At 46.4% G+C, this 69,529-nt stretch overlaps 4 protein-coding genes and 1 pseudogene across 9 annotated transcripts; 3 read left to right on the top strand and 2 right to left on the bottom strand.

Moving 5' to 3' along the window:
- Positions 1-1,161: 1,161 nt before the first annotated feature.
- P3H1 (prolyl 3-hydroxylase 1) lies at positions 1,162-20,589 on the bottom strand. Of its 3 annotated transcripts, XM_060140341.1 has the most exons (15): positions 20,072-20,589; positions 14,938-15,090; positions 13,402-13,591; positions 13,057-13,188; positions 12,071-12,210; positions 7,456-7,545; positions 7,098-7,150; positions 6,796-6,917; positions 4,987-5,114; positions 4,725-4,820; positions 4,143-4,293; positions 2,896-3,013; positions 2,439-2,514; positions 2,050-2,190; positions 1,162-1,635 (listed from the first exon to the last, which is right to left on the bottom strand). In XM_060140341.1, exons 1-15 carry the CDS (start codon positions 20,534-20,536, stop codon positions 1,480-1,482), a joined length of 2,211 nt encoding a protein of 736 aa, XP_059996324.1. In that variant the 5' UTR covers positions 20,537-20,589; the 3' UTR covers positions 1,162-1,479. The 3 variants fall into 3 exon arrangements, 2 of the variants coding, with proteins under 2 accessions (XP_059996324.1, XP_059996325.1); XM_060140342.1 differs by lacking the exon at positions 1,162-1,635 and having other exon boundaries at positions 2,439-2,491; XR_009538967.1 differs by lacking the exons at positions 1,162-1,635; positions 2,050-2,190; positions 2,439-2,514 and having other exon boundaries at positions 3,699-4,293.
- On the top strand, positions 15,750-16,436 carry LOC132516468 (mitochondrial intermembrane space import and assembly protein 40-like; annotated as a pseudogene).
- Positions 20,590-20,868: 279 nt separating the features above from the next.
- Positions 20,869-30,687, top strand: C2H1orf50 (chromosome 2 C1orf50 homolog). The gene is made up of 5 exons (XM_060140337.1): positions 20,869-21,005; positions 21,134-21,249; positions 26,158-26,244; positions 26,746-26,877; positions 27,253-30,687. Exons 1-5 carry the CDS (start codon positions 20,900-20,902, stop codon positions 27,451-27,453), a joined length of 642 nt encoding a protein of 213 aa, XP_059996320.1. The 5' UTR covers positions 20,869-20,899; the 3' UTR covers positions 27,454-30,687.
- Positions 30,688-35,053: 4,366 nt separating this feature from the next.
- TMEM269 (transmembrane protein 269) lies at positions 35,054-60,218 on the top strand. 2 transcript variants are annotated; one of them, XM_060140335.1, is made up of 6 exons: positions 35,054-35,273; positions 39,922-40,060; positions 43,734-43,831; positions 44,526-44,669; positions 45,307-45,507; positions 58,756-60,218. In XM_060140335.1, exons 2-6 carry the CDS (start codon positions 39,969-39,971, stop codon positions 58,833-58,835), a joined length of 615 nt encoding a protein of 204 aa, XP_059996318.1. In that variant the 5' UTR covers positions 35,054-35,273; positions 39,922-39,968; the 3' UTR covers positions 58,836-60,218. The 2 variants fall into 2 exon arrangements, with proteins under 2 accessions (XP_059996318.1, XP_059996317.1); XM_060140334.1 differs by lacking the exon at positions 58,756-60,218 and adding an exon at positions 48,034-49,348.
- On the bottom strand, positions 53,466-59,895 carry SVBP (small vasohibin binding protein). 3 transcript variants are annotated; one of them, XM_060140339.1, is made up of 3 exons: positions 59,851-59,895; positions 58,992-59,166; positions 53,466-53,890 (listed from the first exon to the last, which is right to left on the bottom strand). In XM_060140339.1, the coding sequence occupies exons 2-3, from the start codon at positions 59,103-59,105 to the stop codon at positions 53,804-53,806; spliced, it is 201 nt and encodes a 66-aa protein (XP_059996322.1). In that variant the 5' UTR covers positions 59,106-59,166; positions 59,851-59,895; the 3' UTR covers positions 53,466-53,803. The 3 variants fall into 3 exon arrangements, with proteins under 3 accessions (XP_059996322.1, XP_059996321.1, XP_059996323.1); XM_060140338.1 differs by lacking the exon at positions 59,851-59,895 and adding an exon at positions 59,460-59,750; XM_060140340.1 differs by lacking the exon at positions 59,851-59,895 and adding an exon at positions 59,529-59,750.
- Positions 60,219-69,529: the final 9,311 nt, after the last annotated feature.

Genomic DNA, 69,529 nt, shown 5'->3' with positions numbered 1-69,529 from the left:
ACATTCTTCACTGAGGCCTTTCAAATGTAAGTCAGATGCTCTCACCGCCCTGCTCAAAACCCTCCAAGGGCTCCTGTCCCACTGGGTCAAAGCCCAGGGGCTCTCAGTGGCCGACCAGGCCCCAGGGACCCTGACCTCACTGGCTGCTCTGTGTCAGCACGTCGGCCTCCTTGCTGTTGCCTTCTCCTCAGGGCCTGACCTGCCTTCTTTTCTACCTCAAAGGATTACACACACACATTTATGTGTTTGTTACCTGTCTCCCTTACTAAAATAGAAGCTCTATGAGGGCTGGGACTTGTTTGGTTTGACACCATATTCCCAGCACCAGCACTTAGCTGGTGCTCAATAAATAAACACTGGTTGGTTGAATAAATGGGCTCTCAGGGTGCAGGTTCCCAACTCATGACCCCACTGCATCTCAAGCCCAGGAGGGAGATGGGCTTGTGGCCCGAGGAGCTGAATCTCCAGGTCTGCTCTTACTCCGTCTCCTAGAGGTGTGTGTTGTCCTGCACATGGAAGCCCTGAGGTATGAGGACCCTGAGGCCAGACATCAGAGCAGGATGCATGTGGCCAACACGGGGGCAACATGCCAGAGCACTGCTGACCGCTGCTAGCTGCCAGAGAAGGATTAGTAATAATCCCTGCCATCCACCCAGAGTGTTCCAGTTTACAAAATGCTGTCACGTCGGCGTCGCATGTGGGCCCCACGACTGCCCAGAGGTGGGCAGAGCAGCGATTATGGTCCCCGTTATACATATGACAACCCTGAGGTCCCTGAGGTTAAGGGTCTGGCCTGAGACTGCACAGGAAGTGGCCAAGCCGGGTACAGAGCTAGGCCTCTTCACACCATGCCTGCCACTGCATCCTGCCCAGAGCAATTTTTTTTTTTTTTTTTGCGGTCCGCGGGGCCTCTCACTGTTGTGGCCTCTCCCGTTGCGGAGCACAGGCTCCGGACGCGCAGGCTCAGCGGCCATGGCTCATGGGCCCAGCCGCTCCGCGGCGTGTGGGATCTTCCCGGACCGGGGCACGAACCCGCGTCCCCTGCATCGGCAGGCGGACTCTCAACCACTGCGCCACCAGGGAAGCCCCTCCAGAGCAATGTTTATCAAGTGAGACCTCTGGGGCCAACGGGCGTATTTCCACTCTGAACAAACCACCGAGTAAAAAACCACGAATCATTTATTCTTTGGTGGTCTACACAGGCACTTAAATACTGTATTGCTGTCACGTGGCTGCCTGTGCAGGCCCCCGGAGTGGCTCTGGGCCTGCGTCCTGAGCCCTTGGTCAGGCCCAGGGGGAGAGGGCCGTCCTGCTATGTCCACTCCAAAAGCAGTAGCACCATGTGGACGGCTATGAGCAGAGTCCCCTCAGCTGGGGGGCAGACCTAAGTTCCCCACCGCTCCTCACCCGAGGCTGGCCAGTCCAGGGTGCAGGACAGAGTTCCTCACGTGCGTCTGATCACCGTCCACATGTGAGCTGTCAGAGCTCATCCTTGTGCCCTGACTCACTGCTGGAGACAGACCCCTGTACGGGCTTGGGGGGCCCCTCCTGGGCTTCTTGGGGCTGTTCATGGGGGAGGTCCGTCTCTTCTGGGCTAAAGAGCATCTTCACCAGGTCATCCGCCTGCACCCTGTCCTGCAAGGACAAACCCCTGGCTGTTCAGAGAGGCCTCTGGACCAGGCACTCAACATCTCTCAGGTGCTACTTCCTGGAGAACAAGAAGGCTCTTCTCCAGTGGCCTCCGAGCTCATCCTAATCCCAGCAGGTCCTACTCCTTGGGCAGAGGCAGCAGAGGTGGTACCCAGCGAGGGACCAAGAACCAGGATCACTCCCCATATTGTCCCCACTGCCCCCCACCTGGAGCCCCATTCCCAAGGCAGGAAGAAGGGCCGGGGACCATGGTGACACAGTGCCGAAGCGAGGAGTCTCTCTGGACTCCCAAGCCCAGTGCTTCTCTCACGTCTAAGCATCGGCAATGGGACTGGGGAAGGTGGAAGCAGAACAAGGGCCCTGCCAGGAACAGGTCACAGCAGCGCCAACTGCTCTCACCCGCTCGCTGTGTCGAGCGTCCAAAGTGAACCACAGGGCGATGGCACAGCGCTGCCCTCTGGTGACAGCCTTCACTCCATGCGGGTTTTCTGTGCCCGAAGAGAATCCCACGGCCCTTCCGCACTGGGGCTGCACCTCTGCCTAAAGGGGACGAAGAGGGGGGTACACAGGACAGAGACCATAACCTGCCTTCAGAAGGGACATGGGGTCATTCAGGTCCAGGAGGGGATGGCTCCTCTGCCTGGCTTCCCAAAGACCAGGGCTAAAGAGAACAGGCGACTAGGCAGAGGCCTCCTGGTTTGGGGAGGGGAGTGCTGGCCACCAGGAGGGCCCCCTGCACCTTGAGTCTGTGTCTCCCCTCCCAGGGATGCGGGCGAGGGCGCACTCACCGTCACGGTCTTGGCATCTAGTTCAGTGAAAAAAAAGTTTCCTCCGTCGAAGTCTGCGTTCAGGTAAAGAATGGCACTGGGAAAGGCAGAGAGCACCTCGACACCGACTTCCTCTTCCCGCCCCTCAGACACCCACGGCTCCAGTGCCTTTATCTCCAAGTGCTCCCAACCAGCAGCAGGAGGGGGGGCCTTCTCTGAAGCCTCACGGACACGACTCCTGACCTTCCCGCCTCCCTACCCTCGCCCCTGAGAATCCACCGTGCCCTTCTCTGGGGTGCTTCTGTACCAAGTCTACCTTTCCCTGTCCTACTCTCACACTGCTCTGTAATGATTCCCGTGTTATCTGACTCCCAATCCAGAGGATCCTGGACGCTGGGAGGAGCTGGTCCCAAACACGCATGTGCTGGGGGAGGGGGCAGGGCACAGGGCCCTGGGGGCCTCAGAGCAGAGCTGGCACCTGTAGTCCCGGAAGGTGTAGGCGGGGGGCTCCTTGATGCACACGAGGGCCTCCGCGTTCAGGATGCAGTTGTCCACGTGGACGGGGTGGCTACCGTCCTTCCTCTCGGCCTGTGCCTCTGCGGCCACGGAGACACACGTTAGTACTGGGGCACCTCAGGGGACGCTGCAGCTCTCCTGCTGGCATGCGAGGGCAGGGGGGTCACTGCCGACCAGCTTCCCTTCCTCTGCTTGGATCCACGCTCTCCAAGTCTTTAGACACAGAGCAGCAGGCCTAACCTTAAACCCTTAACCTCGGTGAGTAAAAACACGGCCTCACCCAGCCCTTCACCGCCTGCCGACTCTTGCTGGCTTCCTGGCTCCCCGCTGCCCAGGCCCCTGGGCCCCCACCTGGAGGACGGGACACACACAGTTGCGAGTCGGGCACATTCCTTGGGTGTGCCCAGATCTTGATAGAATTCCAAACTTTCTGAGGGAGAGTGAAGCCCTCTAATCTCTGCTGCCCATCAGGGTCATATTGGCACCAGGGGCCGCTGAAGGCTCTGGCATGACAGACCCGGCTGTGGGTCACGTGTGGTTCCTGGACACTGGCCGTGCCTCACCCCTCCTAGGGAATGCAAAAGGGAACGTGACAGAGGGAGAGTGAACGATGAACAACCTCCAGCCTGCCCTAACTTGTAAAATAAGTAGTTCTCTCAGAAATTTGGTATTTAACAATTAGTGACAGAGAACTTGCAACGCAGATCATGATTCACCTAAGGACACCTGTATGCCTAGTACCAGCGTTGAGAACCACTGACTTACAGGATGCAAAATACTGTTGAATGCAGCGCTCCGTAATTTGGCTTCTGAGGACCTCACCAGTCTTACGTGGCTGCCCCCCATCCCCCCTTGACCTTACGCTCCAGAAGTGGCCACTTTCTTAGTCCCCCAGCTGCCGGCTGCTCGATGCCTCCACTCCTCTGCTCGTGCTGCTGCCTCCGGCTCCAACGTCCTCCCGCTGCCCCGTCTACTCCACAACTCCTATTCATCCTGCGCAGCTCTCATCACCTCCTCTGGGAAGCCCTCCCGACTCCCTGGGGAGACTGACTCGAACTTCCTCTGCTGCACTCATCGCAGTGGTTTACGTTGGTTCCCCAGCAGGATGAAAGGGACCATATCCTGCTCTTCTCCGCGTCCTCTGCATCCAGCTGGTGCCGGGGTGGGCAGTGTGTGCTGCACGGGGGCTGCGGGTTGAGGGAGGCCCACCTTCGATCGCGGTGCGGCACACCAGGTGGGAGTAGGAGAAGTAGAGGGGGCTGTCCAGGTGGAAGTAGGATGCCATGACACGCCGCACCTTCTCCGTCACGTTGTAGTACAGGTGAGCGCTCTGCAGAGGAACCTTCCCTTCCTGTCCCAGCTGCCGAGGAGACCAGTAGTCAGCTACGCTGCACGCTCCTCCGCGGGCCAACAGAGACCATGGGGCGCCAGGCCCCGCTCCTCGTGCCCGCCAAGGACCAGTCCCTCTGCTTCCCATACACGACTCTCTGCCACCGCCCCCTCCCCTCGCCTTCACATTTCTCTTTATGAGTAACCTGCTTAGAAGTACAGGGGTTCTTCAGAAAGCGCTCTAAAGCTTGGGTATCAGTCTTGCTTGCCTGCCTCATCATTACACTAATAGCCACGGTTCAGAAGTCAAGCTCACCCAGCATGGTTTATCCTGCCTCCGTGGCAGCTGGAACGCTGACAGGCGGACATTTTACCTTTCCTACCACCATCTCCAACTCCTCCCCAGAGCCTGCGCGTCCCCCTCCCCCTTCTCCACACTCTAGAACAGAGTACTGACCCTACCTTGAGGGCCTTGAAGACAGTGACGCCATAGAACTTTTCACTGGGAGTGTGCGGGGAGGTCTGACCCCGGTAGCCATCTCCTAAAGTTGCTGCTGCCTACGAGGCCCCAAAAACAGGTGGAGTTAGCCAGGCAGCTGAGGGCCCAAGAAGAGGTGGTCGACTGCCCGCAGCAAGGGGCAGGCAATCGTTCAGCACCTAAAAGGCACCTAGCCGGGGGAGGCTGGGCCCTTAGGGAGATGGCATGGTCACCGGGTTCCCTCACATTGGTCAGTCTCTGCAGCTCCCGGCACTCATCCTCAGAGATTACACCATCCATCACCACCCGCTGGGAACCGTTCAAGACTTTGGAGGTCATGGTGAGTCTGATACCGTCATAAAGCAGGGGGCCACCTGCAAAGCAATAACACCGGCTAAATCCAGCAGCAGTTCTGTCCAGACACTCTCCATCAGATATTGCCTTGCTGTAAGGAAGAGAAATTCCAGGTGTTTCCTGTTCACCAGAGAAACCTCCCGTTTGGTCGCTTCCAAAGGTAGGGTGGTCCAGAGGATGGAACTTAGAGCTGAAGGGCAGGAGATCCAAGTCCTGGTCCACAGCTGTTGACTCCTGGGCTTTCACGCATTGTTGAGGAAACATCATAAAGACATTCCTAAAACATGAGTTCAGGACCAGAAAGAACTGGGTTTGACTCCTGGACCCTCCACTTACTAGCTGTGTGACCTTGGCAAGTTACTTAACTTCCCTGAGCCTTATCTCATCTGTAAAACAGCATCTACCTCGTAAGTTCGATGTAAAGAACGGTAAGACAACTTAAAAGTTTAGCACGATACTTGGCACCTAGTAAATGCTTAAAAGTTTAGCTACCATCATATCATCATCTATTTAAAATGAGGATCTTACAATCTGCCCAACCCACTTCCCAGGCGATTATGAGAATCAAGAGAAATAACAGGGTGAAAGCTCTCTGAAAACAAAGGAATGCTGGACAAATTCTTTAACATGCTAATCTCATTAAATTAAGTACTTGTTAATTGAAGCAACTGTAGAGTAAAGGCCAGCCTTTCTCTCTTCTATTTCTCCTGGTGTCTCCCTGTGCTGGGGACATACCACAGACCCAATTCCGCTCCATCTGTTATTTACTGAGGCCTCAGCGTGTGCCAAGCACTGTGCTAGAAAAGGCAAGGGATTAACACCTGAAGACAGCACCTGTTCCAACAGTTACACAAATGACCAACACAAGGCAGACCTTGTGAAAGTACAAAGTGCCTTGGAAGTTCAACAGAAACGGGGATGGGGATCCCAACTGGCCTGGAGTTTAAGAAAGGCTCTGTAGGGTGGATCTGAGACGCCTCACGGGGAGAGATGATGGGAAGTGTATAGGAGGAGGCATAGGCCTGAACAAAGACTTGTGAGCAGAGAGAGGCCCAAGGACGAAGAGAAGGTATAAATGGGGAATGGTAGAACATACGGTGACAGGCGCAGGCAGGGAGGACGGCATCAGAGTCCCTGTGTTTGGAAGACTGGTCTAGCCCCCAGGTGGGAAGGGGCGAGGACAGATTGGAGGAGGAAAGATGAGTGCAGAGAGGAGGGGCTGGGGGCCTGATGCACGCCTGAGGCCATGGGACAAGAAAAGGGTTGGGGAGAGAGAAAGAGAGCAGAGTCCTAATTGGCAGGACCCCCCCAGAGGATTGGAGGGGATGGGCAAGGGGGGACCAGAGGAGACCTGAAGATTTTGAGGCTTGGTAACAGGACAAACGATGGCAGCTGGGAGAAAACAGTTTGGGGGTAAGGAGAGAGGACAAGTTTTCTCCTATAAATACTTACTGAAGCAAACTAAACTAGTGTCACTGGGACTCAGGAGCCTTACTTCTTAACCAAAGGCCAGTTCTCAGTGCTCTGTGCAGGTGGAAGCCCCGTGGGTGAGGGAAGAAGGGCCACGGCGGGGGTGAGCCCTGACCCGTGCCAGCCCGCATCCTGAGGCTGCTCTCTAAGGGGAGCTGCCCAGCTGACATGGGGACCCCCAGCCTTGCTGCCTCCATGACAGCCGAGGTGGCCCCACGCTCGTCCTCTCACCTTCCTGGGTCAGCCTGTTCACGTCCAGCGACTCCTTGGTCTTCTCTTCCACGAGGGTCTCAATCTCCTTCATAAGGTTTCCGATCTCCTGGGAGATGCGGGCGGCTGTTTCCCGTTCTGACCTGTGAGCACAGCCAGTCTGAGGGCTGTATTCCAGGGCCAGCCCAGGCTCCCACCCCAGCTTCCCAGACTGGACCTGCCCACCCCTTGCCAGGAGTTCACATCTGCCTCTGCCTGGGCTCAGGAAGCCTCAAGTGCTTCATCACACCGATCCAATCATGCAGTTTCTTCAAGGCCCTCACTTCTGTTTCTCTTGCAGTCTCTTGGGAATCACCTCTTCTGGAGTCCATGAATCCTAAAAGCAGAGTAGGAAAAAATGAACAGTGTCGGGTGACCTGCTGAATCTTCCAGGTCTCGATGCACATACTAGGGCCTACAGGGAATCCACCTTCTCACCGGCCTCCTTTCAGGAGATAAAGTGAGAGGTCTCTGGAACTGAGTCACCTACACCTGGCTGCCCAGAATTCCCCGTCTCTCGTCCACGCAGATCTCCTGTTTGGCTCAACCCCGCAACGGCCCTCTCCCCAGAGGCACACGGTGTACAGCTCAGCCCATCCCTTGCATCCCCGCCCCACTCCGGCTCCCTGCACCCTGGCTCACCGGGTCAACAAAGGGAATTCCAAAAACGTCATAAGCGAAGAAGAGCAGTTCTTTCTCCAGCAGGCTTCGCTGGTGGTACTCCTGGGCACTCTGAGGAAACGCAGTGGGAGGGACGCCCTGGTACTCAGCCCTGCCGCCGACTCTAGCCCACACTCCCCACCCCTACGTGCCACACTGTTGCCCCCCGTGCGACCCAAGGCTTCCTCTCCCACTATCACTAGTGTGTGCGTCCCCCCGTGTGGGACAAAAGTCTCACGTCTGTGCTCAAGGGTTCCTCTTGCCTGACACAAGCAGCCCCTCTGAGGGTGGCATAGCCAGGCTTCCCTTATAGGGAAACAGCCCCCTTTCCTTCCCCTGCCGTTAATCTCTGAGGCAGAAAACCTGAGGATTCTCAGGAAATACTCTTTAAGGAAGGAAAATTACTCCTTCTTGACTTCCACGGGAGTTCAACACACAGGGGAAGAAAAACCTAGGTGTCAGGTGACTCCTGCGTTATTCATTTAATCTTTACAGCCACCTTGGAGGTTGATGAGATTATCCTCATTTTACAGACAAAGACACTGAGGTACAGAGGGGATATGCGACTTGTTTGAGGTGACACTATAGGAGATGGTAGAGCAGGGACCTACATCCAAGCCTGGGTCTCTCCAATCCTAAAGCCCACGTGCTTTTTCCTATGCCATCTGCCTCCCCTCAGACTTGGAGTGGACTGTATCCCTCCCGGGAGTTGGGCCAGTGCAGAAGCAGCTGGGTCCAGCATCCGGCCATTCCCACACGTGCTCAGTGGTAGGGCTAACCCAGGGCAGGGAAACTAAGTACCTTCTGGGGTCACATCTTTCCCTAGGTGCCCTGCTAGTCTCCCAGCAGCAGAAGAAGGAAGGAAAAGAAAAAGAAGACATCATCAGTTGAAATAAAAGATGAGGGCAATAAGGAAAACTTCAAAGGCGTCAATGAGGCCTATATCACCTCTTGTATTTACCCAAGAGGAAGATGGAAATTTTCTCCTAAGGAGTTTAAACAACTGGCCTCCCTCACCTAGTACTGGACACCAAGCTAGGCATGTGTCATCTCCTTTCACCCTCTCCAGCTGCTCTATGAGCCTGCCAGGGAGCAAGTCCCACTTCTACCATCTACTCATTCAACACTGACGTACTGAGTATCAGCTATGTGTCAGAACTGTGCCGGCACTGGAATAAAGCAGGGAAACAGAGATTCCGGTCACCATGGGCAGCCATAGGCTGCTACGCAAGTTAACTCATTTCCTGGAGCCTAAATGTCCTCATCTCGAAAATGGCAAGAATAGCGCCCACCTCACGGGGTGCCTGTGATGATTAAATGCGATGATGGGTATAAACCACCTAGCTCAGTGCTTGGCCTGGGACAGGGCTCAACAGATGTTAGTTACCTTCTTTCCAGAAGGGCAGTTCTAGTTAGAAATGGTAGACTGACCACTTATTTTCCCTTTCTGCCCCAGACTCACTAATAGGACTATCAAGGGTCAGGGGGAGGGATCTTAACCAAGCAAAGAGACTAGGAGACGCGCCATCTCAAATCCAGACGGTCACCATCTAGCGGCCCAAGAGGACAACGACAAGGTAACCAGTCTCCATATGGGAGGGGGTGGCAAGAGGAGGGTTATTAGAGACTCTCAGGATTGCGGATCCAAGAAGGAAGAGCCTTGGTTTTCTTTTTTTTTTTTTTTTGCGGTACGCGGGCCTCTCACTGTTGTGTCCTCTCCCGTTGCGAAGCACAGGCTCCGGACGCGCAGGCTCAGCGGCCATGGCTCACGGGCCCAGCCGCTCCGCGGCATGTGGGATCTTCCCCGGACCGGGGCACGAACCCGTGTCCCCTGCATCGGCAGGCGGACTCTCAACCACTGTGCCACCAGGGAAGCCCGAGCCTTGGTTTTTAACTTCAGGGTAGGTTGATGACCTCACCTCACTGGGTTGTTATGAGAATCAAACGAAAGAAAAGCTATGAAAAATTTTTGTAAACTATAAAATGCCACGCACATTTGAAGGGTGCTTATTTTCCACAGTAAGCGCCACACAACCAGAATGGGAGGTCTGTTACTGCCGCATCATCCACCTGCTTCTCCCAGTGAACAGAGGAAAAATGAGCCACCCTGGGCTGGAGGGCGGGCAGGGCAGGAGGCTGTGAGGGCGGAATCCTGCCACCTGCGTGCCCCGCGGCCAGCGCCGTGCACGTGTCTCCCAGGCTGGGAATGTGGTGCCTAATTAGACCCTGAGAGGAGGGAGGCATGAACCCCTGGCCCACCGCCAGTCCCACCTCTCCCCTCCTCCCGCCCCCCACCTCACTCAGGCCTCGGTGGCTCTCTCTGCACCGTGACGGCCTCCGGCACCTCCCATTCTGAGCCCTGCCCCATCACATCACATCAGGCTGCTTAAAACCCTCTGACGGCTCACCACTGCCTGCCTCACACAGTAGGGTCCAAGGTCCTGGAGAGGCACTCAAGACCCCTCAAAAATCTGACCCTCCCGGGCCTCATTGCCTGCAACTCCCCAGCACCATCTTCCGTTCACATGGGACTGTTGTCCAGGTGGTTTGCATATGCTGCTCTCCATCTAAAAGGCCCTTCTCTGACTCGTTCACCTACTGAAGGCTTTTAAAACCAATTGTCAACACCACTGCCTCTTGTGAAGCCTTCCCGGACCCGCCAGTTGCTTACTTTTCCTCCGTGCTCCCACTCTAGCTCGCGGACCCCTCTACTATGATATTCACCACAGCATTTTACAGATCTCGGATTGTACACCTTTCCAAGGCGGTTTTAGATGGCTTTCAAAAAGACATGAAAGTAGTACAAATGTAGCTAAAAGAAACCCCCGGAGTATCGAGAGACATACATAGAAATGTTCAGTCCTCCCCCACCTAGCCCCTGACCCACAGGCCCATGCCTGGGGGTAGGGGGGTTAATCCTGATGAACAGTTTCTTACCAATCTGTGCAGAAAGTTAAAAAACTTCAAAATATATATGTACTACCAAAAAATGTAAATAGAATACCACTACAGTTCTATGTCTTCTTTTTCTTTACCGAAAATTACATCATGGAGACAATTTCATATTGGTGCGTAGCAATCCACTCAAGCAACATAATGGTTATCTTGTATGTCATTGAATGAACGTGCCAATTTTATTTAACCAGTTCCCCAAATTGATAGCATTGAGCTTGTTTCCAGTTTTTTGCTTTTAGCGGCGGACTTCTGATGCACATCTGTGCACGTTTACCTTTGCACGCTTGTGTAGTACAGCCAAGGGTGAATCCCCGGCAGTCAGATCTCTAGGTACATGAACAGTACAGTTTGCAGCCCTACCAACAGCCCAGGGGTGTGCCTGCTTTCTCACCCCCTACATGTGTCCAATAGACTTGTTGCATACACAACTGAGGGGCCTCTAGAGTCACTGTAGCTATCTAACTTTTTTTTTTTCTTTGACAAAAGGAAAAACTGATCCAAAGTTACAGCTATTTTTACAGACTGTAAGATTGGGTTTTGGAGAGGCCAGCAGGACACAAGTGATTGAGGGCCACAGTGACAAGCCACCCCATCTCAGGAGGTGGCTGAAGTTAGAGGTAAGAAAACCCGCCACCTGCTACTTATGTACATCAGCAAGACCCCTGTGATGCTACCTGTCCACACAACACTTTGTACAGCACCTGTCGGCTCACTATCTCATTTGACCCTCACACTTGTCCTGTGTTGAAGACAGAGCAAGAATCATAATCCTATTTTACAGAAGGAGAAAATGAGACTCAGAAGGGCAGTGCAGCATGACTAAGATTCCACATGATGTGTCAAAAATCACATGGCTAGTAAGTAGAAGAGCCAGGACTTGAGTCCAGATTAGTGACTTCAAATCCACCTCATTGTTCTGGGCTCAAGAAGGAGAGGATCTAGGGCCTGTGCAAGGCATATGTACAAATATCAAGGTTCGCAGTATTGAACTTCATTAAGTTAAAAACAGAGAACTTTTCATGTTTTTAATACAAAAATGATACCCATTCACTGCAGGGAATTTAGAAAATATAAAGGAGCAAAACACAAAAATCACCCGTAATTCCAGAGATAGCCATTGTGAAGTGAACAGCACAAAGTGCAGTCCCCCCGGCACTGCAGGCGTGGGCCGCTTCCATTTCAGTGCCTTTCGTTTTAGTCTTTCTATTACATAGATTTTTCTCCTTGTTTGGGAGTGAGATGGGTATTATGCTGAAACAGGGAGAGACAGAACAATGGCAGAAAGAAGCGGGGGCAGGGAAGAAAACCGAGGCAGAAAAGAGGTGAGTGAAAACAAAATTTAGCATGAAGTAGAAAATGATATATCTTGACCAGTGGAGGTGCTGAGAAAGGGAAAGAACATGGCTGCTTTGCAGTTCTGCTTTTCCCTGCCGACTCGGAGCACAGACTTCAGGGCCCAGATTGTGCTAATTAAGGTACTGGCTTATTCCCCGCTTTCTTTCTTATTCCCCGTTCCCCACCCAGGCAACCTGCCCCCACCCCTCACTGCCCGAGCAGCCCCGGCTCCTCCTCCTCTACCCCACTCTCTGCTTTCTGGTCTGGGTTCAGCTGGCAGCCACCCAAAGTAATGCAAGTCTCTCACCTCACGGGGGCCGATGGATCTGGCTTGCTCTTCTCCAAGCATGGCTGTGTAGTAGGCCAGATTCTGGCTCATCACCTCATCATTGGGGAAGAAGAGGAGATAGGTCTTGGCACATTCAATGGCCTGTGTGTAATTCCCAACTGCAAAGGGGAAAAAAATGGCTGAGAAGAAAGCATCGAATCCTGGGTACCGTGAACCGCCCAGTGTTCAGTCTCAGCACAGCTCGAGGCAATGATGACATGGCAAGGTGGCACCAGCTACATAACACGACTGCCTGATTTGCGGGAGAAGTTGCAGAATAAATGATAGAATATACGATTGATTTTTAAGGTGCTCAGTGCCTGCAAGTAATTCAAACATTGGCCCTAATATTCCCAATCAGTAGACCAATTTCAGGAATATTCCCCTGTCTTCCTACCTTTTCTTCCCTATGGATTTTCAGAAGAGAAGGGAAGATTACAATAGCAGATTGTCTCTTTCGCAGAGTTCTTGCTGATATGTGCTGGTCTCCTCAACCATAAAAGTGTATATTCTTGAATACGCTGTGATGCTTAGCACACAGTGGGGACTCAGTAAAGACCCGCCGACTTGTTGCTTTTCTGGATACTGACAGCCCCCTCACCCCACCCCAGAGCATCAGTGCTACATGAGGGAGAATGGCGGGGAAATGCCCTGTGAGCTGGTTTAAATGGAAGCACACCCTTGCCTTTACTATAACTTAACTCAGGTGCAAAATGAGATTATAAATGTTATAGAGGGGACCAGAGGGTGAGGCCCTAGAGTCTCCCTCCCCCAGCTTCTCAGGCTGCTGGGACTGCTTCTTGGAAGGTGGCTTGTAACAGGGTATTCAGGGATCACCTGGCATGGTGCCTGCCAGAGCCCAAGAGAGAAACCAAACAGCCTGAAGAAGCACAGTGGCCATAATCCCTGCCTTCCTTGCTTTTGGCTTAGTGAAAAGCAGCTGAGAAAGAGAAGGGAGGCCTTACTGTTGTAGTAGGCAAACTGCAGATAATTATAATGCGATGGGAGGAAGTCTTCAAAGGGCTTCTCTCGACTTGGGTGGGAAGCAAGCTCGGTGACACAGTTCTGCTTACAGCTGAGGACCTGGATGTAATGGTCTGAAAGGAATCGAGGAGAGGGAAGAACCATAAGGTCAATTTCCAGGATTCAAGTGCTGCTTAAGATGAACAAATTCAAGTGGAAGCGATTTTCAGTCAGATTCCCGGATTTAAGAGATTCAGGAATGAGGCTGAAGATGCTGTGTCTGCAGAATCACGTTGCTGCCCTCAGAACCCAGAGGCCTGGCCGAGGGCTGGGTTTGGGGCCCGCACCTGTGATGGCCTGGAAGAGGTCGGCGTTGTATTCCAGGTAGTTGTACCCGTCGTAGTCGTAGGGCCCTTCACAGAGGGCACGGCACTCCTCGTCTGCCGCGAAGTACTCCCGTAGCGCCGTCTCCAGGTGGGGCACGGCTTCCTGCAGCTGCTCCTCGGAGTAGAGGCGCACTCCCAGCCGAAACTCATGCTACTGGGAGGAAGGGGTACTCAGATGCAGGGCAGACTGCAGACAGCCCTCCCTCCTTGCCCACGGCCACCTCCACGGGCATCCCCGTAGCCCTCTCAGGTTACGGATGGAAAGGGTGGCTGCTACACAAAGAAAGCCTGCTGGAAATGGTCTTTACTTAGTCAGTCTTTACATCTGACTTTCTTTTGAAATTTGAAAACATTTAACTCAATCTACTTGAAAGATATATGGGAATTCACTGTCATTTTCTTGCACTTCTTTTGTGGGGCTGCAAGTTTTCAAAATAAAAATTTAATAAAAGAAATTTTAACTCTTAGCTATCAGAATGTGGTTTGAGGTGATGAAAGCAATCTTTCTAGCAGTAAGGACGGATTTGGGCTGCTGCAGCTGATTACAGACTTTGCTTCTGCTCTCTGTGGGACATGGCTCCCTTCTTGCGGACAATAACCATTTTCATTTGTCACAGAATCACTAAAAAAGAAAAAAAAAGAAAAAAATCCAAACTGTGTAGAGTTGTATAATGTACTAGATGTACACAGTTTACTTTTAAAAGTCATTTTGATGTTGTTTCTAATATGCCTATTTCTAAACTACAACATATGCCCTTTATGAAAATGCTATATCGGGACTTCCCTGGTGGTCCAGTGGCTAAGGCTCTGTGCTCCCAATGCAGGGGGCCCAGGTTCAATCCCTGGTCAGGGAACTAGATCCCACCTGTGGCAACTAAAGATCCCGTGTGCTGCAACAAAGATTCCCCGCAGGTCACAACTAAGACCCGGCGCAGCCAAATAAATATATACTTTTAAAAAATGCTATGTCATCATAGACAATACCTCTTATGGGACACAGACTTTTCCTGCTAAATAAATAGAATAAGAACATTGAGGAATACTGTACCACTCACTGTAGTGAAAAGCAAAAACCTACATAACCAAAAAAATTTGACAAGTAAATGAATACGATGTGTGCATAAGAAGGATTGTCATGCAGCCGCTAAAAATTGTGTTTTCAAAGAAAATTTGAAGACATGAGAAAAGACGCATCAGCATCATATGTCAGTTCAAAAGGGATGATGAAAAATACATACACAATATGACGCCAAATTAGGTTTAAAAATTAGAAATACTGAAGACTTAAAAAATAGGCCAAAATATCAACTACTGGTTTTCTGAAGGTGGCACTATTATAGATGATTACTTTCTGTTTTTTGCGTATTTGCATTTTTCTAATGTTGTACAATGAACATACATTACTTCTGTAATCAGAAAGCAACCCTAGTGAATGTCACTATAAACAGAAAGAGCGAGAGAAGGGGATAGCGTTTTTTGTTTGTTTTTTGTTTTCACCATGTGGGGTTTGGCCTCAAGATCCTTGAAGTCGGCTTCCTTCACCCCAGACATGGTTTGGTAATAGTCCAGGTTCTGACGCATCTCCATGTGCTCAGGATTGCCCACGAAGAAGGTATGAGCTGCTGCTACGGCTTTCTCCAACTTGTTTATCTAAGGGTGAAGAACAAGAACATGGTTGTCACATCCAAACCTTGATGGTTTGTGTCCAAATGTGCAGTTCACAGTAAACAGGAAATCCCCGCCTTCCTGAGCCTTCCACTCAGTGTGCCTCAGCCCCTGCCAAGCCCAGAAAACACACCTATTGCAGGAACTACATACCAGAGATTAGAAGCAGGGGGCCCTGGGCAGGTTTTCAGCTATTTCCCAAATCAGCATTAGAGATTCCTCAAATTACAGGAGGCAATGCTTCAGAAGTGTAAACATTCTATTCTAAAACAAAGGTGGTATTGTAGGGGGAATGCTATGGAAGACTGACTGCCTAAATAATATACTCTTGAGCTTTGGATGAGGCGACTAAGCTGAAGAAAGTCTAAGGAGTCAAGGGTTAAGGGGTAGGGGAGAAACAGCAGTTAACAATTAGACCATGCCAAAGAAGCTGCCTGGGGGGGGGAAATATATATATATGTATATTACATATATATATAAAATATAATATATATAATATATATATGTATATATAGGTATATATGTATAAAATATATATATATGTATATACATATATTTTTTTTTCCTCTGCGTACGTAATTTTGACACATTCAGGGAAAAGGTGGGTGGCTGAAAAGTCTTAAGATCCTATACAAAATCCAGACATGGCATCTTCTGACTTTTCAAAGCCCAGGGCTCATGAGGTTAAAATAAGTGGCTATACAGAAATCTGAGGGGGGAAAATGTGCTACAGGTCACAATCATGCCCATAGCAATGGACTCCAGCATATCAAAATTATACAGCTTCATATGTAGAATCCAAAATAAATCACTAGGTGGGTCTGCGCGGGTCTCCAAGCCGCCTGCCTGGCAGCGGAGAGGTCACGGCGTGAGGCCGCCGCCACAATCGCCGCGAGGTCGGAGTGCTGGGCTGCACTGTGGCCTACTGCCGGCAGGAAGGGAAGGATCGAATCATATTTGTGACCAAAGAAGACCATGAAACTCCAAGCAACACGGGGCTGGTGGCTGACGACCCCAATGATCTGTAAGAGGAGCACTGACGGATCCTGCCCAATGGAGACCTCAGCTGTAACTGCCCGTGCCTTGGGGGCATGGCCAGCGGCCTGTGTGGGGAATAGTTCAAGGCGGTCTTTTCCTGCTTCCACTGCAGCACAGAGGATGTCAAGGGGTCGGACTGTGTAGACCAGTTCCAGGCCATGCAGGAGTGCATGCAGAAGTATCCGGACCTCTATCCCCAGGAGGAGGATGAGGAGGAGAAGCCAGCAGATGGATTAGAGGAATCGGCTGCTTCTGAGGTCGCCGCGACCAAAGAACAGAAGGGGTCCAGCTAACGCCTGCTAACGCCCCAGGCCTGGGGCGCTGGGCTCCAGCCTCCTTCAGAGTGTATGAACCTCTCCAAGGAGGTGTCTCTCCCTCTGTTGTTCTGTGCGTGTAATGTACAAAATAACGTATTGTGCTGATCGGGGGCTTGGCCCCTTGACATGTACACTGAAAAATGGGTTGTGTGTATGTGTATCTCACATGAACCTAACAGCAAATGTAGCTGCCACTTCTGAATTCTCTTCTCAGATTGTCCTGAATGTTGCCACTTTGAAATAATGTGCTGAATAATCTCAGCAACCAAAAATCATTATCTGAGAGTGTCTCTTGTGAGCGAGCTGATTTATTCTGATTCATTGTATCCCTTTTAGTAGATTTTATACCCAGTTGGAAAGTGAAATAGAAACAAAACATCTTCCTTTAAAAATACTGGAGCGGGGCTTCCCTGGTGGCGCAGTGGTTGAGAGCCTGCCTGCCGATGCAGGGGACACGGGTTCGTGCCCCGGTCCGGGAAGATCCCACATGCCGCGGAGCGGCTGGGCCCGTGAGCCATGGCCGCTGAGCCTGCGCATCCGGAGCCTGTGCTCCGCAACAGGAGAGGCCACAACAGTGAGAGGGCTGCGTACTGCAAAAAAAAAAAAAAAAAAAAAAAAATGCTGGGGCAGGGCCATTCCTTGTAGAAGAGGCAGGATGATCAGCCCTTGAGTATCTGACGAAGCGCTATGCTCCATTTCTGATATATTTTGGTTTCCAGTTTGCATTGAGCTCCAGGTTTTCTACGTTTGGAAAACAGAGCTTTGGACCCTCTGAGTGACTCCCTTTGTAAGTGAAGAGAAAGGCTGTTTTTTTCTGTTCTTGTTATTCCAAAAGCCCTGGTTTGGGGTCTGTGTTCACACTGGCTCTGTCTCAGCCTGTTCAGATACGATGTTCTTGAGAGGTGGGGACCTAATCATTACCAAAGTAGCACCCGAGAGAGGAAACGGTATCAATTAAAAGGAAAACATGATTTTTACCTGAAAAAAAAAATCACTGATGATCTAATGATTAATTACATGGGTTGTGGTGTCAGACTGGTGACAAAGGTAGGTTTAATTATTCACTTGTTGGGGCTTTAGGCAAGTTAAAGTTTACTCTCTAAACTCAGTTCTCTAATCGGTTATCTGAAGATAGTACTCACTACCTCACAGGATTGCTGGGGAAGTTAAATGAGAGGATATATATCCAGCTTCTAACGCATGGTTCTGGGCACATATTAAGTGCTTAATAAATGTTAGCTCGGGCTTCCCTGGTGGCGCAGTGGTTGAGAATCTGCCTGCCAATGCAGGGGACACGGGTTCGAGCCCTGGTCTGGGAAGATCCCACATGCCGTGGAGCAACTAGGCCCTTGAGCCACAACTACTGAGCCTGCGCGTCTGGAGCCTGTGCTCTGCAACAAGAGAGGCCGCGATAGTGAGAGGCCCGCGCACCGCGATGAAGAGTGGCCCCCGCTCGCCGCAACTAGAGAAAGCCCTCGCACAGAAACAAAGACCCAACACAGCCAAATAAGTAAATAAATAAATAGCGTTCCCTTTACAAAAATAAAATAAAATAAATGTTAGCTCAATAAATGTAAATCCTAGCACATTAGTAATATGCTAAGAAAAATATTTTTTCTTTTCTGATCATCAGTACTAGTAAATGCACACTAAACAAGAAGTCAGCCCTGGCTGTGACCCCCAAATAGCTAGGTGGCCCACGGTCAACAGTTGCCATCTCTGTACCTCAGTTGCCTTAATTATAAAATTAGAAATTCTCTCAAGTCTGTCCCTTTTATGGATTGATTCTCTCTCCCATATCTTTCAGGACTGCTCTTGCCTTTCTCTGTTCTCCATCTCCACACCCCTCACCCCACCCCCCAGCCCTTCTTTACCCTCTAAGCACAAAGCACCTCATTTCTTTCTCTTATGTGGACAACTGAAGTCATCTCCTAATGGTTCACCCTGCCACCACTTTCTCCTTCTCCCAAGGCCTACGTCACATGGCTTCCAGAAGTAGCATTCTACAGCCCAGTTCTGACGATGGCTCCTTGAAGCCTGCAGAATTCTCTTCCCAGTCTGGCCCCACTCTATCGTGAATGGCCATCCTTCCTCTCCTCTAACAATATTTGAGATCAGCTTCAAATGTCACCCCTTCTTTCAAGTCTAACTTCTCTGACACAAAGCTAGATTCCTCCTCCTTTGTGTTCCCACAGTTGGATGTACATACCCTTTCAGTAGCCCTTACTACTAAAGTGACTCTTAACAGCAAAGCAAGGTAACACAAAAAAATATAAAGTGAAGCATTTTAATTACCTGTACAAGAACTGGGATGTAGTAAGTATTCAGTAAATGTCAAAGAATTTTAAAAAGTGCTGTTAAGTGACATGACCAAAGACATAGCCCAATTATTTTGGTTTCAAGTCCAGCACTCTTCTGGGAAACTAGGAGGAATGGACCAGAACTGTGTAAGCATAATGCTTGTGGAAAGGTGGAAATTTGAGGTCCCCAAGATTTTCTAAGTCTCTCTTTAGGTTGAATTGAAGGTCTGTTAAACTATAGATATAATAGATACCCGGCACAGCTCCTTCTTCCTTTTTTTTTTAAATTAATTAACTAATTAATTTTTGGCTGCGTTGGGTCTTCATTGCTGCGCACGGGCTTTCTCTAGTTGCAGCTAGCGGGGGCTACTGTTCGTTGCAGTGTGCAGGCTTCTCATTGCGGTGGCTTCTCTTGTTGCGGAGCACGGGCTCTAGGCACGCGGTCTTCAGTAGTTGTGGCATGCAGGCTCAGTAGTTGTGGTGCACGGGCTTAGTTGCTCCGCGGCATGTGGGATCTTCCCGGACCAGGGAACGAACCCATGTCCCCTGCATTGGCAGGCAGATTCTTAACCACTGCACCACCAGGGAAGTCCCTCCTTCTTCCTTTTTTCCCCAACAAAATGGGCTAATAACAGCACTTACTTTACAGGATATTGCCAGAATCTGGGCAAATGAATTAATAAACGTAAAGTACTTAATAGTGCCTGAAAGTATGTGTTGGCTCTCATTATCATCATAAATCAGAAGCACTCCAAATCTATGTATACACTTGGACTTAAGGCACTCTGGAATTCCTAAAAGTACTCATTTTCTTTGGAAACCTGACGACCAGCCAGAGGGTCCCTTACAGGGAGGGGCCAGACAGCCTCTACTGGCGACGTGGCAACCTCATGTCCTGAAAGAAAGCTGTTGCACTCGGGCAGCAGGAAAAGCATCACTGAAGAGCGAACCGGAAGGAAGATACTGTAGAAAGGTCTTAGCTTCTCACTCGGTAACTTACAACAAAATTAGGATCAGAGACCCAAGCTGTCGCTGTAGTTCCCTCTAAGAGGCCTCTCGGGGAACACAAGACCAAGTTTTGCTTGGTCTGTGCCTTAACCCCGGCTGGATCTTTGGGGTCACCATCTGCCTATGCGAACCGGAGAGCCTGGTCTCCCGGCAGGGTCTCTGCTCTCCCTGGATCCGGGAAGAGCTCCCTGGCCAAGACGCCACTTTCCCTCTCCGCGAGCACTTCCCTGGCCCCCCAAGTTCCCCCGGGGCAACCACACCCAGAAGGACCCCGGCCGCCCCGGGGCCCAGGCAGATCTGCACCTTGAAGTAGGCGACCTGTAGGTAGTTGTATGGGCTCCGCTTGCTGAACTCCAATTCCAGCTCCTCGCTGAGCGAGTGGGCGGCCGACGGCCCGAGGCAGCGGCGCAGGCAAGCGGCGCGGCGCAGCAAGCCCCCGAAGAAGCGTAGGTCGTGCAGGGCGGCGGCGCCCGAGGCCTGCGCCAGGCTGGGGGGCGAGTCCGGGTCCAGCTCCCACGGGAGGTCGGCGGCACACCGGGTGCGGCAGCGCAGGCGAAGGGCGCGCAGGGCGGCCCGCGAACGCAACGCCCGCTCCATGCTCAGAACCACCCCGGCCCAGTCACCGCGAGCATAGGCCGCGGTCCCCTCCGCGAAGAGCAGATCAGGCGCCGTCATGTCCCATTCCACCTCGGACTCCGCCTCGGCCCGGCAGGCAGAGGTGGCGACTGCCAGCAATGTGGTCAGCAGCCTCAACGAGCGCGCCGCCATGGCCGCTCAGACCTAACGGGACCGCTGGTCACCGGCCAGGGAGGCCAGGGAAGCCCGAGTCCCACCCCCGGGAATCCCCGCCCCAGAGTGAAGCCCCGCCCCGAGTGAAGCCCCGCCTCCCAAACCCGGCAGCGCACGCCCACGAGGCTGCACCGCCTCTTTGGCCTTCCCCCAGCCTGGACCCCGCCCCCCAGCGGAACCAGGAGCGCCAGCCGCAGCCACGCCTCCGAGGTCCGGGCAACTCCGACGCCCAATGGCCAGGGAACACGGAAGCTCCGCCTATGGGCCTTTTTGCGCATGCTCTGCAGCCTCGCGCCGCCCGGGTAGTAGGGAGAAGGTGCTGTCATCGGAAACCCAGCTGTCATGGAAGACGCTGCTGTCGTGGATGACGCTGCTGTCGTGGAAGACGCTGCAACGCCCGGGACGACTCAGGGAGTCATAGAAAACCAAGGAGTTCTGTCAGCGGCAGGTTGGGGAGTTAGGCGGGGCGGGAGTCAGTTGGGGAAAAGAAGCCCTCCCGGAGTAGCTAGTCTGCCGGGCTCCGCGGGAGGCCGAGGGCGGGTGCTCACGGCCTGTGTTCCTGGGTATGTGTCGCAGGAGCCCTAGTGGAGCTCACCCCGACCCCTGGCGGCCTGGCCCTGGTGAGCCCCTACCACACCCACCGGGTCGGAGACCCCTTAGACCTCGTGGCGCTCGCAGAGCAGGTGCAGAAGGTGAGGAGGTGCGGCTGGGAAAGTAAATGACCAGCTTCGTGCACGTTTGGTCTTCCAAACCACTTAGTGTGGGGTAGCATTTGTTCTCGTCTCCATTTTATACGCGGGGAAAACTGATGGTCATGGCGAGTCGGTGGCCTGACTCCAAATGATCTTCTGAGACCAAAGACCCCTTCAGCTGCAAAGTGAGTGCCCATAATCTCCCTTCGTGGGAAGGTTTGCACAGTACTTTAAATATTCATGATTTCATTTGGGCCTTAGGACAGCCCTGTCAGGTAGGCAGTACAGTTATTCTTCCTATTTGACACGTGAAAGGAAGTTTCCAGGGACCTTTCAAGATCACTCTAACGCAGTTCTGCAGGGATGCATAGCCCGCTTACTTTAAACTGCTTCCCTAAGATCTTTACTTCTGACCTGAGGGCTTGTAGAGCTTAACATCTTTTAGAAGGGCAGGGACTCTAAGTTTTGCCCTCTGTCTTCATTCACTGGACACAGTATTCCCAAGCCCAGTGCTTAGACATTGGTTGCCGAAAGAAGTAAAATAAGGAGGAAATATGATGTAACAGAAATAGCACTGGCAGTTTGGACACATGCGTTTTAATCTCAGCTTTGATATTAACTTGCATTGTGACTTGAGATAAATTACTTTTTTCTGGACCTCAGCTTCTTTATCTGTAAAGTGCAGGGTGTGAACTAGGAGAGCTCCTAGATATAAATTTCTTGAAAAACCAGATTTCATCTAATCTTTCTTACCAATACGTCCAGTTGTAGAATCCTCTTTGATATGTACAGGTACGGGGCCTTGCTACTTTAAAGTTTATGCTATTCCCCTCATCCTTGTATACACGATCACATTTGGCCTTGGTTATGGTCAAAGGCCTTCGTTTTGCTCAAAAAAAATTTAATAATTAATGTGCTCAAATTCCCTTACATGTACATCTCCCTACTTCAGTTTTGTTTTTTTTAATTAAGAAAATTTCAAATGCTTAGGAAAGCTCATTTGATTCAAATCATGTGCTTTCTCTTTTCTAGAGAGGTGGGAAGCAAGGTATAACTTTTATGGATTAGGAGAACATTATGTGTCTGTTTAATCAGATCACCTGTTGGGAGGGAGGCTCCCAAAGTCAGATCTTAGGCAAAACATTTTCAGTGGGTTACTGAGTGACCATTATGTGTATTACAATGGCCTGAAACAAAGAAAGAAGGAACACGGTTTTTGTCCTTTAGCCTATAATCAATTTAGTGAAATACAGAGGATGCATTATTGTGCTGCTTCCATTTTTCCAGTATTAGTCTTTGAGAAGCTGAAGAAAAAACACTATGGAGATAAAGAGAATCAAGCATATTTCAATCTGTGTACTGAAATGTACTTTCTAGCAGGACTGACTTAACATGCCATTTAGGCATTCGTGTGTGAAAGCTCGGGAACCCTGGTTTTAAGGCATGAAATTTGGAATCAGACTGATCTGTGTTGAAATCTTTAACTGCCATTTATTAGCTATGAAACCTTGGATAGGTTGCTTCACCTCTCTGAGTCTAATTCCTAAAATGAGAAAGTGAAGTTGGAGTCCGTCATCTCCAACTTCGTAAGGTGTTATGAGAATTAGATGAGACAGTATGCAAAGGGCCTCAGAGTGATTAGGGCCAGAGTTTGTGCTTATCATTATTGGTACTCTTTCTCTCATTTCTGTTTTAATTAGGCTCATTTGTGCACAAGTGACAGATTTGTTGCCCCCTTAAGAGAAAGGAGATTTATTGTAAGGCCACTCCTAACCCAGAACTATCCTAACTCTAGGAACCACCTATTCTCTCCTTGGCCATAAGGTGCCTTATTGTCCTTGGAACAAAATGCAAATTCTTGTGTCAAGGGCCATGAAGCCTTACATGATCTGGTCCGTGCACTCTTTTTTTTTTTTTTGCGGTGTGCGGGCCTCTCACCGTTGTGGCCTCTCCCGTTGCGGAGCACAGGCTCCAGACACGCAGGCTCAGCGGCCATGGCTCACGGGCCTAGCCGCTCCGCGGCATGTGGGATCTTCCCGGACCGGGGCACGAACCCGTGTCCCCTGCATCGGCAGGCAGACCCTCAACCACTGCGCCACCAGGGAAGCCCTGGCCTTCTTATCTGTAGAAGGCTATACCCCACCCCATCCAAATGACAGTATTATTAAATTGAATTTGAATGCCTCTAGACTACACATACATTCTAATTCCTGCAATCCTCACCACTCCCTGTTATTAAACCAGTTGCTTCATTCGTTATCTTTGATCTGCTTCTAGCACATAATTATGGTTATTTCCTTCATCATAGTGCATCACTGTTCCAAGTACATACAGCACTAATTGTCTTTCTTTTTGGTGTCTGTATCACTCCCCAGGGCGGTGCTATGCAATATGGTAGCCACTAGCTTCATATGGCTGTTGAGCCTTGGAATGTGTGGTTAGTGCATGCAGCTGAGAAACTGAGTTTTAAATTTTAATGTAAATTTGTTACCGAGCCCAAGCTTGCTCTGCTCACTGCACAACAGGCCAGTAAATCGGGAGACGAGGTGTTGAGGCAAGGAATAGTGACATTATTCGGAAAGCCGGGTGTCCGAGAAGCTGGCAGACTAATGTCCTATAGTGCCATCTTATCAGGGTCTGGATGCCAATTTCGTTTATAGAACAGAGAGAGGGAAGAGGTGAGGAAGTAAAGAGGCCATAAGTCTTGCAAAATATCTCCTGGCTTGGCTAGTTTTGGGGAGGGGATGTGTTAATTTCTTCTTTTTTGCAGCCATTCACAGGTGGGCAGGGTCAGAATGTCTCCTTGTGAGCAGAACAAAAGCACTTTAGTTTAACATTCAGGCAGAGGGGCAGGGTTCCTGAGGCAAGCCATTATGTATGCTTATGCTATAGACAGCATCATTTTAGTGATTATAGTAACAAAAGCAGTGAAAAGCAAAGGTTAAAGTAAAAGAAACAGATTCAACATGGAGTCAGATTCTGTTCTTCCCTGTAACAATTTTAATTAATTAAAATTTTAAAACCTGGTAATTGATTCAATTACTGGAAACTTTTAAGTATATTTGGAACAATTTGAGTATGTGAATCAACTCTTTTAACTGTAAATTTTATGAAGTCTCAATACAGATCAAGTTTTTCCAATGAAAATTTAGCATCCAAATTGATAGGTGCTGTGAATATAAAATATACACTTAATATGAAATGTAAAATATCTCTTAACAATTTTTATATTGATTACATGTTGAAATGATATTTTTTTGATAGGTTAAATAAAATATTAGATTTTTCTTTTTTATCTTTTTTGGCCGCACCATGCAGCTTGCAGAATCTTAGTTCCCTGACCAGAGATTGAACCTGGGCCACCGCAGTGAAAGTGCCGAGTGCAAACCACTGGACTTCCAGGGAATTCTGTATATTATTATAATTAATTTTACTTATTTATTTTTACTTTTAACATGGCTACTAGAACATTTTAAATTACATATGTGACTTGTTTCATATTCTAAAGGACAGTTGCATTAGACTGTAATCTTAATGAAGGCAGGGACCTCTTTCTCATGTTTGCCAATGTGTGCAGTGCCTAGCATGGTGTCTGACACAGTAATTGCTAAGTGTATATTCGTGGAACAGATAGAGGCTTGACTCAGCTTACTCAGTTGTTTCTATTCACTCATAACATGGCTTATACCTGACCTTTACCTTAAGCTTCCACAACTAACCAGCAAATTCTCTTAATATTTCTTAGTTCAAATTTAACCTCTTACTTTCTTTTCCTTAACTTAATTGTATGCCACTAGAAGTTAATCAGTTTTGGGGGGAATTCCCTGGTGGTCCAGTGGTCAGAACTCCGCACTTTCACTGTCAGGGCGCGGGTTCACTCCCTGGTCAGGGAACTGAGATCCTGCAAGCTGTGCAGTGTGGCCAAAAAAAAAAAAAAATAGTTAATCAGCTTTTTGTGAAAAGTAATCTGGAAGTTTCTGATGGGTTTCTGATGTCTGAGTGATAATCCTTCCCGATACATGAATTGGTCACACCTGTCTCTCCTAGTTTTGAAAGTTATTTATTTTAAGCAATTTCCAGTGCCTTCAGTTGAATTTCCTAGCACACGGCAGACAGTCCTCTGTGTATATTATAATTGTTTCAGGTCTACATCATAGTGCAATCTTTTAAAAATACATTTTAAGTAACAATTAGGAATGCAAATATAAGTTGAAATATAATTAAGTGTGATGTAAATAATTCAACTGAGGTAATGGTCAGATTAACAGATACTTTCTATATATAGTTAGGATCCTATATAGCAGGTGATAAGAGGCATACCACAAGTGTCTTTGGATTTTCATTGTAAAACCCATCCCCGATTTCAGAAATGTTTAAATGTGAGAAAAAAAAATGGAGACCTGAGGAATAAGTGGTCTAGAGTGTACAAGGTAGACACTTTGGGAAATAGAAAAGGAGCACTTATGGGGCTTCCCTGGTGGCACAGTGGTTGAGAGTCCGCCTGCCGATGCAGGGGACACGGGTTCATGCCCCGGTCCGGGAAGATCCCACATGCCATGGAGCGGCTGGGGCCGTGAGCCATGGCCACTGAGCCTGCGCGTCCGGAGCCTATGCTCCGCAACGGGAGAGGCCACAACAGCGAGAGGCCCACGTACCGCAAAAAAAGAAAAAAAAAAGAAAAGGAGCACTTATTTCTGTGGTGTGGGTCGCGTCAGCATTGGCTTTTTGTAAGCAGTACTGTTTGAGCTGGACCTTGCGATGAGTGGGCGTTCATGGGGGAATGGTGAGAATGGGAAGAGTATTTTAGGCATAAGCAAAGATGTTGACATAACATTGGGATCTAAATAAGAACATCGTAGAAGTCTTATCCTTTTTTTGACCCACAGTTCAGTTTTTTTCTCACCTTAGGCTAATGAATTTGTCAGAGCAAATGCCACCAACAAGCTGACAGTCATAGCCGAGCAAATCGAACATTTGCAAGAACAAGCCAGGAAAGTAAGTAGTGGCTTTTAGGTAAGCGTTCGTTTTCTTCGCTTAGTTCATAGGATTGACTGAACTTGCTTATAATCATTGTAACTTACTTGTTTCAGTACCTCCTAGAAATATAGAAGTGTTGAGTAAAATAGAATAAGCCCAAGAGGTTAAGTATAAGTGTTTTCACTGGGAGAAAGTTCAGTGAGATAAAGCATTTTGAGGGGAAACTATGAAAGAAATGTACTGACCACAGAAAAATTGGAAAGAAATGTAAAAACCATTCAAAAGCCAGTAACACTCAACGTTTTGAAATACAATTTTCCTAAAGGCATTTTTACAGCATAGTAGCATAACATCGTGTAATTTTTCTCTTCAGTATCATCTGGATCTCAGTCATGATTCACTGCTGTGGGGGAGCAGGACCCTAGGCATAGAACGGTTTCCAGATTTTGAGTGGGATGGTCATTGAGTATGAGTGCCTGTTACCTAATACCTAATTGGTTACACCTCTGCGGTTCTTAGGTATTGGAGGACGCTCGCAGAGATGCTGACTTGCACCATGTAGCTTGTAATATAGTGAAAAAACCTGGCAACATTTACTACCTTTATAAACGGGAGAGTGGTCAGCGGTATTTTTCCATTATTTCTCCAAAGGTAAGAACATTTAATTTTTGCACAAAAATCTACTCTTGTCTTTGAGAAATTCTTGGGTGTGTGTTTGTGTGTGTGTGTGTGGTGTGTGGCGTGTGTGAGAAAATGTAGGTATAGGGGTTGGGAAGTGGTTTTCTAGAAAACTGGAGGTGGCATGAGCCCAGACATGACTCTGAAAAATATGCATGTGCTTAAGTTATTTCACAGTCATTATCTCTGTTAAGGGAGGTATCTGATGTGTAATGTAATGGTTTCCAAGAATGATTCTGACTGGTCTGGAGTGAAAAGCTAAAAAAGAAAATTGTGGTAGAATTAGGACACAAGCTCAGTTTCTTTATCTCCTGCCCTGATCAGAACTGACTCCTTTGCCTTCTCTAGGAATGGGGGACAGGTTGTCCACATGACTTCCTTGGTGCGTACAAGCTACAGCACGACTTGTCCTGGACTCCGTATGAGGACGCTGAGAAGCAGGATGCTAGAATCAGCATCGTGACCAAGTTGCTAAGCCAGCCAGTGGCTCTGCCTCTGAGCCCTGAACCCAGCATCCAGGGCTTCACTTCCACTGAGAGTGGACTCTGACAAAGGCTGTCATGGCTAGGACCTGTCACCTCCTTGTTGCCCCAATCTCTGCCTTGATGGGAGGTGGCATGAGAATCGAGGACATGTAGGGGAATCATGAACTTCTTTGAAAGTGGTCCTGTGTGAATGTAAATGCTGTCGTTATTACTTTTAGTTGGGATGGTAAAGAATCACATCAGTCTCTTTTGGGATCCTCTCCAGGTCACAGATACGCAACTCGTCAGTTTCAGAGTATTGGCCAGTGTACTTTCCTTCTCCTTTATCTCCATCTGTTCTCCCATAAATCAGAGCATTAGAGAAAGAAGGGTTTCTTCTTCCCTCGAAAAGATTGGCAGGTCATTTTCCAGAGAGGACTGTTGTTAGTCTCTTAGTAACTAGAAGGGTTTGAGATTGGGGTTGTGGCTATTGAACAGTTGGTGCAACTCCAGCTTCAGATTCGTCTGGGAACCAGAATGTTGGGTACTGGCGATGATAAACAGCTTGGCTTGGCTTGCGAGCGAGTATGTGGTTCTGGTATTTCTGCACGATTGATAAGGTTTGGCTTGTCCCATTCTGCTCTTTCTGCCGAGCTAGGATGACTGGAGAATTTAAGGCAGCAGCAATGGCCAGGTTTCGGGACAGTCAGCCTCTAAACTCACAGAATTTTAGACTTGGAAGAGATTTTGGAGGCTACCACTAACAACGTTATGAATCCACTCTCTAGCCCCACTGAGCAGGAGATCCAGAGTTCCGCCATCTGCAGCAGGAAGAATCCATTAAGTGGCAACTTTAGAATATTGTGGAAAAGAGAGTAGGACAGTGGGTGAGAAACAAGAAAAACAGCCAACCTGTTGATTATGAGTTAACTCGGATTAAAATTCATTTTGACCTGAATTATTCAGGAACTTAACAGAAGCTTTTTGGCTGAGTTACTCTATGCTGATTCTGACTAAGCTCTTGTGGGACTCTACCTCACTTCCTGTTTGTTCAGTGGAATTAGCTAAATTGATAGCACAGCCAGCATTGCTGTACTTCCTTCAGTGCCATATAATCTATTACAACATGCTGTAAAAGGAGTGAGAGATCTGTACTTGAAATCAAATTGCCCAAGTTCCTTTCTGGGGATGAATGTCCTTTGTGTTGATCTGCTTGGTAATGCCACAATCTCATCCTGGTGTTAAAGGCCTTTCCTTATAAGCTTCGCTCCTTGTGAGCTGTAAATGGTCCACAAAGGCCTAGCAGAGGTTGGGACTAGATTCTGTCAAGGTCACACAGATGATACTTGGTCACTCAGTTCACAGGAGGATGCTCTGGAGGCAGCCACGAAAGCCTCTGGCTGGGAGGCTGCAGGAAATGGGACACACACACACACTAGTGGTATAGTAGTTGATTCTTACTACAGAAAGTTTCCCAGATTTTCAGAAGGTTTTGCATGATAATGACATTTTGAGTAGGTGCTTTGTTATCCATTGCTGCATCAGTTACCACAAACTTAGTGGCTTTAAACAGCACACATTTATTATTTCAGAGTTTCTGTGGATCAGGAGTTGAGGCACACTTAACTGGGTCCTCTGCTTCAGGGTTTCTTTTCTCACAAGGCTGCAGTCGAATTACTGGCCAGGCCTGTGTCCTCATCTGAAGGCTCAGCTGAAGAAGGATCTGCTTCCAAGCTCACTTAAATTGTTGGCAGAATTTCAGTTCCTCAAGGGTTTGTAGGACTGTGGAGCTCTGTTTACTAATGAACTGTTAGCCAGAGGCTGCCCTTAGTTGTTTGCTACACGAGTCTTACCAACATGGCAACTGTCTTCATCAAAGCCAACAAGGATGAGAGTCTGCTAGCAGGATGGAAGTTATGGCAGTGACATCTCATACCTTGGCTGTGCTCTGTTAATTAGAAACAAGTCACTAGGCCAGCCCACACTCAAGGGAGGTAATTACCTAAGGGTGTGAATACCAGAAGGTGGAAATCCTTGAATCTTAGAATCTGTGTGCCGCAGTGCTAAGTTGAGAGGGAGAAGGAAGGCTGTGGCTGGAAGAGGCAGTATTACAAAGTGGTTAGGCTTGGTGGCTTTGAAGTCACAGATCTGGACGCGACTCTCAGCTCTGACAGAATAACCTCCCCTAGTGTTCCTGCTTCCTCCTCTGGTCCCTTCTCCAGTCCATTCTGTATTCAGTCATCAGCTTGATCTTTTGAAAATGCAAATCCACCTCACCCTTGACATCTATCCTAGCCACTGGAACACAGAGCAGTGTGATTCAGGAGCAAACTTTCTTCCGTTCAATAAGGTGTGCTCCTGGCACTGACCACCAGGTGGTGCCATTGTACTTTCCTGATTAAGCCAGTTACCAAGCTTAGAGAAAGTGACATTGTGAAGTGATTTTGGAGGTAGCATCTCCTAGGGGGACTAGGACCCAGTGATTATAAACAGTAACCATTTTTCACGCATCCATCCATCTATCCATCCATAAGTGAGTAATACTTAATTATTGAGTATTAAGTGCCTTCCAGGTTCCAGATTCTGGAGAATGACACAGGTGAGTAAGACAGGCCCCTATTTCCAGGAAGCTTACGGTCTAGTGGGGGAGAAAGCAAGTCAGCCATTACAACATGGTATAAGAAGGACTATGATAGAGGTGCACATGGAATATCATGGAGCACCGGGGAGGGCTGCTTAACTCAGCTTGGAGAATTTGAGAAGGCTTTTTGGAAGAGCTGACACCTGCTTGGGTGTTGAAAAAGAAGCAAGAGTTAGAGCTTGTTTGGAGGCTCCAACTGTCGTCTCTGTAGGAAGGTTGTCTTTGGGGGTTAGGGCAGGGTTTATTTTTGGATGGAGTTTATTTGTGAATGAACAAAGGGATATCCACTTAACAAGCCATATCGACCAGAGTAATCCTGCCAGTCAGGAAGGGTGGAGTGAGCTAGGTCCCAGCCAGAACACTCTTACTTCTAACAGCTAGGAGGTAGGTAGATGAGGAATCGGATGAAAAGCAATTCTAGACAAAAAATAGCACGTGGGGGACACTGACAAGAAGCAATACGACATTTGGGGAATTGCAGCTACAGTGAAGAATAGTGGCCAGGCGGTAGGAGAGGAGAGCTAATTGAAGGGTTGGCGGTAGGGAGTTGGTAAAATTGGCCTTTTTAGAAGGCTCATCTTGGCAGTGGAGGGTGAGTGGGGGAGAAACCACTGGGAGCCTCCAGCCCAGTCCAAGCAAGAGATGTTGGAGGTTTGAACAAAGATGGTGATGGACTGAGAGGTGTTGTATTTCATCAATTGTAAATGTACTTTTCTTCCCCCACGTTTTAATCTCTCAGACCTAGATGCTTCTAGATGTCAGTAGTATGTCATGGTTTAATAATGGTTTTTCTTAACAGTGGATGGCATCTTAGGCTTGATGAAGTATGGCATTTTGAAAGTACAGTAGATCGCCTTCTTGTTAATGAATACGATGTGGCACAATGAGTGGAAGGAAAGAATCTTAGATAATGCTTGAATTTCTGGCTTGAGAGTGTGGATGGGGCTTCCCTGGTGGCGCAGTGGTTGAGAGTCCGCCTGCCGATGCAGGGGACGCGGGTTCGTGCCCCGGTCCGGGAGGATCCCACATGCCGCGGAGCGGCTGGGCCCGTGAGCCATGGCCGCTGAGCCTGCGCGTCCGGAGCCTGTGCTGCGCAACGGGAGAGGCCACAACAGTGAGAGGCCCGCGTACCGCAAAAAAAAAAAAAAAGAGAGTGTGGATGGTGGGAATCCACTCAACAAAATGTGGACGAGGAAGACATCCCTGCTATTTTCCAAAATAATTAGCAATCTGTATTTGCCTCAATAATCCACCATGCTGGCCCTGCCTGGTTCACTGGGTGTAACAGCTGACACTACCTCCTTTTCTCCACATTAGCATTCCAGAAGGAGGGAAAGAAGGCTTGCTTGTGTCCTTACCTTCTCAAGTTATCAGTCAGTCCACAAGTATTGAGAGTATTGGTGGTGTAGACACAAAGATGATAAATACTGTTAAGTGAGCTTTTTTTCTGCCAAGCATAGCCAACTGTTTGATTTAATCTTTATATAATCCACCATCTATGAGGTATTATACAGTATTCCTATTTTACAGAGCTGGGGCATCTCAGACGTTAAGCAACTGGCCCATGGTTACACAGATAAAAAGTGGCAGAGGTCAGGCTCAGACATTACTATTTGATTAAAGTCTGACCATAGCTATAACCATAACCTGTTTTGGCCGATTAGGACAGTCCTAGAATATCTCTACATAGAGGTGTGAAGAAGTTAAAATACAAAAGTGACAGAGTAACATGTGCATATGGGATACTATAGGGGTAGTTCACTTGAGTATTTAGTGATGAGCATGCAGACGATGTATATCAAGGTCCAGAGAAGATAAGTAACTTACCTAAGGTCACACAACTTAAAAACAATTGAGCCCACATCTCTGGCACTAAAGCCCATGTGCAAACCCCCCACATACAAGATAGGGTTCATCCCCTAAAGGAGTCAGAGCTTGGGAGGGAGGAGCTACTAAGTGCCTGGAGTAATTAGACTTCCGTGGTCCAAGCAGCATTTGATTCAGTGGACTACTTCCTACTGAAAAGCTTTGTTCTTCATTTTGATTTGGAATATTACCGTCTTCTGCTTCACTGACTGCATCTTTTCTGTCTCCTGACACTTATAGTTTGGACTGCTCTGGGGCCAAGTCTTTGGCCCTCTTTTCTTTCTCTACTAGGTGATCTAATCATTTCCCATGGCTTTAAATGCCACCCGTATGCTCTTGATTCACATGTGTGTCTCCAGTCCTGATCCCTCCCTGAGTTTCATGCAGACTTCATTTATCGAACAAACAGCTTCACTTGATGTCATTACAAACCTAACGTGCCCAAAATGGAAGTCTTGAGTTATACCCCAAACCTGTTTTGTTACCAGTCCCTCTCTTTCCATCAGCACCTGTGTCACACTGCTGTTGAGGCCAGAAACCCAAGTCATCCTGATTCTGTTTGTTCTTCCCACACCAATCAGCAAGTCTTCTCAGCTCTGTCTTCAAAATACATCCCACATCTGACTGCTGCTCATCACCTCCACCCCTCCCCCCTTAGTCCAGGCCACCAACATCTCTAGCCTGGACGAATGCAGTAGCCTCCTAACTTGCCTCCCTGCCTCCATTCTCACCCTCCTTCATTCTGTTTCCACAGAGACTGTAGTCATTCTCTTAAAAATGTGAGTCAGGTTATAATACCTCTGTAAAAAATGACCCCCAAATTTCTCATTACACTTAGAATAAAGTCCAAACTCTTGCCAAGGTTCTATGTGATGTACCATTCTCAGTACTCACTGCATTTCCCACTGACTGTGCTCAGCTCATCAGCACATCAAGCCTGTTCCTGCTCCAGCGTCTTTACATTTGTAGCTCCATCTGCCTGGAACATTTCCCCCAAGGTCTTTTCATGGTTTGTGTCTTCTCAACATTTAGGTCCCTGCTCAAATATCACTTCACTCATTACCCTATCAGAAGTACCAGCTCCTCTCACATCAAAATACTGCTGACCCTGTTTTGATTTCCATGGCGCTTGTCATGACTAGACATTTGTTGCCTTTGCCCCATACTTGAGTGTAAGTTCTCTGAGGGCAGAAACAGTGTCTGTCTTGTTTATTGCTATATCCCTAGCACCTAAAATAGTGCCTGGCACATAATAAATACTCTAGTAATGGATGGATGGATGGACATCTGCAGCTCCGTACTTATATCCTGCAGGGCGTCTAAGTCAATGCAGCTAAGAGAAATAGAATGTGAGCCACGTGTGTGATGTAAAATTTTTTAGCAGCTACATTAAAAAATAAGGAAAAACAGGTGAAATTAACTTTAATAATTTAACCCAGTATATAAGAATATTCACATTTTAACAAACAATACTAAAAATTAGTTATTTTACGTATTTTTTTAAAACTCAGTATTCAAACTCTGGTAAATGTACAGCTGCCTCAATTCGGACTAGCCACATTTCATGTACTCGAGCCACATGTGGCTAGTGGCTATCATGTTAGGACAAGTGTAGACAGTCACCCTACTGTTCTTGTTCTCCAGAACGGGAGGAAGCTAGAAACTTCTGGTGGTTGGGGAGGAGGGTGTTTCTTAGCTCTCCCTGCTTCGTCTCCCTCTTCTGAAGGGAGCCTTGGGGATGTCCAGGCTAACAGAGGTATGATCATGTCCTTAGAATGATGGTGATGATGATGACTGAGCTGCTGCGCTGTGCTGAGCATTTCATATAAGCTCATTTAATTCTCACGGCAATCCCATTTTACAGATTTGGTTGCGGAAACCAAAGTAACTTGTTCAAATTTACACATCTGCCAAGTGTTAGAGCTGGAATGTAAATCTGGCTAAACGTTAAAGCCGGTATTATGATCGTCATGTGACCATTTTTATTTTGCCACTTTAACGGTCCATGTCGCCTGGAAAAATGAAGAGAAATACAAATGATAGAAAGGAGCTGACCTGACTCTTGGGCTTGGACTCCCAGCACAGCTGAAGTTGCCTCCATCCTGATTCTCCCTTTTAGTTTCTCAAACACCTTAGGTGTGACTTCAGTGTCAAACTGTGTTCAGGTCTCAGATCCGCTAATTAATAACGGTGTAACTTTCAGTAAAATCGAGTAATGCCATTTCCTCTTCTGGAGAATGGGAATGCTAATACTAACATCAGGGGCATTTGAGAAAATCCAGTAAGATGACTATAACGTCTGTAAAGCATTGAGCACAGTGCCCAGTGGCTAGTAGCCACTCGGGACAGGCTAGGTCCTATACTTCTCTTCCCCCTCCAGGCTGCAAGGTGAAGCAGAGTCACTTGACCTCCTAGCTCCACCCCTTCTCTTCGCATATTCTGTGGGGCCCTGGAAGCTATTGCTGCTGGAACTTAGCAACTGGGTAGGTCAGTGAAAGTGGGGCAGGTATTAGAACTGGTGCTTGGGATCCTACCCAGTACTAACACGTTTCTCTCTGTGGCACATATTCATCCAGTTGCGGAACCTAAACGCCTCAGAGAGGCTCTTGCCTCCTGCCTCTCACTCCTCTCCCACACTCTTGACATTCCATCTCACAGTGGCTCCTGGTCTGACTACTTCTCATTCCTTTCTGCTGCTGTCCAACAGTATGTCTTTGCTCCAGCCCCCCTCAGCTCATGCAGTGTTACACAGCCTTCCTCCATGCTGGCTGCCAGGATAATCTTTCTAAACCAACCTGACCATGTCACTTCCCTACTTAAAATCTCCTATTTTCAGGACTGAGTGTCAACTACTCAGCTTGTCATTGATCCAACAAGTATGGGGGCTGGGGATGTACTTTATGCCTAAGCGTTCTTATGGGCACGAAGATACAGCGGTGCACCGAGCACAGCGAAAGCCCTGCCCACACGGAGGGGGCTTACATTCTAGGGGCCCTTCACAGTCTGGACCCCAGCATCCCTTTACAGCCTTATCTCCCCGCAACTCCCTTCCAGCCCACCTCCCTCTCACACGCCGGGCACTCTGGTCTCTTCTCCTGCCAAGCCTGCCCACGCTCCCCATGTTAGACTAGTCCCCTCCTCTCAGATCCCTCCATTCCCCCTGCCGCGCCGCTGCAAGACCTAGGGCTCCCTGGCAAACTGAGGCCCCTCTTCCTGCCAACTAAAGCCCCGTGGCCCCTCCCCTGCCCCTCGGGGATTGTGAGCTAACAGCCGAGGGTGGGTGGTGAGAGGCTTGGGACGGCGCGGCTCTCCCTCTCCTGGGCTGGCCCCTCTCCACCGCCCAGGAAGCGGGGAAGGAGTGCGGGCCCCCACCCCATCTAAGAATGTCTGGTCCCCAGGTAAGCAGCCGCAGCGTCGCACGCGCCTCCCCCAGGGTGCTGTCGGTGACCACGGCCCTGGGGGGAAGGAGCTGTTCCGAAGCGCGGGCGCCCAGCCCCGGCTCCGTCTGGCTCCGTCTCTTCCATCTTTTCGCCTGGGCGTCGTCGCCATCGCTGTTGTCCAGGACCGACGCGGCACAGCCAGCAGGGGAGGGGCGAGGAGGGGAGCGCCGGTGTCTCCAGCTCGGACAGACCGGCGTCGGGAGGAGGCCGGCTCCCTGTCGGGCTGTTGGCCTCTAGGGTGGCGGGATGGATTGGGGGCAGCCAGTGGGGGGCGGGGCGTTTCTAACTCGAGGGGCTGTGCGCGTGGCTCACCGCCCGCGGGGGAGCGCCGCCTGGGGCCTTCTCGCTCCAACGCTGCGCGGGTTTCCAGGCAAGGCACCGACTTCGCCACGCCTTGCCTCTCCTGAGAAATCGCCGGGTCCCACGCAACTCTCCTCTCTTCTTCCGCTAGCAGCCCCAGCGTCGGACATTTCTGCTCGCTCACCTCGTTCTCCTCACTCACCAGTCTCATGGCTGGTTTCCTTTTCTTCAGCCTCTCCCCTCGAGACCACCCTCCACCCCCAACCCACATCTGATCAAGACACCCCCTTACCAAATAAACATCACTGCCCGCCCAGCGGCAAGGCAAGGTCACAGCAGCTATCACAACTGTGGCCTCCCTGCCGGCTTTGCCTCCCGGCAGCCCTGTCTCCCTGAGACCCAGCCTCCTCATTGGGCTTGCGCCCTTGCAATTTCCTTTGCCAGGAAGCACCCCCCTTTGTTTATGCCCGGAGACCCTCCGTAAATATCACATTGGCCAAGCCTTCCCCTGCCCCCACCCCAGACTTAGTCTTCCCTGGACACCCTCAGCAACGGGATATCCCCTTGTCCAACCAGAGTTGCCACACTGCCGTCACCGTCCCTACACACATCTGCCTCCCCTACCAGACTCCCAGCCTCCTGAGGGTGCCCAGAACACACAGGCCTGGCGCACAGCAGGCATCGGCAAATAAAGCTCATAAACGTTGGGGAGATGCTGGGTGTGCTCAGGGGCTGGATTGTTCACTTGAGAAGGCTTCTCACAGGACAGACTAGACAGGCTTGGAGTGATTCCGTGCAGGGAGAGGATCTCGGGCAAGCACCAGAGTGCTCTATTAATTTAACAATCATTGAACAACTTCTGTTGTCAGGCCTCATGCCGGGCACAGGGGACCTCGGTCGGCACTCAAGTTCCTTCCCCTGTAGTACAGAAGGAAGACCACATAGGCGGTGCCAATACAGAGTGCCAAGTGTCACGCGGCGAGCACAAGCAGATGTGGCAGTGCAGAGGAGGAGCAGCTCAAGACTTGAGGGGGTGTCAGGCTTCCCAAAGAGGCCCACCACCCAACCCAAGACCAGAGCGGGGCAGAGAAGGGGTCATGGGGCAATGGAGAGAGGTGGCTGAGAGTCGAGCAGGCTTCGTCACGAAGGGCTTGCATACCACACGAAGGAGCTGGACTCCATCCTGAGGTTGTTGGGGAGCCACTGATAGCTTCCGAGGAGCCGGGGAGTGACGTGAGCTAGTCTTGCAGGCCACTGCTGGGCAAGGCCTCAGCTCTGACCCCCTCCTCTGAGACGCCTCCTCTGAGCCCCCTGACAGGCGGGGCCCCTCTTCTGTGCTCCCTCAGCAGCCTTGTCACCTCCTCTTTTGTGCAGGGTTGAATGCCTCTGCCAGACTGAGCTTTTTGAGAGATGAGACCAGGTCTTAATCTTCTCTGTCCCAAGACCAAGTGCTGAATGAATGGATTTTTCCCTTTTTCTCTAAATTTCAACAGCTCTTACTCTCAGCTCCACATCCTTCCATACCTGGGGCCTGTGCTGCAAACGGCTTTTAATTGGGAAAGAGGAGGCCCAGTTCCAATCCCAGCTCCACCATTTGCTGGAACAAGTTGCTTAACTGTTCTGAAACCTCAGTTTCCCCATTGTTAAGATGAGTTACCACCATGAACTGTCTGTAAGTCTCCACAGGCATGCATGAGTCTTGTTTTCCTGAACAGACTGTAAATTCCATGGTCCAGGCAGGGACCAAGGGCTTTCCCCAGCACCTTGCTCAGTCTGAGCTTACAACGAATACTACGATCAGTCCTGTTGGTTGGTAGACAGCAGAGTACACAGGAAAGAACACTTACGGTGAAGTTGGAAGTCTTGTTCTGCCACTTCCAGTGTGACCTTGAACAAGGTTCTTCCCCTCTCTGAGTCTTCTTTGCCTTACCTGGCAGACCTCACAGGGCCGTTGGAAACCACAGAGGTGAAAGTGCTTTGTGAATGAAAGAGATACTATAGTAGACAATTAATTGCACATTAATTAAAAAAAAACCAGGGACTTCACTGGTGGCTCAGTGGTTGAGAGTCCGCCTGCGGATGCAGGGGATGCGGGTTCGTGCCCCGGTCCGGGAAGATCCCACATGCCGCGGAGCGGCTGGGCGCGTGAGCCATGGCCGCTGAGCCTGCGCGTCCGGAGCCTGTGCTCCGCAACGGGAGAGGCCACAACAGTGAGAGGCCCATGTACCACAAAAGAAAAAAACCCAAAAAACCAAACCATGTAGTAGTATAGATGAGGTGTGTCTCGTACTTGGTGGACACACCCCAGGTATCTGCTGACTGCCTCTGAGATGCTGGGATGCTGCTCTTCCAGGTGCAGACTAGGCTGGAACAGAGGTGCTTGGTCTTGCTCGGGTCAGCCCTGAGACTCAAGACAGACCAGGAGGGAAGGGTTGATAGGGAGGGAGCAGGCATCCAATCCTTTGCCCCCCTCCCATCCCAGATTTCTCGGACTAGCATTGCTTCCCTGTCTTAGGTTTTGAGGGGACCTGGCATGACAAGGTCTCAGGAGTCCCAGTGGCTTTGGCATTGTAGCTACTGATACCCTTGGTGAATGAAGCTGGCCTATGGGAGCAGTTAGCTCCACCGTGCTGCCTGATAAACTCCCAGCCCCAAATTCCAAGTCCGGCCCCCTCTCAGCCTCTGACATACTGGTGGCAGTATTTATGGGAAAGGACCATGATTTGTCTTAGCTCTTGCCCAGACCAGAAGGGCCTGGGGCTGTACAGAGGGGCTGTATGGAGGCAGAGTCTCAGCTTCCTCACCTCGAAAATGAGTGGGGATTAAATGAGAAAACACCTTGGAACTTGTACATTTTACTCACGTGCAGGATTGCTATTTGTGGGTAGTGTGTTTACAACCAGTGGGGCCTCCCTGTTTCAGAGAACGCTGGGGCTCTTTCTCCAAAAGAAAGTTTCACAGACAGTGTATGTGTAAGGAGTGCACATGTTTGGTCTTAGAGCGAAAACGGACACAGAGAGACTGTGAAAATGGCCAGGGCCAGCTGATTCCCTGCTGCTGAGAGAGGCTGAGGGAAGGGAGGAGGCCTGGGCAGGGCCTACTCCTGCACGGGGAGGCCGTAGCTGCCCAGCCAGACTGGCCATCCGAGCTCCCTCATTGCCCGCACAAACCTCCTACCCCACAAACCTCCTGCTGCTGAGATTATGCCCCCTTTAAGAAGCACCAGATTTAGAATCAAACAGGAGGGATTGGGCTTCCCTGGTGGCGCAGTGGTTGAGAGCCCTCCTGCCGATGCATGGGACGCGAGTTCGTGCCCCGGTCCAGGAAGATCCCACATGCCGCGGAGCAGCTGGGCCCGTGAGCCATGGCCGCTGAGCCTGTGCGTCCGGCGCTTGTGCTCCACAACAGGAGAGGCCACAACAGTGAGAGGCCCGCGTACCGAAAATAAATAAATAAATAAATAAAACAGGAGGGATTGATTCTCCTCACCTAATGTGTGACTTTGAGCAAATACCTCCATTTCTCAGGACCTCAGTTCCCTTATTCATGAAACGGGGAGAATTATAGCACCATCTCCTAAGGTTGTCAGGATCAGAAGAGAGAACGTGGTGGGAGTGCCATGTGAATTATTTAGCGCTGTCCATATTCATTTTCTGTTGCTCATCTCTTCCCCTGTTAACACTTGGGGCACCTCAGCCACAGCCCTGTCTTTCTGAGGGAGTGAGCGTGGCCTCCAGGACAAAGGAGCCTGAGTCTGCAGTGGGCCCTTTGTGCTTCCTTCCCTTCAGGTGGCCTCTCTCCCCCTGGGCCACTCCTGGAGGTGAGGGGGTTACCCCTTCCCAGTGTTTTTGTTCCTGTGGGGCTCACTCCAAAGTATTAAAAGTAGCTTTATAATTAAAAAAAAAAAAGGAGGGCTCATTTATGATAAAGGTCTCTATGACAAGGGCTCATCTCTCAGATGGGGGAAGGGCGCATACCCCTTGGACCCTGGGCCATGGGAGTGCCAGGAGGGTCAGCATATGGGCTAGAGGGAGGTCTGTGCTGTAGGGCAAGGGGTGTAGTCATAGAGGGGTGGAAGCTATGGTCGTGCTGGTTCACTCACTTTGCTATTGAACTTCCCCAGGCGCTCATCTTCAGCAACTTTATCTTACCTCCTGGGTCTCCTCCATCTACCAATATGAAACCATGTTGGGAGGGCGCAGCTCTGGGATGAGGTCTAGGGGAACAGGAGCTACTGGGTCCCTGGGAACCTCTTTTGGGACTCTTTGACCTTGACAACCCCTTGTCCCTCTCCCCTGGGCCCCAGGTCAGCACACCAGTTTCTTCCTGACCAAAGAGCAGAGCCACGCCCAGATGAATGAATTTTCCTGGAAGGATGTTGCCAGTGCCTTGTCCGTGGCCAACATGATCCTGGGGCTCTTATCCATCTTCTGCAGTTTCTGCAAGTAGGTCTGGGGCCCAGCAAGCTCTTAGCCAAGAGCTGGAGCCAATGGCATGAGGGAAGGAGTGAGGAGTCTAGAGAGCCAAGCTCTGAGGCGTACAGATCAACTGGGGGCAGGAGAGAGTGCAGTAGGTTGGGAGTCAAGGGGTCAAGATCCTGGCCTCAGTTCTACCACCAGCCTGATATGTGACCTTAGCTAGGTCATATCCTGAGCCTCAGTTTCTCCATCTTTAAAACAAGCAGCTCACACTATGATCTCTATAGTTCCTTCCAGCTATGTCAATCTAGAATGGTTTTATGAGAAAATCAAGAGATTTTGAGATTTCTGTTCTGGTAGCCTTTGCACAATCCTTGGGTAGGCAGGCGACCATTAAATTTTTTTGATTGTTAAATTAGAGCATATGATCCGGCAGAATATTTGAAATTAGCACTGTTCTGGAAACTCTGAGACATGTATATGGCCCCCCCAAAAAAGCTGTAGGCAAATTATGTTTCTATAAATTGAATCATATTTCAATGGCTTTGGGAAATCAGCTCTTTAAAGATAAGTCCTTTATAATGCAAATAACATACTCCTAATCTGTTTGATTCTTTATAACCATGACCAAGTGACTTCTCTGGATCTGTTTCTCAACCATAAAATAAGAGGATTTTACCTGATTATGTTTAAGTTCCCTTCCAGTTTGAAAATTATATGATTCTCTAAGTCTGGGTTTTTGGGGTCTCATAAAGTGGGGCATACCTGCAGCAGAAAATCGCTGTCTTCTTAGTTCAACCTAATCTTCTAGGAGTGTAGTTTTTATGCCATAATAGTGGGCCCAATTCCCTTTAGACACATAGGTATGGGTCTAAACAAAGGAAATACTAAGGTTGTTTGGGGACAGCTGAGGTCTGGGGTCAGGCTCTCTGTTTGCTTCTGCTGGGCCACCCAAGCATTGCAGTCAGGGTGTCAACTTGCGTATGGCCTCCTAGGGCAGTTTGGTCTGAGATTGTGGTAGCTGATTTCAGGAGTCTGGGAGCATGTGCTGGAAAGAAACATAGAATCCTTGAATGTAGGGTCTGAAAGGTATCTTAGAAGTCATTCAGAGCATCAAAATACATGAGACAAAAACTGATATAACTACAAGCAGAAACTGATGACTGTATTATCTTAGTTGGATATTTCTATACCCCTTTATCAGTAATTGATAGATCCAGCAGGCAGAAAATCAGTAAGGATATAGTTGAATTGAACAGCACCATCAATCCACTGGATCTAATTGATATTTATAGCATACTTCATCCAACAGTAGCAGAATACACATTCTTCTCACGATCACCAAGATAGACCACATTCTGGTCTGTAAGACATACCTTAACAAATTTAAAAAAATAGAAATCATACAAAGTATGCTCTGAGGCCATATGGAGTTAAACTAGAAATTAATAACAGAAAAATAACTAGAAAATTCCGAAATAAATGGAGGTTAAACAACTCACTTCTAAATAATACACAGATAAAAAAGGAGTCTCGAGAAATTTTAAAAAAATATTTTGAACTAAAAGAACATGAAAATACAACTTATCATAATTTGTGAGATGCAGTAAATGCAGTACTTAGAGGGAAATTTATAGCATTGAATGCATATATTAGAAAAGAAATCTGCTCTGTAAAAGACCACATCAAGAGAACTAGAAGACAAGCCACACACTGGGAGAAAATATTTGCAAAAATACATCCAATAAAGAACTACAGTCCAAAATATACAAAGCTTTACGCTCATCAATAAGAAAACAACCCAATTAAAAAAGGGCCAAAGACCTTAACAGACATCTCACCAAAGAAGATATCCAGATGGCATTTAAACATATGAAGAGATACTCCACATCATATATCATCAGGGAAATGCAAATTAAATGGCAATGAGATACCACCATACACCTATTAGAAGGACCAGAATCCAGAACACTGATAGCAACAAATGTTGCTGAGGATGTGGAGCAACAAGAACCCTCATTCATTGCTGGTGGGAATGCAAAATGGTACAGCTACTTTGGAAGACAGTTTGGTGGTTTCCTACAAAACTAAACATACTCTTACCATATAATCCAGCAATCACACTCCTTGGTATTTATCCAAATGAATTGAAAACTACGTTCAAAACCTGTACTTGGATGTTTATGATGTTTTATTCATAATAGCCAAATCTTGGAAGCAACAAAGATGTCCTTCAGTAGATGAATGGATAAATTGTGGTACATCCAGACAATGGAATATCATTCAGTGTTAAAAAGAAATGAGCTATCAAGCCCTAAGAAGACATGGAGGAACATTAAATGCATATTATTAAGTGAAAGAAGCCAATCCCAAAAGGCTACATGTTATATGACTCCAACTATATGACATTCTGGAAAAGAAAATATGTGTCCAAAAATATGGAGACAATAAAAAGATCAGTAGCTTCCAGAGGGGTTTAGGAAGACATAAATAGGTAGAGCACAGAGGATTATTAGGGCAATGAAAATGCTCTACATGATATTATAATGATGGATATATATATATCATTATACTTTTATCCAAAACCATAGAACGTATAACACCAAGAGTGAGCCCTAAGGTAAACTATGGACTTTGAGTGACTACAGTGTGTCAGTGTAGGTTCATCCTTGGTATGTACCAAGGCCAGAATGCACCATTCTGGTGAGTGATGTTGATAATGGGAGAGGCTATGCATATGTGGGGCTAAGGGGTATATGGGAATCTCTGTATTCCTCTCAATTTTGTTGTAAACCTAAAACTTCCCTAAAAAAATAACGTCTTAGAAAAAATGGAAAAGAAGGAAGATCTAAAATCAATTATGTAAGCTTCCACCTTAGGAAACTAGAAACAGAAGAGCAAATTAAATCCGCAGTAAGCAGAAGGAAAGAAATAATAAAAATTAGAGCAGAAATCAATGAAATCGAAAACAAGAAATCCATTAAAAAAAATCAATGAAACCAAAACCTGGTTCTTTGAAAAGATCAATAAAATCAATAAACCTCTAGCCAGGCTAACCAAAAAAAAAAGACAAGACACAAATTACCAGTGTCGGAAATGAAAGTGGAGGAATCATTACACGGACATTAAAAGCATAGGAAAGGAATATTGTGAACAGCTCTATGTCCACAAACTTCATAGCCTAGATGAAACAGACCAACTCCATAGAAGATACAAGCTACCAAAACTGACCCTAGGAGAAACAGATAATCTAAATAGGCCTATACTTATTAAATAAATCATTTGGTACAAACCCTTCATTTTATAGATGGAGGAACAGAGACCTAGGAAGGAGGAGTGGTTTATCTGAGATGGTTGTAGAGGCTGGACTAAGGCCTAGGAGCCCCCTTGCCACTGAATGTGCCTGGAATTTAGAACTGAAAGGGACCTTGGTGATTGGCGAGGGGGTTGAGGGCACCCCTTTAAGACTGTGGGTTGAGAATGAGTATGGAAGGGATGTAGATATGTGTGAGGGTGTGTGTGTGTGTGTGTGTGTGTGTGTGTGTGTAAAGCAGCACATATCAGAAAGGATGTGAGTGTGGGGAACACGTAGGGGTGTGTGTATGTATGCTAGCGTAGGAAGCATATAGCGGGAGGGGGGTGGAGTCCAGTGGAGACTGTGAAAGAGCCGCCCTTTGGGGCCTGCTGGCCTGCATTTTAGGAAGTCCCCCTGTGCCTCCTGGATGCTTTTGGTCAGCTTTCTATTAGACATGGCTATCGGGGCAATGACCAGACACCTCAACATCTGCTCCACATCAGGTGAGTCCAGGCCTCAGACTCATAATCCCTGACCCCAGGAGCACCCATTCAGGTCAGCTTCTCCATCCTCTGAAATACAGCAGGCTTCCTTGAGTCACCACTCCTGTTCACATCCCTCTGAGTGTAGCAGAAGCAGCCCTTGAACAGGAGTTTGTGAGCCCCACAGTCTAGATCTAGCTCCTCTGCTGGTTCGCTTATTGATCGCTGGCTGTCTTTGTCCTGGCCTTCAGTGGGCTTATCTGCCCCATCTCTCTCTTCAGGGCGGATCTGGGAGTGGGAGTGGTGGTTGTGGTCACGGGGGAGTGGGGAAATGAAAAATTACCCCAAGCAGAGCTGCTGGTTTAAAATATGACAAAATATTTCCATGCAAGATTTTGCTTGAAAAAAAAGGGTTCCACAGCTTATCGATACGTTCCCAATTGTGGTCCAACCCTTGCATGTTAAAGGATGGGAAAACTAAGACCTCGACAGGGAAAGACTTGTCTAAGGCCATGTGGTCAGTTTGAGGCAGAGCCAGAAGGAGATCCTAGTCTTTGATCAACAGGCCCCCCTGGGGAGCAGCTGTTGCCCTCTGGCCCCTCAGGGACCTGACAAACAGGATCCCGCTTGTCCTCACTCCAGCTCCCCCACTAGAAGGGACTAAAGTATAAGACATATGAGTGTAAGTTCTTCTAACCTTGGCCTTCTGGAACAGGAGCCAAGCTGAATGACTTTGCTGTCTTCACCACCTTTGGCCTGGCCTCAGCCCTGCTTCTAGGCATGGATGGGCCTCTGAATGGCTTCCTGGCCATCATCTATGTGTTGGCTATTTCAGTCCGCCTCTGTTTCTATTCAGCTGGTGAGTGGAAGCCAGCCTTATGGCTGAGGGTAGGGAACCATGGAGGGGAGAAGCTGTTGGATGCCGGAAGCGTGAGGTGCAGTAATTGACTCCTTTCCTTCATTTTACGGAGACCCCCTTCCTTCCTTCTCCCCTGCTCTGGGCCCACTGGAGACTGAAGGCTGCATTGGCAGAGACCTGTTCTAGGGGGCGGGAACCCTTGGTTCTTGAACCAGCTGTGCCTTTTTCTTGTAGTGTGACCTTTGGATGGAGCATGAATTCACAGACTCTAGAACTAGAGGTCATACTCCAGTTTCCCATAACAGATGGAGAAACTGAACTCTGGTGAGGGTAATTACCTTGCCTAAGTTCACAACGCAAGGGATTGCAGATGCAGACAGAAAGATCTCAAAGGACCCCTCTACAGAGGCTTCCTAGGGGCCAAGGCATAGGCCTGGTCCTTGCTGCCTGCTCTACCTTGAGGATCTAGTGCAAAACCCACATATCATCTCTAAATAACTAAGTGCTTTCTGGCTGGCCACTGCCCTGGGATTAGGGGATTTGGAATGTGGGGCAGGGAAGACCCAAAGAGAGAAGGGCTTCCTCTGGTGGGTGCTTTAGAGCAGTGAAGCAAACCCCATCTTTTCTTTCCCTGCAGGCGTTCCCTTCACATACAAGGGTCTACCCTGCCCCTATGCTTCCTGTGTTTTGGCCTCCACCTCCCTCCTGACCAAAGGCAACACATTCATTCTCTCTTGCATGGCCACATTCATGATTCTATTCATGATGGACGAGAGCTACTACCCACATGACGAAATCCTGGAGTCTGAGAACTGGAAAAAAATGGTCTATCTGGGAGGTGAGTGAAAATACTGCTCTTAAATGTCACTAGTGATCATTTATTGTCACTGCTGCTCATTGCTACCCTGTACCTCGTCCCCACATTCCCCCTCTGTTTCACCCTGCTTTACTTTTCTCCATAGAATTTATCATCACCTGATGTGTATTTACTTGTTTGTTGTCTATACACACTAAACCTGCCCACCCCCCCATAGAAGATTCTTTTTTATTTGTGCTATAATTCCTAGTACCTAGGATTGTGCCAATCACATAGTAGATGCTCAATAAATATTTGTTGGATGTCACTAAGTTCAATAGAAATTTAGGGAACACTGACCATATGTGAGGTGCTAGGAATCAAATTGGTAAACCAGACAAATACTTCCTGCCTCAGGATTTACAGTCCGATAGGGGAGACAGACACCAAACAAATCATGGCAGAAATAACTAAAAATATATAGTTTTGATGTGCTGTGAAACTATAGGGTGCTCTCAGAGGGCATCAGAGGGTGACCTAATTTAGACTGGAATGCCTTAAGGATGGGAAAGGATCCTTAAGGAAGTGACATTTAAACGAAATCTGGGTTAAAGTGGTCAAAAGGTAAAAACTCCAGTTACAAGACAAGTTCTGGGCATGTAATGTACAGCATGGTGGCTACAGTTAACAATACTGTATTGGCTTTTTGAAAGTTGCTAAGAGAGTAGATCTTAAAAGTTCTCATCACAGGGAAATAATGTGTAACTATGTGAGGTGATGGATATTAAGTAAATTTATTATGGTTATCATGTTGCAATATATACAAGTATCAAACCGTTGTTGTTACACTTTGGACTAATAACAATGCTATATGTCAATGATATCTCAATAAAACTGGAAAAAAATTTAAAATACATGAAAACTGCAAGATGATTGGCCCAGTGGTGGGAAGGATGGTTCAGAAAAGGAAACAATTTTTGAATGCTCTGAGGCAAGAACAGCTGGACGCATTAGTGCACCAGTGTGGCTGGACTTGCTGAGAGAGGGCTTGTGACAGACTGAGGCCAGCGAAGTGAGCAGACTGGGCAGGATTGGGGATTGGATCCTGTAGGCAAATGACAAGCCTTTGAAGGGATTTCTGAGCCACAGTTTTAAACGATCACTTGGACTGTAATGAAGAGAATAGATTGTAGGAGACTAAGAATAGAAGTAGGAAAACCAGCTTTTTGTCAGATGAGAGGTGATGGTTGCAGTGGAGATGAAGAGATTTGGCATAAATGTCAAAGTGACATAGTTAATTCATATGAATTGCATTTCCATCAAAGTATTACCACAGTCAGGTTGGTAGGGATTTCGGTTGACATTTGTAATTGAGTTTGATACGGTAACACAGGGACAAAGTTGGTTTGGTCAACTTTGAAGCATGCAAAGCTAAACTCACCTGTCATCTAAACTGGCCCTGTGTGGGGCTAGCTTCTGCTATTAAATCTCACATTGTTACTTGTTCTCCAGACTTCTGCAACAAAGTTAAAGGGGAAGACTAACATCTCACGTTTGTAGTACTTCCATAAATTTCCTTCACACATTACCCACTCAATCTCATTATGACAGAGGGTGAGAGGCATCATTATTCCTCTCTTAAGGTAATAAACAGGCTTTTAAAAGTTAGGTGACTTGCCCAAGGTCACACTGCTGATAAGTGGCAAAGTATGGACTTTTCTAAATCCATGTCTTGGGACTTCAAATCCCATGTTCATTCTACTACATCACAGCGGTATCCATTACAGGATCACTCATGCATTTCCATTCCAGAGGAGGCAGGACAACCAACAAATCTGTATTCCGGGGGGTAATAACCAACTGTCCTAGGCAGTTAGAATATTATAAGTGTCAGTGTAGGGAACTGTTCACTATTCAAGTTTCCAGGCCCACCTTGCAAGCAGGCCTTTCTAAGGATAGCAGTCTCAGGCCTGCTATGTTAATTCTTTTCTGCGTGCATAAAATATTTTATTGACCCTTATCTCATGTTAAACTTGAAACAATTAGGAATATTTTTTTTCTTTGTTTTTTTTTCTAACAAGAGATCTGGGCAACTCAGATTTATTCTTGGCTAAGACTGACTTCTGATCTGAATTTGACAAAATGGAGCCTGAGATTGCATTAGATTGTAATTGTCTAGTTACACAGGGACAAACTCTGCAAAGGCAGGGATCACGTGTCATTGGTTTTAGTGTCTTAGGCTCTGTGAGTAAAAACTGAAGGCCAAGGCTTCCCTGGTGGCGCAGTGGTTGAGAGTCTGCCTGCCGATGCAGGGGACATGAGTTCGTGCCCTGGTCCGGGAAGATCCCACATGCCGCGGAGCGGCTGGGCCCGGGAGCCGTGGCGGCTGAGCCTGCGTGTCCGGAGCCTGTGCTCCGCAACGGGAGAGGCCACAACAGTGAGAGGGCTGCGTACAGCAAAAAAACCCCAAAAAACTGAAGGCTGGAAAGATGGGAATGGGAAGTACAGGGTGGAAAATACACATAAGACAGCTTCATAAAAATTGAGTGTTTGCCTTTTCTCTTCCAGGTGTCATCATGGTGTTTTTGTCTCCATTGTCACTAACTGCTTTTTACTGCCTGATGTGGTCACTCTCCTACATCTTCTTTCCAGATGCTCTGTGGCACAAGGCAGCACGTCTTAAGCAGCAGCACCGAAGACACTAAACAGCCTTACGCACTCCCGCTGGCCTCTGTGGGGTTTCTGCCAGCATGTTGGGCCAAGCCTCGCCTTACCCTTACTAAATGTTTCCTTGTCCCTATGTTGTGTATGTGCTAGATACATGTTGCCTTGAACAGCAAACCACAGTAGGGCCAGCGGCCTATATACTTCTTCCTCTTTATTCAGGGTTCTGAATCTCTTGGGGACGAGTTGTTTATGTCATACAGAACAGAATTTTTTCCAAGATAAATTTGGGCTGGGCTTGAGTTCCATCCCTGTTACCAGCTGGGTGAACTTGTGCACTCAGGTTAGTCCCTTGGAAATGAGTGAAACCTTTCAGAGTTGGTCTAGCCTCCACCTGGGTCCTGCCTGAATGTAATTACTCCAGTGGTGAGGTGGGGCTTACTAACGCGTTTCTTAAATTTACAGACTCTGGCTCTGTAGCGCGGAGCTGATAGCAGCCAATCACATTGCCCAATTTGTGTGTAGGATTTTGTAACTTAAAATTCCATATTTCCACAATCAAAGCTTCTGCCTTTTGCTTTGTTTAGAGATTAGACACATTGGCATCCTGAGGCCATCGTCTGGTCTCCAGGATCTCAGTATGTGTTCTTTTCCTAAGCTCTAAAATACTAAACTCTAGATATTCAAAGGCCACTTCATATTCTAAAATCCAAATTGAATAGAAATAAAATTGTATGCAGCCCTAAAGAGGCACCTCACAAAGAACTCAGGCCCACTGAAAGCCATGCCCCCGGCACTGCCTCTGGACTTTCCATCTCCAAATGGTGAACCAGATTATTGGCTTAGTTCCGCCCCTTCCTCAACTAGGGCACCAGAGCACCTTTACCTCGGGTCTGACTTCTTTTGCTTTTCTTTTTCTTTTTTTTTTTTTTTTGCGCTATGCGGGCCTCTCACTGTTGTGGCCTCTCCCGTTGCGGAGCACAGGCTCCGGATGCGCAGGCTCAGCGGCCATGGCTCACAGGCCCAGCCGCTGTGTGGCATGTGGGATCTTCACAGACCGGGGCACGAACCCGTGTCCCCTGCGTTGGCAGGCGGACTCTCAACCACTGCGCCACCAGGGAAGCCCGGATCTAACTTCTTGAAGTTTGCAGAACAAAGTGTATGGCAAATATGCATTAAATCTAAAATTAAATGAAAAATAAAAGTCCAATGAAGTCCACATTGCTATTTGACTCTAAAGGAACAGACTGCACCCTCCTCTTCTCCACGGCTTTCTGTTTGTATCTCTGTTACACCATTTGTATTTTTTTCATGGTTAGATGAATATGTCTGTTTCCCACTAGACTTTAAGCTCCTTGAGTTTACATTTTCATATTTCTGCTGCCTGCCACAGTGCCCCACACTCAAAAACATTTACTTTGTTGATGAATTGATTTGGTTGTGCATTCTAGTGAGTTATATACAAGGTTACTATAATGTAGTAAGACTCTTACAAATATACATGGGCTCAGACATTTTAGTGTGATGTCCTTCAATGCTGAACCCTCATTTCACTGATGCTATCCTTCATCAAAATATTTTAGGAACTCCAGGTTGAGAAATGTCTTCACATAAGCTCTTAGAGGCCAGCACCTAGCACAGTGCCTGGACATAGTAGGTACTCAAAAAATACTTATTTTACTCTGAACCAACCAAATTTAGTCCAAAAACCTAATATTCAATATTAGCCAATGATGTCCTTTTTTTTTTTTTTTTTTTTGCGGTACGCGGGCCTCTCACTGTTGTGGCCTCTCCCGTTGTGGAGCACGGCTCCGGACACGCAGGCTCAGCGGCCATGGCTCACGGGCCCAGCCGCTCCGCGGCATGTGGGATCTTCCTGGACGGGGGCATGAACCCGTGTCCCCTGCATCGGCAGGCAGACCCTCAACCACTGCGCCACCAGGGAAGCCCGTGATATCCTCTTCTTAAACCAAAACCACATTAGCTATCAGATTTGGCCTCAAATGATTTTTGGCTATATCTAAAACTTGAACTACATTCAAAGGAAAAAGATGCAATTCTGAAAGAGGATTTCCATGTCCATTTTGAGCCATAGCAGCAGAGCTAAAATAAATATGTAGACTTCCAAGAGGACTGCTTTGAACGGGAAAATACACATTTGATTGTATAAATTGTACTTTGTTTATAACAATAATAATCATACTACATTGCCTCAAAAAAATGTTTAGGTTAGCAATATGAGGATAGTTATAGGTCAGCTAAGAGCCTCTTGACTTAACAGAGGGACGTGTGCTTCCTTCTACCTATATGAAAGTAAGGCTACACTTCTACTCTGGCTCTGGGGTCTCAGGATGCCAATGCTAACCATTCAATGTCTTTACGTCCTTAGTCAGGAATCAAAATAAAAAATAGAACTAAAATAGAACTTGTTATAAAATTAACTAAATAAATAAAATAGAATATTCTAACATATAACAGATCTTAGGAACAAGTGGGAAGGCCAAGACTTAGAAAACATACTTCTCAAGCATCTTTTCTGATAACAATGGTATGAAACTAGAAATCAACTACAAGAAGAAAGGTGGGAAAAAAAATCACAAATATGTGGAGACTGAACAACATGCTACTGAACAACTATTGGGTCAACAAAGAAATCAAAGGAAAAATAAAAATTATCTGAAGACAAATGAAAGTGAAATTTTGACATGCCAAAACCTGTGAGATGGGGGCTTCCCTGGTGGCGCAGTGGTTGAGAGTCCGCCTGCCGATGCAGGGGAAACGGGTTCGTGCCCCGGTCTGTGAAGATCCCACATGCCGCAGAGCGGCTGTGCCCGTGAGCCATGGCCGCTGAGCCTGCACGTCCGGAGCCTGTGCTCCACAATGGGAGAGGCCACAACAGTAAGAGGCCCGCGTACCGCAAAAAAAAAAAAAAAACCTATGAGATGCACCAAAAGTGGTACTAAGAGGGAAGTTTATAGTAATACAGGCCTACCTCAAGAAACAAGAAAAATCTCAAACACTCTAACCTTACACCTGAAGAAACTAGAAAAAGAAGAACAAATGAAGCCCAAAGTCTGCTGAAGAAAGGAAATATTAAAGATCAGAGCAGAAATAAATGAAATAGAGACTGAAAAGACAATAGAAAAGATCAATGAAACTAAGAGCTGGTTCTCTGAAAGATAAACAAAACTGACAAACCATTAGCTAGACTAAGAAAAAAAGAGAGAAGGTAATGATAAATAAACTCAGAAATGAAAGAGGAGAAATAACAACAGATACCACAGAAGTACAAAGGATCAGAAAAGAATATCATGATCAAGCTATACATCAACAAATTGGACAACCTAGAAAGAATGGATAAATTCTTAGAATCATATAGTCTTCCAAGAGTGAATCATGAAGAAACAAAATCTGAATAGATCGATCACTGGTGCAGAGATTGAAACAGTAATCAAAAACCTCCCCCAAAACAAAATTCCAGGGCCAGATGGCTTCACAGGTGAATTCTACAAAACATTCAAAGAATTAATACCTATCCTTCTCAAACTATTCCAAAAAATAGTTGAAAAGGAGGGAGCGCTTCCTAACTATTTTACAAGGCCCACATCACCCTAATACCAAAACCAGACAAAGAAAACACACAAAAAGAAAATTACCAGTATCACTACTGAACACAGATGCAAAAATCCTCAACAAAATATTGGCAAACCAAATACAACAATACATTAAGGATCGTACACCATGATCAAGTGGGATTTATCCCAGGGATGGCAGGATGGTTCAACATGCACAAAGCCATCAATGTGCTACACCACATTAACCAAACGAAGTATGAAAACCATATGATCATCTCAATAGATGCAGAAAAAGCATTTGACACGATTCAACACCCATTTATGATAAAAACTCTCAATAAAGTGGGTATGGAAGGAATGTACCTTGACGTATTAAAGCGCATATATGACAAACCCACAGCTAACATTATACTCAATGGTGAAAAACTGAAAGCTGAAACAAAAGCTTCATGAAACAATATCCTTACCACATGTGCTATTTTACAATCTGTTCTATTATTTCATTAAAAAGAAAAGCTGGTCACAATTTATTCAACTGATTTTACAACCACCTACAGTTTGCAATACTAGAAAACTTCTCTAGGATGAACTATAACCAGGGCTGCGACATGTTAATACAAGCAGTTCCCAACTAAGGATCAGAATCTTTCCAACCAATGCTCATATATTAATTGGTTATTTGAAATTTGAAACATATCCCATTAAGTAAGGTAGTTGGGAAGGAAAGTAATATTTACTGAGTAGTTATTAAATACATTATCTTACTTATTTCTCAATGAATGATCTTGAGAAGAAGAAAATATTATTCCATTACACAGATGGGAGAAGAGTGAGGCTTGGAGAGGTCAATAACTTATCCAATGCAGTAAAGATGGCTCTTGACCCCAAGTCATCTGACTCCAAAAACTGCTCTTTCTAGCATACTAATACATCATTTCCTTAGGTTGATGACAGCTTACTCCAAACCCCCATTTCTCCAAAACACAAAACTGAAAAATCTGCATTCAACCCAAATTCAGTAGGATCCTATAGAACCTAATTACTACTTATGGGGATAATCTATGTAGAGGTAATCCTTGACTATAACTTAGGCTCTCAAAACACATTCTCCACAGGGATAGCAAGCTCCTTAACTCCGCAGTTCATTCCTAAAACAAACACAACAATGGGAACAGAATTCTCAGTGACTTCAGAGCAGCAGGGAGACAAAGGAGATGGGAATTGCTGGAGATATTCCCAGCACCACTAGGGAAAATACAGGCATTTCCAGTGTGGAGGGTAATGGAGGTGGCAGTGTTGGCTCTTGTGCCCTCACTGAGCGATCTGCCTCATTTCCATATGTGTTCTGCTTCTAGGCCTGATAAGGTGAAAGATGAAAATGAAAAACCAAAAACTAAAATGGAAAACCAAAAGCGCCTCACTCCCCTCCCCCTGCTGGTACAAGCCTGCCACTAGCTGTCCACATTCATAGAGTGACAGGAATCCTAGCTTCAAGCCTCTAACCTGAGTTGTGGCTCATCTGGGAGCAGAGGCCACATATTTATACCCGTGTGGCTAAAACCTTAGGGTCTGCAGAGCTTTAGGCCCAGGAAGAATGAAATCTGGAAGCAGCCATGTTCTCTCTCTCCTCTCCTCTCCGCTCTCCTCCCGAAGGAGAAAGGGTCCCCTCTGCTCACCTCAACTTTGCCTGCCTAGTAAGTTCTTTTGGACTCCACCATCTATGGCTAGGCGCCCCAACCCTAAAGTATGAGCAGACAAACACCCTATTAGTATTTTATTTGTAGTTTTGGAGATTTACAGTTTCACAAGAAACACTGATTTTTTTTTAAAAAATAGAAAAAGTTAAAAAAAAAAATCTATTGTCTTGGAAGAACAGAACAAGTCTCTTCAGCAAGCAATGGGCCAATTCAGATCGGAGGAACTAGTGAAGTAAGTTAGATATAGGAAGTTCCGATTTATCGTTTCAGGAATAACACAAATGTCTTCTTGTCCAGTTGTGTAAGGCTCCAAATGGGCCATCTCAGCTTAAGACTGGTAACACACAAACAAAACACAAACAAAGCCTCCAGGGTCCCATCGAGTGTGAACGCAGGGGTGGCTCACTCTCCAGGAGGCTGCATCTGTTTACAGAACTCATCAAACTGCTGCTGCTCCAGTTCTGTCATGACTCTGTTGAGGGCATAGATCTGAACGGGAGAAAAGACATGTTAGCAATGGAGGCAAATGCTTAGTGTATCTTCAGACACAAGAGGCTGTGTCATTTGAAAATGCCAGAACTGCATTGGTAACGCAGGGGCAGGAGAGGCAGACAGTAACTCCACTGGGGAATCAGATAAGAAGCAGTGAGGCAGGTGACTGATCAGACCTTTAAAGGATCGGTAGGATTTGAACAGGTAGAGACTGGGGAAAGGACATAGGTGATGGGGGAGTGGATATTATGATTAAATAAATATAATGCAAAAGTACAGCATTAGTTCTGGAAACTTCAAGTATGCTAATATGGAAGATATCATGGGGCTTCCCTGGTGGCGCAGTGGTTGAGAGTCCGCCTGCCGATGCAGGGGACACAGGTTCGTGCCCCGGTCCAGGAAGATCCCACGTGCCGCGGAGCGGCTGGACCCGTGAGCCATGGCCGCTGAGCCTGTGCATCCGGAGCCTGTGCTCCACAACGGGAGAGGCCACAACAGTGAGAGGCCCGCGTACCGCAAAAAAAAAAAAAAAGATATCATGGAATGGGGTTTGGGGAGCTGGAGAAAGCAAGAAAAGTATGTTAGGGCCTTAAATGCCATGCCAAGGAATCTGGACTTTATCGGGCTGACTCTGGAGAGAGAAGTGTGCAGGGAAGCAAATTGATTATATCTGTGCTTTGAGAAAGAAAACTGGAGACCATGTGAGAGATGGAGTTGGGGAGGAGAAATTATAGGCATTAGGAGACACCTATTACAATAGTCCGGGAGGAGATAGTAGGAACATGACCCAGGGCAGGCAGTGGGGTGGAAAGAAAACTGTGAGAGACATTCTAAGGTGAAAGGCAGGGTGTCTACCTTATTGCTCACCTTGCAGTAATCAATTAATCCACCAAGGGAAGAGAAACAACATAAAGCTTCCACATTTGTATAGAAGAAAAAAAAGAAGGACCATGTTTGTGTGTAGGGGATAAAACTTGAGTAATCAAAAAGAAGGGAAAAAAACCTGAGAAGTGAGACAAATAGAAAATACAAAATAAGAGCAGAAATGAATGAAAAAGCAACCGAATGTACAATAGAGAGGATCACCAAAACTGCAAGATGGTTCTTAGAAAATACTAAAGAAAACCCTGCAAACCTCTGACAAGACAGGTCGAGATGAGAAGGGAGAAGGCACAAACAAACATTATTAGAATTTAAAAGAAGCCATAATTACTGACACAATGGAGATTAAAACAAAACTTATGAACTCTGTGTCAATAAGTTTGAAAACTTAAATGATCAAAACTGACTAAATAGAAAGCTTGAATAATCCTACAATCTTTTTTTTTCCCAATTTTAAAAAATTTTGATAAGATTCTATAAGCTTGGGACTTCCCTGGTGGCGTAGTGGTTAAGAATCCACCTGCCAATGCAGGGGACATCGGTTCGAGCCCTGGTCAGGGAAGATCCCACATTCCGTGGAGCAACTAAGCCAGTGCACCACAACTACTGAGCCTGTGCTCTAGAGCCCACGAGCCACAACTACTGAGCCCATGTGCCACAACTACTGAAGCCCGCGCACCTAGAGCCTGTGCTCCGCAACAAGAGAAGCCACTGCAGTGAGAAGCCTGCGCACAGCAACGAAGAGCAGCCCCCACTCGCCACAACTAGAGAAAGCCCACGCACAGCAACGAAGACCCAACGCAGCCAAAAATACATTAAAAGAAAAAAAAAATCTATAATCTTTAAGTAAAACGGAATTCCACACAGTGATGAAAATGTCTCAAACAACAACACAAATGATTCTCAAAAAGCATAATACTGATAGTTAAAATGGTCAAGTTTTATGTATGTTTTACCATAAAACAAACAAACAAATAAATAAATCTACATGGTTAAAAAAAAAAAAAAAAGATGCTGAGTGAAGAGAACCAGTCACGGAATACGGTAACATATATAAAGTTCAGAAACATGCAGAACTAGACAGTATAGTGTTATGCTATAAAATATTATTTAGGGGTACGCACAGAAATAGTAAATTAATACAGAACAGCAAGGGAGTGATTAGCATGAAATTAAGGACCGAGGGTACTGCTAGTGGGAAGGCTGGGGACATGACCAGAGTGAGGCCTGAAGGGCTTCTAAGTTACTGGTCATGTTCTATTTCTGTAGTTGGGTGTTTGTTTTATTCATCTTCTTTAAGTGCACAAACACATTTTATATATATTATTTATATGTATTATATAATTAAGAATATATTAAGTATGGATATATTTAATATATTAAGTATTATAAGTATTATGTATTAAGAATATATTAAGTAATTCATTAAGCAGAGAAAGAAGAGACTCAAAATGGGTCAAGGGTCCAAGCCAAGGAATGAGACTTTCAAGGACAGGCTCACCAACAGTGCCAAATGCTGCTTCAGCTGCCAAATGGGCCTCTGTTCCCATTCACCCCTCTCATCTCTCCTTCTCATCTCCCTTTCTGGAATGTGGCATCTATACAGAACTGAAGGGAAACTGTGTCTCCGCCTCCCCACAAGGGCTCTTGTCACATTCCTATCTTAGGAAACTGCATTCCAGGCAACACAGACAAAACAGCAAGGCAACTGTGGGGCAAAGCAGGGAGCAGGGGAGAAAGCCCAGAGACCTGTTTAGATGGCAGTCCTGCCCCTCTATCCCTTACTACCTAGGAATTCTGGTCCCAACACTTCACTTGAAGTGAGGATAATACTTTCTACCTCACAAGCTCATGTATGTGGTATCCCCCTTCCTTATTCCAGGAAGGATTTACAAAGGTCAGAGTGGGAGCAACAATAATGTACCCTGGTGTGAGGATTACATGTGGTGATGCATGTGCCTGGCACATCTGAGGAGCTCAACAAGGGCCAGCTGCAACAACAGTGCAAGTCCGGTATGACATCTTGGCAAATCAGCACAATTCACCTTCAAGTCCGCACAATGAAAACACAGTGACTCCTGATAACAACCAGTCGCTGCCATTTCTGAGCGCTTTCTCTGGGCCAGGCACTGTCCTATGTGTTTTACATACATTTCTATTCCTTACAACAATCTTGTGTAATTGATGTTATCATCCTCATTTTACCAAAAAGGAACTGAAGAACTGAGGTTCAGAGAGGTTAAGTATCTTGTCCAAGGTGACCTGGGAAGAACTGGAATTTATGGAGGAGTTGGGGTTTGAAGTCAGACAAGTAAGTGTAACCTGTGGAACCTCACCGGCAGGGTGTCAGTAAACACATGAACAATGTCCTCAACAACATTATCGCTGCAGTGTGCACAAAGGACAGTTTCCTAGGGCTGTTTCTTACAGCGGCCCTCCAACTTTCACCAAAGTGCTGAGCAGTAAAACTGTCTGGGGGCCTGTGTCCAGGTGAAGATGGGGAGGTGAAGGAAAGAGGGGCACAATCTGTTAGAACCCAGGTCCACAGCTCTCAGACAGTCTGCCTTAATCCAAAGGCAGATTTCAGTTTATGGATTAATTTCAAACACACTATTAAGTTTACTTATTATGTTTATGTCAGCCTCCCCCGCTGAATGCACGCTCCACAAAGGCAGGGACTCCTCTGTTCCTACAACAGTGCCTGGCATGTAGTAGCAGTTCAATATTGTGAGTGAATGGATCAGATTAACAAAAATTTAAAGTCTGACACTATTAAGCATTGGAAAAGAAGTGAAGAATGAGAACTCTCTCACGCTGCTAATGCAGGTGCAAACTTGTACATCTCTCTGAAAACAATTTGGCAACGTCTAGTAAATTTGAAAATGTACCCAATAATTCTACTTCTAGTTACATATGCCCTTCAGGAATTCCAGCACAGGTGCCCAAGGAGACATCTAAAAGTTTTTCACTACACCATTGGTTGTAACAGCAAAAAAAAACCCTATAAATTATTTAAACATCCGTTACCAGAAGACGGGGTAAATATACTAAAGTGGATTCATAAGCTAGACTACTATTAGCAGTGATGAGGAATAAACTAGATTCTTACTTACATTAACATGAATAGTTCTAAAAAACATAAACAAAATAAAACACGTGGAATTAGTTTAATATAAGATTTTAAAACACAAAAGAACATTTTATATTGTTCAAAAATATCTACTAATATTTGAGTGTAAAAGTATAAAAAAAAATAGTGGTTGCCCACAGGGAGGGGAAAAGGAAATGGAGAAAGGGGACTTCAAATTTTTATGTAATTTTTACTTATCTTATTTAAAAAAGACTCCAGGCAAATATGACAAAATGTTAAACACTATCAATCTGGGGTACTGAGTACCCAGGTGTTTGTTATAATATTCTGCTTTTCTGTATTTTTAAAATTCTATAAAAAAAGAAAAGAAACAAGCAAAAGAAATAGAAAGAGGGAAGACTGCGGGAAGCTTTTTCCTGATATTAAATGCTAAAATAAAATATTCATGTAAACACTCAGGTTGATTTTTAAGTGCAGACTGAACAAAGGAACATAGTGTTGGGTGTAGAGCTTGGGCCTCTACTTCACAATTAGGAGGAGCAACTCTCCAGGCCAAATCCAGGACATCTGTACTAGGGTGTGTGACACTTGCTCTCTCTCACTCCCTTACAGGACCCCTCCCTTACATGTCCCTTCTTTTTTTTTTTTTTTTTTTTTTTTTTTGCGGTACGCGGGCCTCTCACTGTTGTGGCCTCTCCCGCCGTGGAGCACAGGCTCCGGACACGCAGGCTCAGCGGCCATGGCTCACGGGCCCAGCCGCTCCGCGGCATGTGGGATCTTCCAGGACCAGGGCACGAACCAGTGTCCCCTGCATCGGCAGGCGGACTCTCAACCACTGCGCCACCAGGGAAGCCCGTCCCTTCTCTTTCTCCTTTCTTCCTTCCCTCAGGTCCTACCACAAAAGCTCTGCGCCAGGAGTCATCTGGAGGCTATCTGGTACCGGTCGGGGTTCTGACACTTGGCATGTGACTCTGGAACCTCAGTGATCTCCTCTGGAAACCTAGGATAACACCTGTTTTGGCTGGATTGGCTGGAGGCAGGTAGGGCTCCCCGTCACAGCTCTCTCTCTCTATACCAGCATCATCTCCAGCAGACTACAGGTATACAGGCCCTCCTTACTCTCACCTCTGCTCTCTGTCTTTGCTTCAGCTCCTGCTGGGCTGATTTCTGCTTGGCCTTCTCAACTCTGCTGACAGCCTCTTTAACTTTGGTTTTTTCTTTACGTGCAGGTGGATCCATGACTTGGCTTCTGTATACTTCTTAGTCAGCTCCGACCTGGATGGTACAGAAGAAGGCGGATCTAAAAACAAAAAAAGAATGAACGAACGAACTTCCATTCACTAATGCCCTACCTCAGCCCCTTCCTTTGGCAGGGGAGGCAGACGGGCCCGGGGAAAAGGGAGCTGCATTGGAGGAGTAAGACCTGAGTCCCACTGCCACCACCTCGCTGGGTGTCTCTAGGCAAATCTCCTCCCCACTCTGAGCTTTAGTTTCCTCCGTCTGCACAATGGGACAACAGTCCATCCCCTGGCCCCCTCCCACGAGCTGCCGTGTGAGCACCAAATGCGAAGAGCCCTGTGAACGGTTTCCTACACTGTAGCGCGCTGCATCCAGCGTGGGACTGCCATAATTACGAGGACACCGCGACCCAGAGGGACCGACCGGCCGAAGTCTCGAAGCGGGTGGGCGGGGAGCCCAAGACTCGCGCGGCCTCCAGCCTCCGGACCAGGGCTTTCCCACCTCTGCCCTCCCAGAGGGTTACGGCCCGCTCGGCCCGAGGGGCCCGCCCTCCGCCACCGCCCCGCCCGGGCCCAAGCCCGGCCCCAGGAGAGCTCCCCTCCCGCCGCCGCCCACTCCCGGTCCAAAACGGCGGCTGGAGGCGGGCGGCGCTCGGGAGTCGGGCGGCGCTCGGGAGTCGGGGCCTTCCCTCCCGGGTCTCGGGACTCGGACAAGGGCCCAAGGGGGAACCCCCGCCTTCCCCTACCTCCCAGCCTGCAGTACGAGCCTGCCGCGCCTCGGACTGGGCGGGGCTGGGAGGTGGAGGGCGGGCAGGAGCGTCGAGGCCCCGCCCACAGGAAGGGCCGCGCGTGCGCGGAGAGCGTGTCTGGACGCGCCGCATCGGTGCTGGTGCTGGAGCTGGAGCTGGAGCTGGAGCTGGGGCAGGGTCGGGTGGGTACCAGTAACAAAAGCTTTTCCCGGGAATACTTTCTGGGACAGACGCTAGGCTTTGAAAGGTGAGATCTGAAACCTGGGACTAGAATTGTAACCCTCTGAGCCTCAGTTTTCAATTCGGAAAGTAGGGATGATGATTGCTGCATTTTTAAAAATTATTATTATGTAATTTAGGCAGTAAACATGGTCTATTTTTGCTTCTTTCCAATAGAATACATTTGATCACTTTTTTTTATACAGCAGGTTCTTATTAGTCATCAATTTTATAAACATGTGTATACATGTCAATCCCAATTGCCTGATTGCCGCCTTCTTGATTCAGAAGCTTGTTAGGAAGATCAAGTGAACTCCTGTTTACCATAGTGCTTTGAAAAGGGAAATCGTGATGGAAGTATAAATAGCCAATATAAACAAAGAGAAATGTTCAAGTTCACTGATAATCGATAATTTTAAAATTACAATTTTATAACTATTCACAATAATTTTACAAATTGAAATAGCTGGCTATCATTTTTCATTTATTAGATTATCAAGGATTGGACAAAATGGTAGATAAGTACTTTGACAGCAGAAATCTTGTACAGTCTAATAATAACGACAATAATAACTACCTCTCTTCTGGACTTATATTACAGGCACTGTTCATAGAGCTTCACATTTATTAACTCATGTATTCCTCATAATAAGTACGTATAATAGTGTGAATATATAATAATATACTATTATTGTTCCCATTTTACAAATAAGGAAACAGACGCACAGAGAGTTTGTGACTTGTCCAAGGTCACACAGCCAGTAAGTGCCCTAGCAAGTATTTCAGCTAGGATTTAGGATAGGAGAATGGCCTATCCAAAAGAAAACGTGTTCAAGCCCACTCCTTTTGTTCCTCTAAGGATTGGGCAAGAATTGAAACAAAGGATGGATTCTAAGCAACAGCGAAAGTGTAGCCCAGATGGACACTCATATTTTCAGTAAAAGTGTAAATTATCACAACATTTTGGGAAGCCAGTTTAACACAGCATTTCAAAAGCCTTGAAAATGAACACGACCCCACAAAAAGACAAATACTGCATTATTCCATTTCTATGAGATAACTAAAATAGTCAAACTCTTAGTAGAATGGTGATTGCCAGGGGCTGGGGGGAGGGGAAAAGGGAATTGTTCAATAGATATAGAGTTTCAGTTTTGCAAGATGAAAAAGTCCTATAGATCAGCTGCACAACAGTATGCATATAGTTGATACTACTGTACTGCACACTTAAAAATAATTAAGATGGTAAACTTACCTAAGGAGGTAAAAGACCTGTACTGGAAAACTATAAGACACTGATGAAAGAAATAAGACACAAACCGTTGGAAACATGTACTGTGTTGTTCATGGATTGGAAGAATTAATATTGTTAAAATGACCATACTACCAAAGGCAATCCACAGATTCAGTGCAATCCCTATCACAATACTAAGGGCATTTTTCACAGAACTAGAACAAATAATTTTAATATTTGTATGGAAACAAAAAAGAGCCCAAATAGCTAAAACAACGTTGAGAAAGGAGAACAGAGCTGGAGGAATCATGCTCCCTGACTTCAGACTATATACAAAGCTGCAGTAATCAAAACAGTATGGTACTGGCACAAAAACAGACACATAGATCAATCGAAGAGTATACAGAGCCCAGAAATAAACCCATGCACTTATGGTCAATTAATCTACAACAAGGGAGGCAAGAATACACAATGGAGAAAAGACAGTGTCTTCAATAAGTGGTGCTGGGAAAACTGGACAGCTTCATGTAAAACAATGAAATTAGAATATTCTCCAATGCCATATACAAAAATAAACTCAAAATGGATTAAAGACCTAAATGTAAGACCAGAAACAATAAAACTCCTGGAAGAAAACATAGGCATAACATCTTTGACATAAATTGTAGCACTATTTTTTTGGATCTGTCTCCTAAAAAAAGGAAATAAAAGCAACAACAAACAACTGGAAAATAATTAAACTTAAAAGCTTTTGCATAGCAAAGGAAACCATCAACTGAATGGGAGAAAATATTTTCAAATGATATGTTCAATAAAGTGTTAATATCCAAAATATATAAACAGTTCATACACTCAATATCAAAAAACCAAACAACCCAGTCAAAAAAACGGGCAGAAGACCTAAATAGACATTTTTCCAAAGAAGACATACAGATGGCCAACAGGCACATGAAAAGATGCTCAACATCATTAATCATCAGAGAAATGCAAATTAAAACCACAATGAGATATCATCTCACACCTGTCAGAATGGCTATCATCAAAAAGACACAAATAAAAAAATGTTGGTGAGGATGTGGAGAAAAGGGAACCCTTGTACACTGTTGGTGGAAGTGTAAATTGGTGCAGCCACTGTGGAAAACAGTATGGAGTTTTCTCAAAAAACTGAAAATAGAACTACCATATGACCCAGCAATTCCACACCTGGGTATATATCCGAAGAAAACGAAAACTCTAATTCGAAAAGATACATGCACCCCAATGTTCATAGTGTCATTATTTACAATTGCCAAGACATGGAAGCAACCTAAGTGTCCATCAACAAATGAATGGTTAAACAAGATGTGTTTTTTATATATATATATATATATATATATATACACACAATGAAATATTACTCAGCCATAAAAAGGAATGAAATTTTGCCATTTGCAGCAATATGGATGGACTTGGAGGGTATTATACTTACTAAGTGAAATAAGTCAGACAGAGAAAGACAAATACTGTATAATATCACTTATATGTGGAATCTAACAAATAAAACAAACTAGTGTAGTGACTATAACAAAAAAGGAACAGACTCACAAATTAGAGAACAAACTAGTGGTAACCAGTGGAGAGAGGGAAGTGGGGAGGGGCGAGATAGGGGTAAGGGATTAACAGGTACAAACTATAAATAAGCTACAAGGATGTATTGTACAACACAGGGAATATAGTCAATATTTTGTAGTAACTATAAATGGAATATAATCTTTATAAATTGTGAATCACTATATTTTACACCTATAACATGTAATATTGTACATCAATTATACTTCCATTAAAAATTTTGTTTAAAGCTTAAGATGGTAAATTTTATGTTATGTGGGGTTTTTTTTTAACCACATTGAAAAAAAAATAAGCACAACTTTGACTCAGCAACTACACTTTTAAGTTATCCTAACTAAATAATCAGAGACGGTGCTATTCCTAAGAGTAAAAAACCAAAACAATGAAAATATTTATAAATAGGGTCAATTAAATAAATTATAGGATAGCTATAATGGGATTCTATGCAGCCAATAAAATGACACAGAAGAATTTTTTATGTAATAAAATGTTTTTATTTTAGTAAATGAAAAAGTTACAAAGAGGCATATACAACATAGTCACAATATTTGTTTTATTGTTTCAGAAAAGATTATTATATACACATGAAAAAGGGGCTGGATGGAAACACACCAAATTACAAATTGAAATTAAGAATGGAGATTATTTTTATCTTCTTTGTGCTTTTCTATATTTTCCAAAATTTCTACAATGAACATTTAAACTTTAGCAAGATTTATACTTTCTTTTACATTTTTGTCACATTGTACACTTTATAAAGTTCATATAAACTCTGGATTAGATTACAGCTGGAGACAGGGCAGAGACTTTGGAAGGCTTTACAAAGCCAACAGAAACAGACTGGATATAGGGTATTAAGTAGTGGAAAAGCCAAACTGGGAGATTGGAAAAAGAGTGGAGCCACTGATAAAAGTTATGATGAGTTGGCTTGGGAAAGGATGAGGAAGAGGATAAGTCAGAGGTGTGTGAGTGTGTGTGTGTATGTGTGTGTGTGTGTGTGTGTGTGTGTGTGTGTGTGTGTGTGTGTGTGTGTGTGTGTGAGAGAGAGAGAGAGAGAGAGAGAGAGAGAGACAAAGAGAGACAGAGACAGAGAGACAGAGACAGAGCGTGCTAGTTTACACTTACAGGTGGCAATAAGCAAGACAATTTGTCCAGTAAGTATAGGGCTGCAGAAAATCACATGTGTGTAGATACTGGTTTGGGATTCTTCATCAGGAAGGTGAAGGCTGAAGCCAGGAGGGAGTGAAAGTCCCCTCTCTGTTCTTCCTCCATGAGTTTATGATCTCTCTTTCTCTCTCTCTTGACCATCAACAGACGCTTGGACAGTCTACAAAATTCCCTGGTTGATTGAGTCAGTGTTTACATGAATATAACTATTCCTAAGAGTAAAAAAGAATATTTTTACAGTGTATACCGTACTAAGATTACATTCACTTTATTAAACAACTCTAAACAACTCTACAACTCTTTTTTTCCTGGAGTCAAAAATTGCCTACTTTTTTCATTTGTGTAATTATCTATGCGTCTACTGTTAATTATTCCATAAACTCTCCATCAGGACTATAAAACGTCTTTCTGTCTGGTCTCATGAATCCGATACTTTTCAACATTTTTTTCCCTTAGAGACATTATTCCTTAGGCCTATCCTCCTCTCGCTCCAAGCTGTCGTCTTGGCTTTGCTATCCAACTGTTGTCCTGAGACTTCCCATAACCACATTCTGGGGACTTGCATCTCCTCTCCTGTACCAAATCCCCTGTCTCCTGGATATTCCTATTTGAGGCTTATTCTCTCATTTTGAAGGAGCTCATTCCCCAGGAATTTCCCCAGAAAAAGTTCATGGGAGGTACATTTTTGAAACCCTGCTTATCTAAAGATGGCTTTATTTTGCTCTCACACTTGATTGACAGTTTGGCCGGGTACAGAGTTCCAGGTTGGAAATCATTTTCCCTCAGAAATTTTTTTTTTTTTTGCGGTACGCAGGCCTCTCATTGTTGCAGCCTCTCCCGTTACGGAGAACAGGCTCCGGACGCGTAGGCTCAGCGGCCATGGCTCATGGGCCCAGCTGCTCCGCGGCATGTGGGATCTTCCCGGACCGGGGCACGAACCCGTGTCCCCTGCATCGGCAGGCGGACTCTCAACCACTGCGCCACCAGGGAAGCCCTTTCCCTCAGAATTTTAAAGGCATTGATCCACTGTTATTTAGCTTCTCATGTGACTAGACTCTTGAGAAGTCTGATTAATTCTGATTTCCTTTACTTCTTATGTAATTTTTGCTTGTTCACTTGTTTCTGGAAGCTTTTAGGACATATATTTTTCCTTTATCCTTGATGTTTTGAACCTTCATCATGATAAGTAATAATAATGTAAGGCTTTTTCATTCACTGCTCTAGGTACTCAGGGGTCCCTTTCAATCAGGAAACATACTGTCTTCAATTCTGGGAAATTTTCTCTCTGTTAGATTCCCTTGCTTTTTTCATCATTTTTCTCTCATTTTCCATCCCTTGGTTTTGTTTATTCTAACTTTATAAGAGATTTTTTTAGTAGTTACATTTTTATGTATGTATGTATGTATTTATTTACTTGGCTGTGCTGGGTCTTAGTTGCGGCATGCGGGATCTTTTAGTTGCAGCATGCAAGCTCTTAGTTGTGGCGTGCGGGATCTAATTCCCTGACTAGGGATCGAACCCGGGCCCCCTGCACTGTGAGTGTGGAGTCTTAACTGCTGGACCACCAGGAAAGTCTGTATGAGAGATTTTTCTGAAATTTATCCTGTAGTTTTTCTGTTGAATTTGTTCATTTCTGCTATAAAATTCTAATTTCCAAGTGTTTTTCCTGGTTCCCTGACTTTCCTTTTGGTAGCCTCTTGCTTTTGTGTTGTGGGTTCAGGATCTTCTCTTATTTCACGTTTCTGAGGATATCAGTTGTAGTTTTCTGACATTTTCTTCCATTTCTTAGATTGTCTCTTGTTGTTTATTTTGGTCTCTAGCTTTCAAGTTAGAGACTTTCCTCAGATAATAATACTAGCTACCATTTATTGGGTGGAAAGCACAGTTCTAAGTATTTTACATGTTTTAACTAATTTAATCCTTACACCCAATGAGTGAGTTACCATTCTTATCCTCAATTTACCAAAAAGGTAGAAACTACTGTGTATGAAATAAATAAGCTACAGGATATATTGTACAGCACAGGGAATAGAGCCTATACTTAATAATAACCATAAATGGAATATAACCTTTAAAAAAGTGGTTTATTTATTGTTCTGGTGTATGAGACTATGATAAAATTCTAAAAAGTCAATTTTCCTGAAAAAATCAAGAAAAGCGTAAAAACAAGTTACTAGTAAGGAGAATTCCTTGGTGGTCCAGTGGTTAGGGCTCTGAGTTTCCATTGCAGGGGGCACGGATTCCACGCCTGGAAGGGGAACTAAGATCCCACATGCCACATGGCGCAACCAGAAAAAAAAATTTGCTAGTAAGGAAACTGGGACACAGAAAGGTTAAGGCTCTTATCCAGGTCACACAGCTCAGAAGTGGACCTGAATCTGATCAAACCTGTAGCTTTCCAGTTTCAGAAATCTGAGGGATAAAGAAATAAATTAAATGTTACTGCAAGAACGCAACTGGCCAAATCCAGAATGCAGGACATTGTACAAGACAATTTATCAACAGTCAAGGGTGTAAGGAAAACTTTTTAAAATTAATTAATTAATGTAATTCATTTTTGGCTGCGTGGGGTCTTTGTTGCTGCACGTGGGCTTTCTCTAGTTGTGGCAAGTGGTGGGTACTCTTTGCTGCAGTGCGTGGGCTTCTCATTGCGTGGCTTCTTTTGTTGTGGAGCATGGGCGCTAGGTGCGCGGGCACGTGGGCTCAGTAGTTGTGGTTCGGGGGCTCTAGAGCACAGGCTCAGTAGTTGTGGCACATGGGCTTAGTTGCTCTGCAGCACGTAGGATCTTCCCAGACCAGGGATCGAACCCATGTCCCCTATATTGGCAGGCGGATTCTTAACCACTGCGCCACCAGGGAAGTCCCTGGTTATCCTTTTTAAATATAGCAGCTTGTACATGTCAATCCCAAACCCCCTAACTATCCCTTCTCTCTACTCTTCTCCCTGTGGTAACCATAAGTTCATTCTCTAAGTCTGTGAGTCCGTTTCTATTTTGTAAATACGTTCATTTGTATAATTTTTTAAAGATTCTGCATATAAGTGATATCATACGATATTTCTCTGTCTAACTTACTTCACTCAGTATGACAATCCATGTTGTCTAGTATGTCCATCCATGTTGCTGCAAATAGCATTATTTCATTCTTTTTTATTGCTGAGTAATATTCCATTGTATATATGTACCACATCTTCTTTATCCATTCATCTGCTGATGGACATTTATGTTGCTTCCATGTCCTGGCTATTGTAAATAGTGCTGCTATGAACACTGAAGTGCATGTATCTTTTCAAATTATAGTTTTCTCTGGATATATGCCCAGGAGTGGGATTGCTGGATCATATGGCAACTCTATTTTTAGTTTTTTAAGGACCCTCCATACAGCTTTCCATAGTGGCTGCACCATCTTACATTCCCCCAAGGGTGTAGGAGGCTTCCCTGGAAAAGGAGCATTTCAATCACCTCAGATAATTACGGATAGTTTTTTTTGATGCAAGAAGAAACTTGACAAGTGATAGTTGCTTAAAGATTAATGCAGCATGGAATCTAAAACCATACCAGTGAACTTTTCCTTTCTTTCCCTGCCCATCTTTATTGAGATATAACTGACATATAGCATTGTGTAAGTTTGAGGTGTACAATCCATTGATCTGATACACTTATAGATTGCAAACTGATGACCATAATAAAGGTAGCTACCACCACCATCACGTCACATAATTACCATTTCTTTTTTGTGCTGAGAACATTTAAGATCTACTCTTTTAGCAACTTTCAAATATATAATACACCAATGAACTCTTTACGCTCTGTTCCAGTAAAATGCACCAGATTGTCTTGCATATTGGTGGCTCTTTTACTTATGCATAGTTGTCAAGACATATATTAGTCATTTAGAATGTATTGGTTCACTGTGCAGATATTTCAAATGTTGACACATTTCATTGTATAACATAAAAAACTCGCATTCACTAATGTCCCTACCAATCTCATCAGAAAAATCTTCCTTTACTGGGAAACTATCAAGCTCACAGTAGCAGATAAAACTGCGAATTTCCAACCAAAATATCAAATCACTTTGGCAACAAATACGGTCAGTTGTTTTCCTTCAAGCGACAGGTGCCCTTTGTTCATTTTAGAGAAAACACCTGCCAAATACCAAAGTCTGAATAACAATAGTTTTTCTGTTGGTTTTACTTTCAGATAAGAATGAAGTTCATGGAGACTTCCCTGGTGGCACAGTGGATAAGACTCCGCGATGCCAATGCAGGGTTTCAATCCCTGGTCGGGGAACTAGATCCCACATGCATGTTGCAACTAAGAGTTCGCATGCCACAACTAAGGAGCCCGCCTGCTGCAACTAAGACCCGGTGCAACCAAATAAATTAAAAAAAAAAAGAATGTTCATAGCAAGACTGTTTGTAAAAGTGAAAGCCCAGAAATAACCCTCACTTTTATCAATGAGGGAATGGACCAATTTTTGGTATATTCATACAATGATCTACCTCACAGTGTTGGATGAACGTCCCAGAGTTCTATCAATCAATACAGACAGATTTCAGTGTCTTAATTTGTACTCCACCCAAAGCAGGGTGTGAGACAAACTCTTCAGTGCAAGAGTTTATTTAGGAAGTGATCCCAGGAATCAGAAGTAGCGAGTGAGAAGAAAATGATGAAAGGGACTTCCCTGGTGGCACAGTGGTTAAGAATCTGCCTGCCAATGCAGGGGACACGGGTTCGAGCCCTGGTCTGGGAAGATCCCACATGCCGCAGAGCAACTAAGCCCGTGTGCCACAACTACTGAGCCTGCGCTCTAGAGCCCGTGAGCCACAACTACTGAGCCCACGTGCCACAACTACTGAAGCCCGTGCACCTAGAGCCCGTGCTCTGCAACAAGAGAAGCCACCGCCATGAGAAGCCCACGAACGGCAACAAAGAGTAGCCGCCGCTCACTGCAACTAGAGAAAGCCTGCGCACAGCAATGAAGACCCAACACTGTCAAAACTAAATAAAATAATAAATAAATAAATAAATAAATTTATTAAAGCAAAGGAAGACAAACCAATAAGATGTGCATTATTGAGCTTCTGATGACAGTGGGCCACTGTGCTCATTCCCGCTGAGAACTCCCTGAGGAATTGTGTGGAATACAGCTCAGAACTGTCCCTCTGAAGATGTGGGGACTGGACCATTTTCCACTTACTTCCACCCCCCCACCCCCTGCCCCAAGCCCCATTGATCGATCCCCTGGGGCAATAACTTTCCTGAACTCCTGGGTTACACACAGGCTGAACAGCCTTCTCAAGCTTTGTAAAGCGCCCCAGTCAGATAAGCGAAGAGCTGCTGTGGCCTGCGAGGTGGCATGCTAGCAGCTTGCCTTCAAGTCTCAGCTACCCCGAAATTGAGTGGGCTGCGGGGACATGGTGTGAGCTACCATAGGTGTCAGCTAGAC

The sequence above is a fragment of the Lagenorhynchus albirostris genome, chromosome 2 (genome assembly GCF_949774975.1).
Source record: "Lagenorhynchus albirostris chromosome 2, mLagAlb1.1, whole genome shotgun sequence".
Taxonomy (NCBI): Eukaryota; Metazoa; Chordata; class Mammalia; order Artiodactyla; family Delphinidae; genus Lagenorhynchus; species Lagenorhynchus albirostris.
Note: the sequence above shows the minus strand (reverse complement) of the source record. Positions and strands in the feature narration are given on the sequence as shown.

Coding starts and splice junctions, on each gene's coding strand:
- TMEM269 (XM_060140334.1), top strand. CDS start 39,969: ATGAATGAATTTTCCTGGAAGGATGTTGCCAGTGCCTTGTCCGTGGCC. Junction 40,061..43,733: donor ATCTTCTGCAGTTTCTGCAA/GTAGGTCTGGGG, acceptor CCTGCATTTTAG/GAAGTCCCCCTGTGCCTCCT. Junction 45,508..48,033: donor AAAAATGGTCTATCTGGGAG/GTGAGTGAAAAT, acceptor TTTCTCTTCCAG/GTGTCATCATGGTGTTTTTG.
- P3H1 (XM_060140341.1), bottom strand. CDS start 20,536: ATGGCGGCGCGCTCGTTGAGGCTGCTGACCACATTGCTGGCAGTCGCC. Junction 13,592..14,937: donor TTGAGGCCAAACCCCACATG/GTGAAAACAAAA, acceptor TCCTCCCAGTAG/CATGAGTTTCGGCTGGGAGT. Junction 6,918..7,097: donor AGACTGCAAGAGAAACAGAA/GTGAGGGCCTTG, acceptor CTGTGCTCACAG/GTCAGAACGGGAAACAGCCG.
- C2H1orf50 (XM_060140337.1), top strand. CDS start 20,900: ATGGAAGACGCTGCTGTCGTGGATGACGCTGCTGTCGTGGAAGACGCT. Junction 21,250..26,157: donor TCGCAGAGCAGGTGCAGAAG/GTGAGGAGGTGC, acceptor TTCTCACCTTAG/GCTAATGAATTTGTCAGAGC. Junction 26,878..27,252: donor TTTCCATTATTTCTCCAAAG/GTAAGAACATTT, acceptor TGCCTTCTCTAG/GAATGGGGGACAGGTTGTCC.
- SVBP (XM_060140339.1), bottom strand. CDS start 59,105: ATGGATCCACCTGCACGTAAAGAAAAAACCAAAGTTAAAGAGGCTGTC. Junction 53,891..58,991: donor AGCAAAGACAGAGAGCAGAG/GTGAGAGTAAGG, acceptor TCTCCCGTTCAG/ATCTATGCCCTCAACAGAGT.